A 72,089-nucleotide genomic window follows, 5' to 3' on the forward strand; every position below is an offset into this window, starting at 1 on the left:
ACAATGTGAATTTCACTTAAAAATTTCCTTGGTAAAGCAGTAAAATGTTTTAATTTTAAAATCTCTACCCTGGAGTGCATGTCTTTTTAGTATGATTAAATAAATGTGTGGAGACTTCCCTGGTGGTCCAGTGGTTAAAAATCTCCCTTGAAGTGCAGGGGACATGGGTTCGATTCCCTGGACAGAAAACTAAGATCCAGCATGCTGCATGCTGTGCACAGAGCAAGTAAAACCCTCCTGCTGTGGCTGCTGAGCCCATGCGCCACGAGTCTGTTCACCTGCATGCCGCAACTAAGACCCAACACAGCCAAATAAGTGTTAAATAAGCTAATAAATAAATTGGGCTTCCCTGGCGGGTCAGTGATAAAGAATCTGCCTTCCAATGCAGGAGACCATAGAGTTCGATCCCTGGGTGGGAAAGATCCCCAGGAGAAGGAAATGGCAACCCACTCCAGTATTCTTATTGGAGAAATCCCACGGACACAGGAGCCTGGTGGGGCTACAGTCCATGGGGTCGCAAACAGTCAGACATAACTTAGCCACTAAACAGCAACTATAAATAAATAAATATTTAAAAAATTGAGGTGTGCATAAAGTTTTTCTGCACATCTGTGTACAAAGTTCATCTCTAGGAAAACCACTTGCCGCGTTTTAAATGGAACACCACTTTTATTTTTACTTAAAAGAATAATAAACTGTCATTACTTAGACTTGGATATTTGGCAGGCGTTTTCCTTGAAAGTGAGTGAAATGAACCTGCCATTCAAGGATAATAACTGGTTGCTACCAGTGATAAGAATCTAGTCTTTCAAGTGAAAATTAGATTTCTGGAAAACGTGTACCTGTCACTGTGGGCTTGCCAGCTTCCCCGTACTTAAAGATTTTTCTGATGGTGGTGATATTTAGGAATGTGATTTTAGAAAAATACATTCTATAAGAAATGTGTCAACCCTGGGAAGGTCTGTATAACTCATTGAACCAGTATTTTTCTAGATGACCAATGCATGATGTTACAAATCATGTGTGCATAGGAGAGCCAATCAAAGTGTAATATGGACCAGTGGATTTTTGTGTAACAGAGTCAAGAAGTTCCATTGATAACAGTTTCAGATTCCACATTGCAACTAACTTTTAGGAATTGCCATTTGTTGCATTTTGCGTTGAATAAAAGATGAACAGCCATCATTATATAAAAGGGCCATTAAAATATTCCTGTCTTTTCCAATTACTTATCTGTGTGAGGTGTATTTTCTTCATAAACATTAAACATCACAGTGGATTGAATGCAGTAGCACTTATGAGAATCCAGCTGTCTTCTCTTAAGCTAGACATTAAAGAAATTTGCAAAAACAAAAATGATGTCATTCTGAATATTGACTTTTTTGTTTTAGAAAATACTTTTCATAAAATTTATATTAATATGTAATGGGTTTATTAAGTTAATTGGATAGAGTAAACATTTTTAACTTGTGATATGGTAAATATTAATAGATATGACTCACATAAACAAAGGTTGTTTGGAATTCTCAATAATTAAGCATATAAGTAAGTGGACTGGAGACCAGTGTGGCAACTGCTATTTTAAAGTAACTCGTTATCTGTGTTACTGACAAAATTATTGTTTATTATTGTTGATATATGTGGTTTGTATTATATTACTCTTATCTCTGAGAATGTTATTAACTCAGCTTTAAAGAAAATTGAAGCATAGAGTTGATTTACAATATTGTGTTAGTTTCAAGTGTACAACGCAGTGATTCAGATACATATATGTTTTTTCAGGTCTTTTTCACTTATAAGTTATCATAAAATATTGAGTATAGTTTTCTGTGCTATACAGTAGGTCCTCAATTAAGTCAATTTTTGTTCACTTAATTTGGGAAATACGTTGCAGTCAAGTGAAAAGGGAATTCATTGATTTGGTCTGGAATCAGAGCTGGGCTCAGAGTGCTGGATCTGGAGTCACAAGGAGCCAGTATCATGAGGATTCTGTCTTCTGGCTGTGCTTCCCTTTTTGTTAGTCTAAATCTCAGGCAGGGTCCCAGGTGGTGCTAGTGGTAAGGAATCCACCAGCCAGTGCAGGAGACTTAAGAAACGTGGGTTTGATCCCTGGATTGAGAAGATCCCCTGGAGTAGGAAATGGAAACCCGCTCCAGTATTCTTGCCTGGAGAATCCCAAGGACAGAGGAGCCTGGTGGGTTACATTCCGTGTGGTTTCAAAGATTCAGACATGACTGCAGTGATGTAGCAGGCAGGCGGGCTCCAGACTGACTACTCCCAGTTTCAAGTTCAGGTCCAGCAAAGAAAGGCCTTTTTTTCTTTTTTCTGTCTGTGGTTCCAACACAAGTCCTAGGGCTGTCGTTAGCCTAACTTGGGTCCTCTCCCATTTTTGAAACAGCTGATATGCCATGGAGATGACTCTGGTTAGGCAGAAGTGGCATTATCCTACCTGCCCAGGTAGATTCTCCTTGGGAAATCAGAGTACTGTTAGAGAAGGGAAAATACATGCTGGCAGACAAAAAACATGTCAACTAGAGGAGTTTGTTGATTCTTCTTTTAGCAACCTTTAATATATTCATTCAGAAAAATTAATTTTACAATAAGATTATTTATTATTAAATTATTTAGAAAATCGGTACACCAGTATGACATTTAAATCTAAGCCCAGAGAGTGAACAGCAAACATTTTAAAATTTGTCCCTTGTAGTTCATCTTAAAAGTTATCACAAAAAATGTTCTTTTTGTTTCTTTGTATTATTCTTATCTTAAATCTTTATAATTGAAAAATGTTAGTCACTCAGTTGTGTCCAACTCTTTTTAACTCATGGACTGTAGCCTGCTAGGTTCCTCTGTCCATGGGATTTTTCCAGGCAAGAATACTGGAATGGGTTGCCATGCCCTTTTCCAGGGGATCTTCCCAATGCAAGGATTGAACCTGGGTCTCCTGCATTGCAGGCAGATTCTTTACCTTCTGAGCCAATTAGTACTGTGCATATAATTCCTTGTACTCTTGGAGGTTTTCCTCCTGCTGCCCTCATTTTGATGAGGCTCAGTCTAGGCTGTAACTTGTACTTCAGGTAGCTTGTGTCTTCAGGTAATTGAATTAAGCTTGCCCCACCCCTGGTGCATGCCTGCTTAGAATTCTTTCTAATGATACTTCACCAGGCTAGGCTGTTTTTTTATTTTTCCCTTGTTAAACTTAAGCAGTTTCTCAAATATTCCCATACTTGATCCTTGACTAAGATATGTATAACTTCTAGAAAATATGCCTCTGTGTTTGTTTTACAAATGTAATCATCCAAAAGTAAACAGACATCTGAGAAATTTAAAAATGGCAGCATTCATTAATTACAGTTCATGAATCTCCATGAGAGCCTCTCCAGGCAGCACTCAGGCTGTTCAATTTTACTGAGTACTTTAATTATTGTGGCTTTATACTTCATGGAGTTGCTTTTAGGTCTATGGTCAACTTCAGGTGGCACCTTATGTTTAATAGCAAGGCTAGGGACAAAACACAAAATAGGTAGATGTAAGAACAAACCTCTCCCATTTGCTGACTTCCTGCTTCCCATTAATTACCCCATTGCAGTGGGATTGTTGTTCTATTACCGTGACTTTATCTAGTATCTCTGTGTTAGAGACTGTCACATGGGCTTAACATCTTTAATGGGGTGTTAATACAGCATATTTAAAGCTGATTTTGTTACTTAACCACTTTTAAATCTTTTATTCTTTCTTCATCTTTCAGTAAACCTATCTAGGAAATGGGCCATCTTTTGACTGTTTCTTCTTTTCACTCCTTGTATGTAGTTGACTAAAAAAATTCTCTGCCTAAAAGTGTCCTGCCTAGAAGTGTCCTGTTCTGCCTAGAAGTTTCCTTTTGGTTTCCATTGCCCATGCCTCTAGTCTGGGCACACTCATCACTGTCTCCTAACTGGTGTTCTTTTCCTCTTTGCAGAGCTCTCTTCTTGCTGTCACAAAGGTTTTCTTTCTAATGCAGATCCAGTGCTGTTTCTCCTCCCCCCACCCTTCTACCATAAACCTGCTCAAGGGGAAACATCTGCACTCCTGTCCCTCTGCTTTTTCCTATGATTTTCCTTCAGCCTGGGAAATTCTTATTCACATGTGGTAGTACTATTCCGTCAATATTCTCATGGCTCTTCTGGTGCCTGGTAATATTGTACTTCTCTCTATCTCCCTCCCCAACCTTGAAATTAGCCTTGGTCCTGGGCTTGTCAGCTTCGGCACTGTTGACATTTTGGGCTTGGTAAATTTCTGTTATGGGGCACTGTACTGTGCATTGCACGATGTTTAGCAGTAGCCCTGGTCTTGACCCAGTAGATACCCAGTAGTACTCTGCCCTCCACCACCGCCACTGCCCCACCTCCCTCATTCCAGTTGTAGCAATCAAAAATGTCTCTAGACATTTCCAAATGTTCCTGGAAGGACAGAGTTGCTCTGGTTGAGAAGCACTGGCATGGCCATATGACTGGCTATCAAGTATGAGCAGAAGTGATAGTCAGCCTTTAAAAGCCAGAGTATGAGTTATCCTGTCTTTCCTCCTGCTTATTTAACTTACATGAAGAGTACATCATGAGAAACGCTGGGCTGGATGAAGTGCAAGCTGGAATCAAGATTGCTGGGAGAAATATCAATAACCTCAGGTATGCAGGTGACACCACCCTTATGGCAGAAAGTGAAGAAGAACTAAAGAACCTCTTGATGAAAGTGAAAGAGGTGAGTGAAAAAGTTGGCTTAAAGCTCAACATTCAGAAAACTAAGATTATGGCATCTGGTTCCATCATTTCATGGCAAATAGATGGGGAAACAGTGACTTTATGTTTTGGGGCTCCAAAAATCACTGCAGATGGTGACTGCAGCCTTGAAATTAAAAGATGCTTACTCCTTGGAAGAAAAGTTATAAACAACCTAGACAACATATTAAAAAGCAGAGACATTACTTTGCCAACAAAGGTCCATCTAGTCAAGGCTGTGGTATGTGAGAGTTGGACTATAAAGAAAGCTGAGTGCTGAAGAATTGATGCTTTTGAACTGTGGTGTTGAAGACTCTTTAGAGTCCCTTGGACTGCAAGGAGATCCAACCAGTCCATCCTAAAGGAAATCATCCCTGAATATTCATTGGAAGGACTTATGCTGAAGCTGAAACTCCAATACTCTGGGCACCTGATGCGAAGAACCAACTCACTGGAAAAGACCCTGATGCTGGGAAAGATTGGAGGCCGGAGGAAAGGGGGACGACAGAGAATGAGATTGTTGGATGGCATCACCGACTCAATGGACATGAGTTTGGGTGAACTCCGGGAGTTGATGATGGACAGGGAGGCCTGGCATGCTGCAGTCCATGAGGTCGCAAAGAGTTAGACATGACTGAGCAACTGAACTGAACTGAACTGAACTGATCTTTCCCCCTGTCATTTAAGAGCATATGTAGAAATGGAGCTTTCTTAGCCTAATCCATGAGAGATGACAAGGAGCAGTGATGAACATTGCTATTCTGGGCATATATTTGTGATTGACGTTTAGTTTATGCAGAAAACAAAGCTTTGTTTTAAGCTGCTAATTTGGGGAAGTTGGTTGTCAGTGTGACATATACTGGTCTTGCCTGACTGATCCATCATGCTAAGACTTAGCTAACTTGTGGATTTTCCATGCTTTCCTATTTCCAGATCACTTTAATTTCTACCTCTTTTAGGCATCTGTTACTTAGTATAATGATATGTTTGGATTCTCTGTCAGTCGTTCTCAGTGGAGTAAATACTGAAACTCCCAACACTTTGGCCACCTGATGCAAAAAGCTGACTCATTTTAAAAGACCCTGATGTTGAGAAAGATTGAGGGCAGGAGAAGGGGGTGACAGAAGATGACATGGTTGAATGGACATGAATTTGAGCAAACTCCAGGAGATGATGAAGGACAGGGAAGCCTGGCGTGCTGCAGTCCATGGGGTCACAAAGAGTTGGACATGACTAAAGGACTGAACAACAGCAACTGTTCTTTAAGAGATGTTGTGGAAGTTAGTGGGAGGAACTTTGGTGCATGGGGAATGAGCCTGACATCCTGCATGGGGGAGACTGTGAAGAATCTTTTGGTTTCCACAGTGCTTTCAAATGCCCAGAATATTCATGTAGAAGGAAAACAGTTAGTCTAGACCTTAGCTCCATCTTAATATATATTCAGTTTTGGGGAATTAAGTTTCTTTGTTTGTTTTTGTTTACTGTTTATTGGAGTATAGTTGATTTACAGTGTCATGTTTCTGCTATAGAGCAAAGTGAATCAGTTATACATATATACACTCTTTTAGATTCTTTTCCCATATAGATCATTACAAAGTATTGAATAGAGTTCCCTGTGCTGAACAGTAAGTTCTTATTAGTTATATATTTTATATAAAATAGTGTATACATGTCAGTCCTGTTAATTCAGTTTCTTAACTGAAGTTGTTTGGAACTTTATCAGCAGTCAACACTTTGGAAAATCCATGTCACCGACTACAATGCCATTGTGTCAAAACAACACACCTGTCTTGGAAGGTCTAAATTCATAGCTGTCATATTTAGGGTGATGTACCATATACGTCCTAGCGTCTAACCTCTTGATTATACTTTCTAATTTTGTTGATATGCTTGAGCATTTTTATTGAAATATATACTGCATTATATATTAATCTTTTCCCCCTTTTATATTAGGGTATTGTTTATTTTAAAAATTGTAAGTAGGTTAGAACTTTGTTTCAGGATAGCTAATGAGGTGATATAAATTGTTACAGAAATGGGATGTTCTCAGTAGAGCACCGTTTTCTGACTACCTGTTACTTGTTTTTGTATCTCTAAGTGCTTTGTTCAGAGGGGATACAGTGTTTGTTGAATTGGCCAATTTATGGTCCCCAGGTTGCTTTGACGTATACACTGTTGCATTTGATTACCATAGCCAGTCTGTAAACTTGTCAAGGCAGATACTGTTTCCATTTTATAGACTAGAGAATTGAGAGAGATGTTAGCTTATAGTCGTGCTACTAGAACTTTGATTAAAATCTATGCATTTGTTTATGCCACTTAAATGCTCTTGTCTACTGTTGTTGAGGTCCTTTAATGGACCGGAATCTGTGGAAAGTGAACTCAGAGGGCCTCTGCACTCCAAAGAAATAGCCTGAGAGAGAGAGAAAGAAAGACACGAGGACCAGAGCTCTGATGGAGCAAAGGTGTTTTAATCAACATAGTGTGGGCATATATACTGTCTTACAAGGTAGTTATTCTCAGCAAAGATAAAGATTAAAATTCCAGACTTACAAAACATAGGTGATCCATATTAAAGAGAGAGAGAGTTGTAAACAATCACTTTTACCGTATGGTTCACAGAGGAAAGAGGGTACTTATCACCATATAGAAACACTAATGAAGGAAATGCCTGGATCCTCAGTCCTGGGAGAGGCTTGCCTCTCCTCTTAATTCCTGAGTATTCAGGAATTTATAAGGAACAGAGAATTCCTGACAGATCCAAAACAGCATACAGGAAGCCTCCTGTTAAATGCTTCCTGACATACTGTCATTCCATATCACTCTTTAAAAGATTGTGATCTAGAACTGTTTAATTTAGGAGAACACCTGTATGGCCCTGCTGGTATTGTTTTTTTTATACTAGGAGCTTTTACATTATGTTTCAGACACTTGTGGTCATAGGAATATTTCTACTAGTTTTCAGAGAAATGTGCAATTAAAATGTTTTCTGAGGTGTTGTTAGGGCCAAAAATACCTTACATTTTAGAGGTGGTTACATCTGATAGTGAGATTGTGATGAAATAGTTACACTCAGGTGCTTTGTTGTTGTTTTTCAGTGTATCTGACGCTGCTGCCCCATTGACTGCGTCATGCTAGGTTGATCACTTCTGTGTTGTTCACTATATCCCTGAATTAGCTCAAGTTCATGCCCACTGAGTCAGTGATGCCATTCAACCATCTCATCCTCTGTTCCCTTCTCCTGCCCTCAATCTTCCCAGCATCAGGGTCTTTCCCAGTGAGTCTGCTCTTCACAACAGGTGGCCAGATTGTTAGTGCTTCAGCTTTAGCATCTGTCCTTCCAGTCAATATTCAGGGTTGATTTCCTTTAGGATTCACTGGTTTGATCTCCTTGCAGTCCAAGGGACTCTCAAGTGTTTTCTCCAGCACCATAGTTCAAAAACATCAATTCTGGGCACTCAGCCTTCTTTATGGTCCAGCTTTCTCATCTGTACATGACTGCTGGAAAAACCATAGCTTTGACTATACAGACCTTTCTTGGTAAAGTGATGTCTCTGCTTTTTAATCTGCTGTCTAGGTTTATCATAGCTTCCCTGCCCCACCCCCTCCACCCCCCCCTCCACCCCCCGCCCAAGAAACAAGCATCTTTTAATTTCATGGCTGCAGTCACTGTCCACAGTGATTTTGGAGCCTGAGAAAATAAAATCTGTCACTGTTTCCACTTTCCCCCATTTATTTGCTATGAAGTGATGGGACCAGATGCTATGATCTTAGTTTTGAGTGTTGAATTTTAAGCCAGCTTTTTACTCCTCTTTCACTCTCATCAAGGGACTCTTTAGTTCCCCTTCCCTTCTTACCATTAGAGTGGTATCATCTGCGTATCTGAAGTTATTGATATTTCTCCCGCCAGTCATGATTCCAGCTTGTGCTTCATCCAGCCTGGCATTTTACATGATGTACTCTGCATATAAGTTAAATAAGCAGGGTGACATTGTATAGCCTTGATGTACTCCTTTCCCAATTTTGAACTGGTCTGTTGTTCCATGTCCAGTTCTAATTGTTGCTTCTTGAACTCCATTCAGGTTTCTCTGGAGACAGGTAAAGTGGTGTGTTATTCTCACCTCTTTAAGAATTTTTCTACAGTTTGTTGTGATCCACACAAAGACTTGAGCATAGTCAGTAAAGCAGTAGCAGATGTTTCTCTGGGATTCCCTTGCTCTTTCTGTGATCTGACAGATGTTAGCAATTTGATCTCTGGTTCCTCTGTGTTTTATAAATCTAGCTTGTGCGTCTGTAAGTTCTTGGTTCATGTGCTGCTGAAGCCTAGCTTAAAGGATTTGGAGCATTACCTTCATAGCATGTGAAATGAGTGCAATTGTATGATGGTTAGAATGTTCTTTAGGATTGAAACGAACGCAGACCTTTTCCAGTCCTGTGGCCAAGGCTGAGTTTTCCAAATTTGCTGACATACTGAGTACAGCATTTTAGCAGCATCATCTTTTAGGATTTGAAATAGCTCAGCTGCAATTTCATCACCTGCACTAGCTTTATATGTAGTAATGCTTCCTAGGGCCCGCTTGACTTCACACTCCAGAATGTTTGACTCTAGGTGATTGACCACACCATCGTGGTTATCTGGGTCATTAAGATCTTTTTTATATAGTTTTCCTGTGTATTCTTGCTACCTCTTCTTAATCTCTTCTGCTTCTGTTAGGTCTTTGCTGTTTCTGTCCTTTATTGTGCCCATCTTTGCATGAAATGTTCCCTTGGTATCTCCAATTTTCTTGAGATCTCTTGTCTTTCTCATTCTGTTGTTTCCCTCTATTTCTTTGCATTGTTCACTTAAGACTTTCTGATCTTTCCTTGCTATTCTCTGAAACTCTGCAATCAGTTGGGTATATCTTTCTCTTTGTCCTCTACCTTTCACCTCTCTTCTTTTCTCAACTATTTGTAAAGCTTTGTCAGACAACCACTTTGCCTTCTTACATTTCTTTTTCTTTGGGGTGGTTTTGGTCACCGCCTCCTGTTACAGTGTTACAAACCTCCACCCATAGTTTTTTAGGCACTCTGTGTACCGGATCTAATCCCTTGAATCTCTTGGTCAATCTTCACTGTAATCATCAGGGATTTGATTTAGATCATACCTGAGTGGCCTAGTGGTTTTCTCCACTTTCTTCTGTTTAAGTCTGAATTTTGCAATAAGGAGCTCATGATCTGAGCCATAGTCAGCTCCAGGTCTTGTTTTTTTCTTACTGTGTAGAGCTTCTCCATCTTTGGCTGAAAAGAATATAATCAGTCTGATTTCGATATTGACCATCTGGTGATGTCCATGTGTAGAGTTTTCTCTTGTGTTGTTGGAAGAGTGTGTTTGCTATGACCAGTGTATTCTCTTGGCAAAGCTCTGTTATCCTTTGCCCTGCTTCACTCTATACTCCAAGGCCAAACTTGCCTGTTACTCCAGGTGTCTCTTGACTTCCTACTTTTGCATTCCAGTGATGAAATGGACAAGTTTTTTTTGGTGTTGGTTGTGGAATGTCTTGTAGGTCTTCATAGAACCTTTCGCCTTCAGATTCTTTGGCATAAGTGATTGAGGCATAGACTTGGATTATTGTGACGTTGAATGGTTTGCCTTGGAAATGAATTGAGATCATTCTGTTGTTTTTGAGATCACACACAAGTACTGCATTTTGGACTCTTGTTGACTGTGAGGGCTATTCCATTTCTTCTAAGGGATTCTTGCCCACAGTAGTAAATATGATGGTCATCTGAATTTAATTCATCCTTAATTACATTATAAGCTGGAACAAGTCTTTTGGATATAATGTCAGAATGAATTCAGCGACATAAGTGTTTGCATTCTTCCAAATTTGTTGCAAGGTAATGATACTGAATAAAAAAACTATAGTCAACTTGTAAGCATTTGCCTACTATATGAAAGGAACAGGGCATTGTACTAGGAATTTCTAAAATGAGAAAGTACTGCTGTTTTCTAAACTTTGGCAACAGGGTGTGAAGCAAATACATAATCAAAAAACTACAATATAATGTGTTGAGTTGTAATTGGGGTGTGGTTTTGAGAGTGGTGTCAAGTAATATAATAGGCACACAGCAAACATCCCAGGGAAGTAGTTCTTCAGGATTGTGGTGAGAGGAGACAGTGTGTTAGGGGAAGCTCTTGGAGGCATTGAGACATTTACACTGCACTTTGAAAGGTGGCTAGGAATTTACCGAGTAGATAAAGTGGGACTGGATATGAGACTGTTAGGCAAAAGAAATAGCCTGGACATGAATCTTAAAACACAGGCAGAACTGCATTCGTTTAATAAGAAGAAGCACTTATATGTCCTGTGGGCATATAATGATTAGTAAGACACGTATTACTCCCTGTCCCTGAGAGCTTTCAGTCTAGAAATTAAAATTGTTATGCAGTTGGCTTTCTGAGTTTTCAAACTGATGATTCTCTTGGGACAGATTGGAGTAGAAGGTGTGTTTGGTTTGGCATTCATAGTAGTTTCTCTTTCTCATTCCTTCCTCCCCTTCCCTGCCAGTAAGTTGCCAGTACTTATTTTTGACATACAAATGGGCTTTGAAAATGTGGCAACTCAAATGCTACTTCCGCTGGGAGTATCGGCTGCTCACTTCAGATGGACGTGCACGGGCTTGCCTTAGTACTTTTCTTTACACCTGCCACATTTTATTTATTTATATAATTTGCCTGACTCCTGTATGCCTTTGTGTTGTGAGTCCTGGATGGGTGGTTTACTGCTGTTCCTGCCCTACTAAATTTTCCTGGACAAATTTTAATAAGAAAAAATGCAGAAAAATGCATAATGTGTTGTAGGAAAATCTCTTTAAAACAGTTAAATATTTTGGTATTCGGAAAGTTCTCCTTTTCACTCAGCATTACATGCTAGACACCTTTATATAGATTTTTCCACTTTGAGCTCTGTATATGCTCCTTTTAATCCAGGTTCAGAGAGAGAGAGTTTAAGTAACTTAATTTGTCCCACTATTTAGTGTGAGACTTGGGATTCTAATCCATATTTCTTAACTTCAGAACCCACCAGGCAGGTAATCTCTGGTAATCTGAAAAGTACACCTTCAGCATGTATTTATTGAATGTGGGCAAGTGGCTCAGTATTCAAAGATACACGAAAAATGTGTTTCTGTCTGCCTGGGACAGGTGTTTATATAAAATAGATAACAATAGAAGGGAGCACGTGTTAAATATCAAGTAATATAAATTTAAAGGAAGCCCAGAACTACATCAGTGTCTGATAGAATAGGAATTGGTAGAAATGACCAGGGTAAAGAATCATGTAACTTTATGAGAGAATGTAGGGGAGGTCAGAGACAGGTAGGTCAGAGATGATTTACCAGGCTTTCCAGAGCTGGGTAATTGAGTGGTGTTCACGCTGTACATGGAGAAGGAAATGGCAGCCCACTCCCGTATTCTTGCCTGGACAGTTGCATGGACAGAGGAACCTGGCAGGCTACAGTCCAGGGGATCGCAGAGTCGGCCACGACTGAGCACATCAGCATGCTGTGCAAGTAAAGGTTGTCAGAAGAGGAATCGATTTTGGCAGACTGATGAGTTAGTTTTATTAATTTGGTAGTGGAGAATGAGTTTTAAAAATTCAAGTAAACAGCCAAAGAAAGTAAAAGTAAAACAAGCATGGGACGCAGCAACGTCAGCAAATGCGTGATGGCCTCTGCTCCTGCTTCATCGCCTTTGTTCTTAGGCTGATGGCCTTTTCTTAGTTCACATGAGATTTTGAGGTTAGATAAGTTAATTTGTGTTATAGATGTTGAATGGATTTTTAGTAAATATTTCCTATATTTTAATTTCTTTTGAAAGGAATTTACTTTGTTGCCTTTATGGGTAAAATCTGAGGAATTCAGTGGTGTCTCTTTTTTAATAATAACTTTATTGATGTGTTAATTCACATACTATAAAAGTCTCCCTTTTAAGGTGTATGATTTGATGGTTTTCCCTTTAGTGACAGAGTTATGCAGCCATCACAAGTATCAATTTTAGAACATTTTCATTACCCCTGAAGGACTGGTGGCTCAATGGTAAAGAATCTGCCTGCATTGTAGGAGACACCAGAGATGTGGGTTCGATCCCTGGGCTGGAAAGATCTCCTGGAGAAGGACATGGTTACTCACTCCAGTATTCTTACTGGAGAATTCCATGGACAGAGGAGCCTGGCACTTTATATTGTTCATGGAGTTGAAAAGAGACAGGGCTTAGCAACTGATGCAAAGGAAACTCCATACCTATTAGCAATCATTCCTCACCCTCCCCAACCTAAACCTTTGGCAACCACTAATCCACTTTTTTTTTTTTTGGTGCTTTGCCTGTTCTGGATGTTTCATATAAACGGGGCTATATAGCAAGTGGCCTTCTGTGACTTTCACTTAGCGTGTTTTCCAGGTTCATCCATGTTGAAGCATGTACCAGTACTTCATTCTTATTTATGACTAGATAATATTACATTGTATATATTGATACATTCATCAGTTGATGGGAATTTGAGTTGTTTTGGCTATTAGGAATGATACTGCTGTGAACATTTATGTACATATTTTTGTGTGGGCATAGGTTTTTGGTAATTTTGGATGGAATTGCTGAGGGTATGATCGCTGGATTATATGGTAACTTTGTGTTTAACATTTTGAGGAATTGTCAGAGTCCTTTTCCAAGGTGGCTGTACCATTTTGCAATCCCACGTGCAGTGTATGAGGGTTCCATTTTCTCACGAATGCTTTTTGTCTGTACTTTAGATTTATCCACCTGGTGAATGTTAAGTGGTATCTCTTTGTAGTTTTGATTTGCAGTTCAGTAATGATTAATGATTTTGAGTATCTTTCATGTCCTTATTGGCCATTCTTCTTTGGCGAAATGAGTATTAGAATCCTTTGCCCATTTAAAAATTATTCATCTTTTTATTGTTGTCGGTGATCTCTTATAACAAAGATGGCTATTGCTGATGGATAAACAGCATTTGGTGCCAGGTGATGGTGAATTTTTCATGTGTATTAGTGGTTGACTTTTAGCTTTAGTTACTTGTTAATCAAGAATATTTTAAAGTGCTGCTCTTCAGAAGTAATCCATTTTAAAGGTTCTGTTAAGATTTTACTTTAGGGTGACTAGTACAGTCAACAAGACTTGATTGAACATGCCTCTATAATAATAAGGTCTAACTTTAATATTTTGGGAATGTCAAAAACGGCAACATTTTAATTAAATCATTTAAAACTCTAAGCACCACATTTAATTATGTGCATTGAGTCTTTGACTTAACTGAAGCAATTCCATCTTTTCCTAAGTAATTGAATCTGCTTTATGAAATGTGTTCTGATATCTGTCTCTCTTTCTGTTTTTTTTAGATTATCCTGAATACTACATGTCTAACAGTTTTTCTTGCAACGTTAACTGTTGTTTTTCGCTGCTTCCAAAAGATCAAAATTGCTCCGGAAGTTGGAGACATATTTGATTTAAAAGAAATAACTTTAACAAATGGACAATATGTCTATTACGAATACACCAACAAGTAATGATGCCTGTCTGAGCATTGTACATAGTTTGATGTGCCATAGACAAGGTGGAGAGAGTGAAACATTTGCCAAAAGAGCAATTGAAAGTTTGGTTAAAAAGCTGAAGGAGAAAAAAGATGAATTGGATTCTTTAATAACAGCTATAACTACAAATGGAGCTCACCCTAGCAAGTGTGTTACCATACAGAGAACATTGGACGGAAGGCTTCAGGTTAGTCTTGTTCCAGGGTTTCTTCTGTACTTTGTAATGGCAGGTTTTTACAAATCCTTGTTTCCTCTTAAGTTACTATGGAAATTTCATGCTTGCTCCATCTCTTTAGATACTGTAGTACATCCTATAGTACAGATATTATCAATACAGGATCCTGTACTGATACAGTATATGGAAATAAATGGAAGGATGTATCTTCTTTCAATAGAGGTACAGCTTAAAAGTTTTTAAAAATGTTTTGACTAAAAAAAATGTTCAGTATAGAAAATTTGAAAAATAAAAATCAGAAGAAAACCTACACCTTTAGCCCTTTGGTATTCATCCTTGTAGCCTTTTTTTCTTTTTTGGTATTATATGTACAACTCAGCTTGCTTTCTTTCCTTTTTTTTTTTATAATTTAGAAATTTGGTATTGTATGTCTGGTACTTTTATGTGAAAAACAATCCAGAAGAATTCAACAATATTTCTAAAACTTACGGAGTTAACTTAAATTTACAAGTCTTTACCTTTTGTTTTCAGGGATCAGATTTTTCATGTAGAATTACATAATCTCGTGTGTTTGATATTTTTAAAGAAACATATAGAAAACATAATGTTAGGTTTAAAATTTTTTATTTCTAGATTTTAGGTATTGTTTCTTCATTAAACGCATACTTTTTTTGTGTATTTTTAAAACCTGAGCCTAAGCCTTGAAATCATACTTAAGTTTACTACTTTGTGACCTTGTCCAATTAAGTTATCTTGAGCTTTAGTTTTCTCTTTTAAGAAATAGGAATTTTAATACTGACTTCGTAGGATTGCAAGGATTAAATGAGAATGTATCAAGTGCCTTGTATAATGTGTGATGCGTAATTGATGCTCATTAAATGGTTATTTACTTTTCTTAGGTGGCTGGTCGGAAGGGATTTCCTCATGTGATCTATGCCCGTCTCTGGAGGTGGCCTGACCTTCACAAAAATGAACTAAAACATGTTAAATATTGTCAGTATGCATTTGACTTAAAATGTGATAGTGTCTGTGTGAATCCATATCACTATGAACGAGTTGTATCACCTGGAATTGGTAAGTAGACTTTACTTTTATGCTTAGAAGCATAAAGGGAAAAGATATCAATAGTGTTTTAATTTTTCTAAGTTAAGTTGTAAATTTGGAGATAGCCCAGGATTTCAACTAATTTTAAAAATCAGACATTTTTAATGAAATACGTGTATTTAAATTTGAATTCTGAGAAAGCTTATATTTTGACTACTAAAACTAAGTGTACATACTTGGTATTTTTCCTGTGTAGAACACTGTTATTGAAAAACAAGATGGAAAGCACTTTTGCATTGTTAGATAGCATTTATACTACTATTCTTGAATTGAAATGGTTCATGGAGATTTTGAATCTCTGGCTTAAATTTATATTCTGTAATTTTAAATATGGTGGAAATTATTTTCATTATAATGATTAATATTTTATTTTTTTTCCCCTTTAAAAATTTAAGATCTCTCAGGATTAACACTGCAGAGTAATGGTAGGTAATCCCTTTCTTTTAACTTTCTCTCTTCTTTTATCCCATGCCCTTTATTTTTTATTGACTTAGAACTAGTCTGTATGGGTGGGTGCTGGTAACATTTACAAGAAGAGTACTTACTGCTTTGAAAATGTACATTTTGCAGGGGTGGGAGGCATGCATCAGCATTTAAAACTGGATTTAGTAGGCTATTGACTCTTTGAATTTGAACTGCTATTTATGATTGCAAGTAGAATAAAAAATGTGATGGGGAACATAAAACATACACAGAAAGAGTAACTTTTGAATTGGTAAAAACTGGCTATTTTAGAAGTAAATCTCACAGAACCAGTTTCAGTAGTTATAAATAACCTGTTTGATAATTTAGAATCATGTGTAACATAGTTTAAAAACACCCAAATTCTCAATTTTCTTTATTTCAGCCGAACTTATTTTTATGATTGATAATTTTGTGAATGACTTAAAACTGTATACTATATTAATTTTTTTCAGTCTTGTTATATTTTGAGTAAATAAAACAAGGCTACTTTAAAGTATATGGTAGTGCTCGCTTCGGCAGCACATATACTAAAATTGGAACGATACAGAGAAGATTAGCATGGCCCCTGCGCAAGGATGACACGCAAATTCGTGAAGCGTTCCATATTTGTTTTTGGCCACAGCAATCAGAGCAGAGAAAGAAATAAAATGAATCCAAATTGGAAAAGAAGAAGTAAAACTCTCACTGTTTGCAGATGACATGATCCTCTACATGGAAAACCCTAAAGACTCCACCAGAAAATTACTAGAGCTCATCAATGAATATAGTAAAGTTGCAGGATATAAAATCAACACACAGAAATCCCTTGCATTCCTATACACTAATAATGAGAAAGTAGAAAAAGAAATTAAGGAAACAATTCCATTCACCATTGCAATGAAAAGAATAAAGTACTTAGGAATATATCTACCCAAAGAAACTAAAGACCTATATATAGAAAACTATAAAACACTGATGAAAGAAATCAAAGAGGACACTAATAGATGGAGAAATATACCATGTTCATGGGTCAGAAGAATCAATATAGTGAAAATGAGTATACTACCCAAAGCAATTTACAAATTCAATGCAATCCCTATCAAGCTACCAGCCATATTTTTCACAGAACTAGAACAAATAATTTCAAGATTTGTATGGAAATACAAAAAACCTCGAATTGCCAAAGCAATCTTGAGAAAGAAGAATGGAACTGGAGGAATCAACTTGCCTGACTTCAGGCTCTACTACAAAGCCACAGTCATCAAAACAGTATGGTACTGGCACAAAGACAGACATATAGATCAATGGAACAAAATAGAAAGCCCAGAGATAAATCCACACACATATGGACACCTTATCTTTGACAAAGGAGGCAAGAATATACAATGGAGTAAAGACAATCTCTTTAACAAGTGGTGCTGGGAAAACTGGTCAACCACTTGTAAAAGAATGAAACTAGATCACTTTCTAACACCGCACACAAAAATAAACTCAAAATGGATTAAAGATCTAAATGTAAGACCAGAAACTATAAAACTCCTAGAGGAGAACATAGGCAAAACACTCTCAGACATAAATCACAGCAGGATCCTCTATGATCCACCTCCCAGAATTCTGGAAATAAAAGCAAAAATAAACAAATGGGATCTAATTAAAATTAAAAGCTTCTGCACAACAAAGGAAAATATATGCAAGGTGAAAAGACAGCCTTCTGAATGGGAGAAAATAATAGCAAATGAAGCAACTGACAAACAACTAATCTCAAAAATATACAAGCAACTTATGCAGCTCAATTCCAGAAAAATAAACGACCCAATCAAAAAATGGGCCAAAGAACTAAATAGACAGCTCTCCAAAGAAGACATACGGATGGCTAACAAACACATGAAAAGATGCTCAACATCACTCATTATCAGAGAAATGCAAATCAAGACCACAATGAGGTACCACTTCACACCAGTTAGAATGGCTGCGATCCAAAAATCTGCAAGCAATAAATGCTGGAGAGGGTGTGGAGAAAAGGGAACCCTCCTACACTGTTGGTGGGAATGCAAACTAGTACAGCCACTATGGAGAACAGTGTGGAGATTCCTTAAAAAATTGCAAATAGAACTACCTTATGACCCAGCAATCCCACTGCTGGGCATACACACCGAGGAAACCAGAATTGAAAGAGACGCATGTACCCCAGTGTTCATCACAGCACTGTTTATAATAGCCAGGACATGGAAACAACCTAGGTGTCCATCAGCAGATGAATGGATAAGAAAGCTTTGGTACATGTACACAATGGAGTATTACTCAGCCGTTAAAAAGAATTCATTTGAATCAGTTCTGATGAGATGGATGAAACTGGAGCCGATTATACAGAGTGAAGTAAGCCAGAAAGAAAAACACCAATACAGTATACTAACACATATATATGGAATTTAGAAAGATAGCAATGACGACCCTGTATGCAAGACAGGAAAAAAGACACAGTGGTGTATAATGGACTTTTGGACTCAGAGGGAGAGGGAGAGGGTGGGATGATTTGGGAGAATGGCATTCTATCATGTATACTATCATGTAAGAATTGAATCGCCAGTCTATGTCTGACGCAGGATACAGCATGCTTGGGGCTGGTGCATGGGGATGACCCACAGAGATGTTATGGGGAGGGAGGTGGGAGGGGGGTTCATGTTTGGGAACACATGTAAGAATTAAAGATTTTAAAATTAAATAAAAAAATTAAAAAGAAAAAAAAATAAAGTATATGGTAATCACAGATGTTCTAGGCCTATTTTTAAAAGGAGAAAGTTTTGAGATAGGAAAATGAAACAAACAGGAGTGTGTTTTTTATTTTTCATGTAGTATTTGAGAACAGAGATCTGTTAAAACTTCAGCTCTGTTTCTTGGAACATGTTAATGAGCTAAAATTTCTGTAAGAACTAGTTACTTTGAACAGAAACTGATAAAAAGCCACTGTCACCTTAGAAGGCTTCCCTGATGGCTCAGATGGTAAAGAATCTGCCTGGAATGTGAGACCTGGGTTTGAACCCTGGGTCAGGAAGATCCTCTGGAGGAGGAAATGGCAAACCACTCCAGTGTTCTTGTCTAGAAAATGCCATGGACAGAGGAGCCTGGTGGGCTACAGTCTGGGGTTGCAAATAGTCAGACACCACTGAGCAACTAAACCAATACTATCACCTTAGAAAGGTGTGCCGTTGTTCTGAAGGGGAATTAGTGGTCCAGCAGCACTTTTGCTACAGAATCCTAGAAATGTGTCAGAAGTATCATCTGACCTTGAAATTTGGGAAGAGCATGAAAGGCTACTTGTTTTTATTCTCCACTTCTCTTCCATGTCAATAATAATAAAGGAAGACTAGTGTCTTTTGGTATTTGTTGAGGGTTAGTTGGTTTCTGAGAACAGTGGGTTAATAATGGAAGCTGTTGTGGTCTGAAAGGGTAGCTTTAAGATTAATTGGGTAAAGCCCAGCTTATTCATCACCCAGACATTGATATCATGTCACCTCTTTTTGAAAGTAAACACCCTTCTGATATTCACTATTCTCCATCTGCATTTTTGGAGAATGAAAGCTTTTAACTCAGTGGGTGTTAGTGGTGATAACTGTATTAGAATCCCCCTAGGGAGCGGTTGTGATGCGATCTAATTCTGAAGACTCATTACACTGCTTCCTTATTGCTGTTATGAGTGCTTGTCATTGATGGACTTGTGTGGGTTGATAGCCCCTTTTCAGTTGCTCTAGCCCTGTATTCAGCCTTATGGATCCCCCTAGTGGTGGCTGTCTATGAAAAAAAGGCTGGCCTCAGTGGCTTCTTTCCTCAGAAAAACGACAGGTGTTTCTCACAAGGTCCTTTCAGATTTGGACAAAGTATAAAAGGCCAGGTAGCTAAAAGTTAAGCAAATGGGATAATTCCTTCACTTTTGAGTTGGAATCTTGGTGGTAATTATTTCCAGCCTGTCTCATCTCTTTTATGAAACTTTCCATGACCACATCCACTTGTGTATTGATTTTAACAAATATTTAATGAGCATGTATTGCCTGGTACTGTGTTAGGTTCCAGGGACGATAGAATAAATAAGGTATTTTTTTTTCCACTCGAGGAAGCACATACTCTAAGGGAGGAAAGAAAAGGTAAATAAGACAGTGGCAGTACCATCAGACAGGCTGTGCCCTGCTTGCTAGTAGTGTTAAAGAGCAGAGACCTAGGACGAGCTCAGTGTCTTCAGCTCTTCTGTCCACTGTGAGTTCTCTACTCCTCATAGAGCATTTTACAATTTACATATGTGTATGACTGCTCTAAAAATATGGTTAAATCATAATAGCTAACACTTGCTAGGTACTTATTCTGTGTCAAGATGATCTACAAATATTGTGTCATCATTTTCATAATACTCCTACATGGTCGGTGGCATTATCCACATTTTATCAGATGCAAAGAAACTGGTTCCTGGAGAGGTCAGGGGACTTGCCCAAGATTAAGGCAGCTGGAAGCGGCTCACCATTTAAACGTTTAAATACCTAAGTATCATAAAAGACTGTAAGCCCTGCTAAGGCAGTAAGCTTTCTTTTGTTTATTGATGTATCCCAAGTATTAGAACAGTACCTGGAACATAGGTGCTCAATAAATATTTTTTTCAATGAATTAATTTGTTGACTGCTAGTCCATAAAGAGAAGTACTTAGTAGTTTGATGTCTGTTTCCTGGACTTTAAAAATATATACTATATGTTTTTTCAATTTTATTTTTTTGAATAGGCAATACATGGTCCATAAAATCAAAATACTATAAAAAGGTATACAGTGAAAAGAAGTGCTCCCACCCCTGTCCCCATTCCCCCCTACCTCAGGTAATCACTTTTATTAGTTTCTGGTGTTTCCTTCCAGGGTTTCTTTGCGCAAAAATACATGTATTATTTCCCTCCTTTCCTACACAGACAGCATATTGTGTGCTGTTCTGGACCTTGCTTTTTCCCTTAGAGTATATGATTGTTTGAAATGTGAGTATGATTATAGTGTACAGCAGTGTTTTTTAACCAACTTTTTTGCTCTTGGAAAAAATGTATTACAGACATCTCTCCTTGTTGATACCCAGTTTTACCTAAGAAACTTGTTTTAAATTACTTGATTAAAGAGACACGTAGACTGGTAGAAGTCCCGAACTTACACTTGGGAAGGTTTAGTCAATGTGTTAGGCAAGAAAAAGTTATGAGATAACTTTTTAAAAGCAGAGTTCAATTATTTTACAGATCTTTTTTTTTTTGGCTGCGCTGTGTGGCTTGCAGGCTCTTAGTTCCTCAACCAGGAATTGAACCTGGGCTATGGCAGTGAGAGCACCTAGTCCCAACCAGTGGACCATCAGAGAATTCCCGTTAATTCAAGTGTTATGTTCAAATGTTATGATTACACAGTGAGCCAAAATGTCAGTTGGAAAGCAGAAGCAATGAATATCAAGTTAACCAGCTGTATCTTCAAATTAGTAACTTTCTCCTTAGGTACTAGCAATACCAATATCTTTATAAAAAGATTCCAATCACTGTAAACAACAAAAGCCCTAAAGTTTCCAAAAATTAAATAGAGATATTAGAATCTTATGGAGAAAACTATAGGACTTTGTTGACAAGTGTAACTTTAAAAAAATTGAATAAATACAGTCATATCCACATGGGTTTTCCTTTGCATTTTTATAATTTGGCCAACATTAGTGATGAATGGTCAGAGCCACTGTTTTTTTTTCCTTAAACTGACATACAATGATATGTTAAGCTCCTTTTGGTTGTCTTTTTGTTTCCATATAATTTTCTAAAGAGAAACCCTTTGGAGTGGAATTTATGGGTCTTAAAAATATCAGTGTCTTCATTATGATACATGACAAAGTCCTTTTAAGAGATTATATGTCGACATATGAACAATAGATTATTCTTACCTCTTTGAAATGTTCTAATTTAATAAAAATAGCCATGTAATGAATTAATATTTATGTGTAATAGATTTTTTCAAAGATTGACATAGAGAAAGATAAGGAGCATTACATGCTGATTCTTAATGAAAAAGAGAATGGCTTTTTGTGGACTGTTGACTGCTCTAAGAACAGAACCTAGTGTTAAGAGTTCAGTAGATAGTAAAATTCTAGGGTAGTGTTAGTTCAGGTGCAGTAAAGGATTGCTTGCTAAAGATAAAAAGCAAACCCCAAAACTATTACCTAAAAGGAAGTGGGACCATTCTGGGCAGGGCCACTGATACTGTAAACGCGATTTCAATTTTCTTTTTTTCCCTCACAGTAAAGCCGACTAACTATTCCTGGTTTGTTCAAGAAAAAGTTGTTGTATCAAGTAGGGTCAGTTTACAGGGTTACATTAAGGTGTAACCATGCAGGAGAAAGATGTTGTTTATTGAGTTTTTTCACACTACGTATTTATCAAGCATCATTATTTGGATTGGGTTTCTAGAAGGAAATTTCAGTTTGACTTACCATTTGAGATTTTTCTGCTCATTCTGATTTTTTAGGGGACATTTAGTATGCTTCACTTTCAAAGAATACATTACTTAATAATGCTAGATCCTGGCATTAGATAGCCGCTCATATTTTTACACTGTGAAATTGGCAAAAAGAGGAAAAAAACTAATTAGTCGATCTCCAATTTGGTCTTCTTAGTGAGGTAAACACTTTCTCTTGCCACTTGATTTTTGCCTATGTTATATATTTAAGGTGATTATTACCTTTAGATTATTAATTGGGAAGCTCAGAAATACCTTTTCAGGACCACAGCTGGAGGTGGTTGTAATTTAGTCGCCTTCAGATTTCAAGGAGTTAATCAGATTGATCTGATGCCACTATCTCTAAATAAATAGCTTTCGCTGATAAAGTAGAATGCTTTTAAAGTAGTATGAGAAAATTCTGAGTTACACTCTAGTTGACTTTAGGTGTTCTTATGTTACTTACAAGATTTTTTTTCCTGGAAATAAAAGCTTATAAGATTTTAAAATATGTTTGTTTTTCTGTGTAGCTCCACCAAGTATGTTGGTGAAGGATGAATATGTTCATGACTTTGAGGGACAGCCATCATTATCCACTGAAGGGCATTCAATTCAAACCATCCAGCATCCACCAAGTAATCGTGCATCGACGGAGACATACAGCACCCCAGCTCTCTTAGCTCCATCTGAGTCTAATGCTACCAGCACCACCAATTTTCCCAACATTCCTGTGGCTTCCACAAGTGAGTTGTAGAGTCAGATATAGTCAGCAAAATGAATTTTCCTAACAATTGAATATTTATAGGTAGTCACTTGGAGGGGACGTCCGAGTAAGTGAATATTAAAAGTGCTGTGGTTATCTTTCATGGGTTAACAAGCATCAGATAGGTTTTTGAGTTGTCCTGGAAAAAAAAAAAAATTTGTAATTTTAAAAAGTTTAAATGTATCTTAATGTAACAGAACATAAACCATCTTATGTTGATGTATAGTCCCTTGGAATTTAAGTAATGCTTTAAATTAGTGGTCTAATTTGTACTTTATTACATGCAGAAGAAGTCTATTGAGCTTTCACATAAATTTTAGAGAAATGTTTAAGTAGAGAACAAATAGTTTTGAACCAAGATATTTATAGACATCTATATTAATGGAATTGCAAACTTTCCTCTAATCAGTGTTTTTATTTTGCTTTATCTGGCAGATTACTTTATAATCGTCATCTCAGTCTCCAGTTGTATAAGCTTATTAGAAAAAAGGACCTTGACAAATTTATTTGTAACATATGACCCTCAAGATAGATGTTAAGTGTTCTAGTCAGTTTTGAAATAAAGCTAAATTATATGTATCTTTTTTTTTTCCTAACAAGAAGTATATTTTAAAAAGATTCTTGGGATCGTATGTACACCCGTGGTGGATTCATGTCAATGTATGGCAAAACCAATACAGTATTGTAAAGTAAAATAAAGTAAAAATAAAAATTAAAAAAAAAGAAAAGATTCTTTCCAGTTTAGAGGTACTGCCTTCTCTGCTGTGTCATGGAAGCAGAGGGTTCTTAGGTTCAGCTTTTCTTGGGGCCTGGTCAAGGCAATAATGACCTTATGTTGGACAGTGGAGTGGCCTTTTTTTTTTTTAAAAAGAGGGTATAGTTGCTTTACGGTGCTGTGCCAGTTCCTGCTGTATAGCAGAGTGAGTCAGCCACACATGTGTCTGTCTTTTTTCTTGGATTTGCTTCCCATTGAAGTCACCATAGAGCACCGAGTAGAGGTCCCTGTGCTGCACAGTAGGTTCTCACTAGTTAGCAGCTTTATGCCTTGCAGTGCATGTATGTCAGTCCCGGTCTCCCAATGCATCCCCACCCTGCATCGTTCCTTTTTTATTTTTAATTAATCACAGAACAGGGTCTTGGCATTTGTATTACTGTGTTATTTGTACGTCGGTGCTAAGGAGATTGTATCTCAGCCCACAACAGCAATAAATTATTGATGCATCTGGACTGATACTTTGTATATTGATATCAAAGGAAGCATATTCTATTTATTTTAATATCAGATCAAGTTCAACATAGAAATTTGATCTTTGGAACAAATGGAGGATTTATTTCTACAGTTGAATTTCAGATAAAGTACACCAAATTTCCCCCGCTTTATTTTACCTTTTCAAATAATATCCTTTGTATTTCCTACACAAGATGACAGTCTTCATACAGACAGCATATTCCAAATAGGTTGGACCGTATAGGTTAAACACATACTTTAGAGCCTGAACCTTTAATCACTTGGTGCTTCTGTTATCTCTGTATTAACCAGTTTGGGAATATAGTTGATAAATGAGTGGGTAGGGAAGGAAAATAAAAGAAGGTACATTATAGCCACTTGAGCATAGATTAATGCCACTTACCTCTATTGATACTATCTGAGGATTGAATTGGCATGCCTTTGTTGATGATTGCTCATGCAACTTTATTTTAACCATTAATATTCCTGGGACCAAGTCCTAGTCAAGATCAGAAAAAGTGGTATGAATGAAATATGGGTAATTTTGTCTTGGTGTTTTTCGGATGTATTTTCACAATGAGTAATAATTAACTGTCAGTTTTAGAATTTGTTGCAGAATGTTTCCTTAGATCTTAAAAGATATATTGATAAAATTAGAAAAAGGAAATGACTAAAATAGAGGAATTAAAAGACTTCATGATTTGTTTAATTTCATTTTATGTTCTTGGAATTGTGTAATGAAAGTATTCAGTATAGATAACTGTAGTGGGCGTTATGTTCAGTTGGAACCTGAATATCTACAGGGATTCTTTCTAAATTAAAATAGTTCAAATTCTCCTGCATAGTGACAATTTTTGTAAGATAGCTAAGAGTATATAACATGTACGGTTGTTAAAAACAAGTGCAAATATGCAATTAACCTTCAAAGATAACCTGTAAAAATTTGAGGGGGATGAGTAAGAAGGGAGGTTGCTGAAAATATCATCTTTAAAAATAAATAGTTTAGGGAGTATTGAAATAGTCTCTTTAGCTTTTAATTATATAATCTTAGCCTTACAGAAATCTGATTTGTAGCAGGAAGAAAAGTTTTCTTTTTTCTTGATACTTTGAGCTGTTCGTTGCATATTTGGGCAATGGTGTCATTTACTCCCTTCTATCTGATTATACTCCTATATGGATGAGAAAAGATTAAGGTAATGCCAGTAACAATAATTATGGAATTTTAGTGGTTTCCAAGTGAGATGCACAGTTGACTTAATACTTGCTTGAAAAAATTTAGCCTTTTTCACACAAAAGATACAGCGTTAAAAATGTAAGCAATTTCATAGAATGGTTTTAAATAGAATAGTTCTCCTGTTTTATTACATACAGAGAGGGCAACTAATTTCTTGTAAATCCAGGAATATGATAGTGTTCCTAGAGGCAATTCTTGATATTTAAAAGTACATGAGAAAATTTCACAATAGACTGATTTTTTTTTTTTTTTGGTTTGTTTTATTTATTAAAACTCGCAGATGCTGCGTTAACCGGACAGTGGAGCTTACCTTTTTTCCTCTTAACTTTCTCACCTTACCATTACATTCCATTTAAAATACTTGTCTGCTCTGCTTTTTTATTGAACTTTAGCATCCTGCTATTGCTAGTACCATTGCTGATAATAATGAGCTTTCCAATTTTCAACATTTCCTTGAGCCTGGACTTTTGGAATCCTAACAGAAAGATGCAAAAGCTAGATGGAGTGGCTGTGGGTGAGCTAATGTACTTCTGAAGAAGTTATTAAAATAGGCTAGACCTGTACTGGGGTTTTGCTGGCATTTAGAGAATATTTATGAAGAATGGGCCAATAAAATTAGCTAGATATTAGAATAATTTTGAACTTCTTCAAGTTAAGGTTTGCCTTTATAGATGACTGCAGGGTTTTTTATTTGGTAGGCCATGGGTGACTTCACTCTTTGCTCATCTTTATAGTTGTGACTTTCAGGTATAAAATCCTTCATTTACTGTATAAAGCCATAGGATTGCATCTACAAATGTACCATATTAATGTCTTCTTGTTCCTCTAGGTCAGCCCGCCAGTATACTGGCAGGCAGCCATAGTGAAGGATTGTTGCAGATAGCTTCAGGGCCTCAGCCAGGACAGCAGCAGAATGGATTTACTGGTCAGCCAGCTACTTATCATCATAGTATGTACATGCTTTTTAAAATCTTTTAAGTAGTTGAGAAAAAATAGGCAGACTTTATAAAAGCAAATTAATCCATGTGGGCCTTAATTTTTAGACAGCACTACCACCTGGACTGGAAGTAGGACTGCACCATACACACCTAATTTGCCTCACCACCAAAACGGCCATCTTCAGCACCACCCGCCTATGCCGCCCCATCCCGGACATTACTGTAAGCTCTTGTTTTTGTTGTAAGGGCCTTTTCTTTTTTGAAGTTTGTTTTCTTTCTGTTTTTTTTAAAAAATGTTTTTACATCTTTTGTTCATCTTACAGTTAAGTTTCATTACATGATTAGTGCTTTTTAGTTTTTCATAGTTATGTTATCATACCTTTGTTTTCGAGGATTGATATTTACAAAACACTTTTATTTCTTCCTTGCCGATGTTTCATTAACACCACATTGATTGCCATTCATTTGTTTGTTTTGTATATGTTCTTAGATCTCATGTGTATCTGTATATCCATCCTAAGTGGACTGAAACTCCTTGAGAGTCACGATCTCAAGGTTTCTCCCACTGTAGAGTTCAGCATACCGTAGACATACAGATGTTGAATCTGTCATTATTCTGTGCAGGCTTGATTGGGGTACCCTACTGATAACCAACCGTAGCTTGTAGTTTCAGGCAGAATAGGAACATTGTTCATTTGGCTTAATAAAATCAAGAGTATAAATCTTTCATATATATTAAACCCTTTTCCTCCATTATAAGAGTAGTAGTACCAAAGGAAACTTGGAAAATAACACAGAGGAGTAAATAAGAAAATAAAAATTACCCAGAATTATACTACCCAGAGATATCTACTCCTAATATTTTGTCACATTTTTCTTTCCAGTCATATAGTTGGTATATGTGTTAATTTGAGGGGAGGAGGCTATCAGACTGTGAATATGTTACTGTACTTGCTTTTTTATAGTTATGTTACTATGTTTCCTTGCCTTATGAGAGTGTAACTTTTACTGGCTGCGTGGCAGCATAGTTGTTAAGGGTGCTGAGTGTGGATGCTTAACTACCTGTGTGACCATTGGCTAGTTATTTAACCTCCCTAAGCCTTAAGGGAATTAATAGTAGTGTACGTCTCAAGGGACGCTGTAAGAAGTAAATGTATTAATTCATGTGATTCATTTAACACAATGTCTTAACACATAATGATCTCTCAGTTATTGCCAGTTTGTAAATATTCTTAATTTAATAAATCATAAACACTTATTTTAAAATGGATCTAACAGTTTGGATTATAATTATATCTTACAGTATGAAATATACTGTATTATATGTTACATGTTACATGAATAATTTACTTAATTTGCATTGAAGTTTGCATATATTTAAGCTATTTGCATGTATAGTTATAAATTAATAGTTGGCATATGGTATTAAAATGTTGGCTATTAAATGTCTACAAAAGCAATTCAAGAAAAAAGTGATTCAAGAGTATTTGCATACTACAATTTTAAAATAAACCAAGTTTTTAAGTTCTTAGACATTGTATAAACTTGATCTAAACAATTCCTAAGGTATAATAGTTATATTTAAAGGTTTATTAAAATTTTTGGCACTGGAAAACTTTTAATAAATAAAAATTGGATTTTTTTTTTTACTGTCTTTTCTTTAGGGCCACCAGTTCACAATGAGCTTGCATTCCAGCCTCCTATTTCTAATCATCCTGGTAAGTGTATTTCAAAATGAATTACCTACAGTTAGTTTTTCTTTATGACAATGAGACATATGTGCACACATTTTAATATAACTGCAGAATAACTTTTTAGATAAGTACGATATTCGTTATGGCATTAGTTAATTAATAATGGATATAATCACACATAAACGGTCCATGTTTGATTTTTTTAAACTGTCTGAAAGAAATGACAAGATTCGTGTTTTTGGCTAAAATATAAAGTACCAAAATTCTGGTTTTAAGACAGACATTTGATACATAAATGTGCAGTGGAAGAAACCAAGTTTCAAAATAGAACAGCTGTAACACTGTAGCTTAAAAAGCCAGGGAGAATCTTAAGTAGATGAGGAACAGAAAAATAATTCACTGTATCTGTCTTAGGTAGGTTCAGGAATCTCTGGTTAACTGGAATTTAGAAACTATTTGCATTAAATTATGTTCAAAATAGTAGATTAAATAGCTCAATAGATTTCAACTTTGAACATAATAAAATAAAGTTTGGAAATAAAATATGAAGGCTTCTTAACAGAAACATAGGATTTTGATTTGTTTTTCTTCCTCCCTCCTATTGTATCTGTTTTTCTTTGCTTAGAAAGATGCAGATACATAATTTCAATTCATCACCTTAGTTTTTCCCCAGTTAGAAAAGTTTTGTTTAATTATGAAGAATTTCAACATATACAAAATACCAGTATAGAAAATTCTCATTCCTCAGTTTTAGCTGTTATTAACTTCTGGCCAGTCTTGTTTCTTTCATACTCTCACCTACTTTTCATACCCTTACCTGTTATTAGGGTAGAAATCCTATATAATCATTTGATACATAAATATTTCCATATTTATTTTCAGTGAAGATTTAAAAAAATATTATAGTGACCATAAGATCAAATTAAAGGGTAACTCATAGTTCCTCAAATAGATCTACATTATTTTCTTAAATAGTGTTCAGTTATCTATTTTTTTGTTGGTTCTGACTTCTAGCTGTTAAAGCATTAAGGGTAGGCTCTTTATTCTTTAATTAGTCTCATATTTCAGTTTAGGAGATTTAAAGAATTTCTATGTCAAAAGGCCAAGTTGCTTTAGTGATCACATCAGAGTATGAGAACCATTTGTAGCTCACCAGTAGTAGATGTGATACTTTCATTAACTTTTGCTGATTTTAGAGGCAAATGTTTGTTTTGATAAGGAGAAAAACATTGCTGGCGGGACAGAAGTATTTTTTAAACATGTATTTACTAGTTGAGCAAACTCCAGGAGATGGTGGAGGACAGGGGAGCTTGGCGTGCTGTAGTCCATGGGGTCACGAACAGTCAGACACGACTTGGTGACTGAACAACAGCAATGATTTAGTAGTTACATATATACATTTTTAACCATATATATTTACTGAATTATCCTTTTTAGTGGATTTCCGATCTTATTTGCACATTTTTGTGATTTTAAATGTTTGTTTTGTGAGTCAAGGGGTCTTGCCTTTCTATAAACATTTATAATTAAGAAATGTAGTAAACAGAGAAGTACGTAAAACCAGTATAGATATAGTCTAATGAATAATGTGGAAGCCAGCACCTGTGTAACCAGCACCCAGACTGAAAATTAAAACATTGCAGCACTACCAGAAATCTCCCTACCCTACCTGTTGCCTCAGTCAAAGGCTTTTTCTCCCCTCCTTTGGAGGTAACTGTTGTCTTGCTTTTTATGGATTTGTATTTCATTTACGATGAATGCATCCCTAGACAATCCAGTTTAGTAGTTTGGTTTTACCGCTTTTTGAAATTACATAAATGGAATCATTGTATCAGAATCTTACTTTGTGTTAATAAATATATTGTGAGAAGCCAGGAAAATATAGAGGCTTAAGAATGAGAATTTTGCTGGTTTCAGGCAGCATCACTGAGAATCAAGCGTGGCCCCGGCAGCTTGGAGGGTCTCCGTGTTCCTAGGGCTTGGTGATAGGCAGTCTAGGAAGGAAGGGTAATGAGGTCTCTGAACAGAACCAGCCTTGGAGGAGTGATATGGGGCCGGGAACGGTGGCATGGAGCTAGTTATTTGGGTTCAATTTTGGATTCATCAATTGCTTTGGGTTCTTGATGGATTTCCTTCATTTTTCTCATTGTAGAGCTGATGTTGAGACTTAACATCTGCTGGTGATTAGGGAATAGCATCCATTAGTTACTAGGATACACATCTGTAGTACCCTGCACTGGCATTAAAGCTTCTGTTTTATGAGTAGAATGGGAAATGACCAATTAGTATTGGTCTTTACCTTGGTGTAAAGGGTTTCAAACAGGACATCTGCTTGGTGAGTTATGTGCTTTGACTTTGATGGCTAAGTTGAAGAATATTTTTGGAAAAAGCTGATCTTTCATTTCTAATTTCTTTTGACTTATGCTCTTTTCCTTTTTTATGAAACTGAGATAATACTCATTAAATATTGATTGCAGATTAAAGTGAAGAGTTTTCCTCAGTATCTTGAGGTGGTTTTGGTCATTGATACATGGATACAGAATTCACAGTTCAGATTCAGGTTGTACTCTAGTACTCTGGAACTACCGTTTAAGAGAGTGATTTTATGTGTTCATAAAAGATTCTCACAGGACATCTCATTCAGATCTAAACAACAAAAAGTAAAATTCATAATGAGCCACTTAGGTTCTTTAACCAAATGATTAACTTTCTCTTGAATAACTTTTGTTTTAAGAAATTAAAGATAATGCCTTGGAGACTTATAATTTCTATTATAATTGAACAACATTTTTTTGATAAAGCGGTGCTTTGTAATACATTTCCCCATTACAAAAAAATACTTAGCTGAGTCTTTAATATAGTGTTAAAGAAATTCATGTTGTTAAGTCAGTCTTTCCAAACCTTTCCCCTGGTCAGTGATGAGCAGCCCATAGACTTCATGAGACCAGTTCAACCTCACTAATTTAAGGAACAAGAAACTAAAAATAGCTACGTCAGCATACACTAACAGTCTCTCTCCCTTTCAGGTGAGTTGGGACATTAAGAATGCTCTCTTGGAGCTGAGTAAATTCTGTCTTGCTATTGTTGTTAGCTTTGAGAGGCTGCAGGCTCGTCACCTGTATGGCATTTGGTTCTTGGAGCAAAAGAGCACAGAGAGATCTAGAAAGGCTTAATGCGTGTTTCCTATTACCTTCTCCTGTTTTAAAAATAAGAATGTTCCCTCTGGTTGTATAGTAGGTTTAGAGTGGACCAGAAGATGTTTTCCCGTGGTAGTTTATATCCCCACACCACCAGATTCTCTGGATTGCCTTTTAGGTTGCCTCTAGCACCCTCCCTCCTCACAGGTAACCCCTTTCCTCTTGCTTTCCTGGGCCTTAATAATCCTGTTAATTAGATGGTTGTTTTTATCCTTGGTCTGTGGTACAACTGATGTCAGTTTCATTTGATCCTCACAACTGCCAAAATGAAGCTTTATTGTATGGTGTCATTGTCGTATTGAGCTCAGTTGCTTCAGTTTTGTCCATCTCTTTGCGACCCCGTGGACCATAGCCCACCAGGCTCCTGGGATTCTACAGGCAAGAATACTGGAGTGGGTTGCCATGCCCTTCTCCAGGGGATCTTCCCAACCTAGGGATCAAACCCACGTCTCCTGCATTGGCAGGAAGGTTCTTTACCGCTGAGCCACTGGGAAATGTATGGTGTGAAATATTAAGCAAACAAAAATCCCTTTGGTGACTTGGAAATAATAAAGTAAGGTTTAAGTGTAGTTGCAGATGTTGTAATTTATGATGATGAAAGTATATTTTTCTTATTTAAACATGAAGATAATACAACTCTCTTTTTCCCCCTCAGCTGGCTCTCATGGGAAAAATACTGCTTGCTATGGCACTTTACTTGAAATAGTGTATAGTGTTCTTTAGTATGAACTAGGAAATGCGTGTTCTTGGATCTCATTTTTTTAAGTATCATTGAAAACATTCATGACTTCAGGATATTATTTGTAACAAAATTTACTCTTCGAGCTGATTATTTAAAGATCTTTTTTAAGTGCTGTTAAAGTGTTAAGTGTTTTTGCTGCCAAAACATTGGGTAATTTTTATGTTGTCTTAGACTACCTCTTTCGGAGAAGACAATGGCACCCCACTCCAGTACTGTTGCCTGGAAAATCCCGTGGACGGAGGAGCCTGGTAGGCTGCAGTCCACGGGGTCGCTGAGGGTCAGACATGACTGAGCGACTTCACTTTCACTTTTCACTTTCATGCATTGGAAAAGGAAATGACAACCCACTCCAGTGTTCTTGCCTGGAGAATCCCAGGGACGGGGGAGCCTGGTGGGCTGCCGTCTATGGGGTCGCACAGAGTCAGACAGGACTGAAGCGACTTAGCAGCAGCAGCAGCAGCAGACTACCTCTTTAGTTTTAGCTTCAACCAGTGTATCTACCTGTTAATGTTTGATGAAGCTTCTTTGTCTATAGCATAATATAATGCCTTTAATAAATAGTTTTACTTATAAAGTAAATATTTACTATATAAATATTTATAAAGTTTCACTTTATAAATATTTCAAAACTAGCTTTTTAAGAAAACACTTTAATATATTGCTAGTTTTCCTGTTGTTATAATAAAGACTGTTTGAAGGAGTGCTTGTGACTAGTCGGCTCTTCTGTTTGGCAGAACATTTGCATTACTCAGATCTTGAATCACCCAGTTTTCATATGGTCTTTTTTTATTAATACTTCATTGGGTAGTACTTTATTCCTTGACAGCATTTTGAAAAGCAATCAGATACTTATAGACTTGATAAGAACTTTGTTTTTAATACATTTTAAGTGTTTATCACATTTCATTTTAAGATCTTTTGGTAGGTTTAAAAATGCTTTTGTTTTTTGTCATTCTGACTATCTTTTCATATTGTTGAAAGTTTTATTGCTTCAAATTCTAGTTCAGCCAAAGTTCATAAATGGCACAGTAATATGCAGGTAAATAATTGGTTTATCATAGAAAACTTTAATCCTCTCGTTAGTGGCACCGGTCTTTTCCTGCCTTGTGTCAAGACTCCTTTCTACTCTCTAGACTTTTGCATTTGCTTTCATCTTGAGATTTACATTTGCAATCTCCGCATAGATACATGGTCTTTCAGGTCTGACTTCTTCAGATAGGGTGTACCCCTACTGTCTAGTTTGAAGGACCTGCCCACTCTTCTGTCCCATACCCTTTTTAATTTTCTTCATAGTGTTTGTCATTACCTGAGTTATCTTGCTAATTTATTCACTTATTTGTCTGCTGCACCTCCATGAAAATAGGACAGTAGCTACCAGTAGCTGCCTTGTTCACTGCTGTGTATGTAGTACCTACAGCAATTCCCATGTACCCCATAAATACTTGTTATTTCAAAAAGGAAAATCAAATAATTTCCATGTATGTGGGCTCTATGTAATAATTGTATTCTAACAAAAATTAGAAATAGTTGGTTAGCTATATTTACATACCAAACCAGATAGTGGCTTTCTTTCCCCCCAGTCATTTAAAATTATTTAAAATCACTTATTGTTGTTAAATGAATACACCACACACATTCTCAAAGGTAAAATTGTAGTAGTTATGAATGGACTTCACCAAAAATACAGATGGAACAAATGGCCTTTCATCCCAGAGACAGTTGAAAATTCCTGCCCTCAGAAGCTATGTAGTTGGAGTGTAATTAACTTTGACTCTCTAGCCTTGAATGTCTAACTTGGTTATGTCCTTTCTCTCATTTGCTGCTGCTGCTGCTAAGTTGCTTCAGTCGTGTCTGACTCTGTGCGACCCCATAGATGACAGCCCACCAGGCTCCCCCATCCCTGGGATTCTCTAGGCAAGAATACTGGAGTGGGCTGCCATTGGATCTATAAACATATACCATAGATTGATTTACTGAAGAACTCTTCTCTGAAATATGTATTAGGATCTGTGTGTTGTTTTTTTTTTTTTAAAGTTCAGACTACATAGAAAATATTATGTGGAGTCAGATGAAACATCATGGTAAAGATTTTATGATTCTAATTGTTTCCATTCTTTAAATTCCCTGTTGATTGGGTACTTTGAAGTAAGAACACAATTCTGGATTTTAAAAATGGTATTTTTTTTAACTTTAAGAATGCTAGGTAATAAGCTGAAAAATAGAAGACCTGCCGTGCTTACTTTGTAATGCATTGTCAGTTCTTCTGGATGCTCTCCCCTTTCCCTTAGCCTTTAAGAAAAGCTTTGTCATATGGAGTGAAAGTGAGAGCCTTGTACCTTTCTCACACGAGTGACTGTCGTCTCCCATTTGTCTCCTGTAGCTCCTGAGTATTGGTGTTCCATTGCTTACTTTGAGATGGATGTTCAAGTAGGAGAGACATTTAAGGTTCCTTCAAGCTGTCCTATTGTTACTGTCGACGGATATGTAGACCCTTCTGGAGGAGATCGCTTTTGCTTGGGTCAACTCTCCAATGTCCACAGAACAGAAGCCATTGAGAGAGCAAGGTATTGCAGTATAGTTAGTTCATTTTAAAAACTGAACTTCTATTTGAAGCTATATTTTTCAGTGTAGGTTATGTTTTTGAATATAAAGGAATAAAGATGATCTTAAACATTTAGAACTTGTAAGCATTTCATTTTAAGTGTAGATGTTTGTTATTTGATAAAACGCAGTCTCTTTTTAAAAGTTCATGAGGTTTCTATGTTTTGAATAGTAACTGGACCCTATGGAACCCAGTTTGAAAACTAGTTTTTGTTTCCTCTGATTGTATAGTATTTCTACAAATTTACCGAAAGGAAATAACATAAAATAAAGACATGTTTCTGCAAGTGTTATTTATAATGAAAGACTGATAAAAAAAGAAAAATGCTTAAGTAAATTTTAATAACCTTTGTTTTTATACAGTCATTAAAATATAAAAAATTTATATAATCAAATGTAAATACTTATGAAATATTACAGGAAAACTTACACAATTTTACATATTGTGTGATGTCAACTCTTTAAGGAAATATGTTTGTGTATAAACAGACAGTCTTGACTCTATCACTATTTGTGTGCCTTTGGCAAATTATATACTCTCCAAGCCAGTCTGTCTAGTAGAATTTTCTGTGATGAAGGAAGTGGTTTACCTGTGTTGTCCAGTATAGTAACTACTGGCCACACATAGCTATTGAGCATTTAAAATTTGGTTCATATGATTAACTGAATTGTAAAATTAATTTTAATTGAATATGAAGGTTAAATGAGAATTTATATTAAATATTTCTGACACATAATAAGCATGTGAATGCTCATCATTATTACATGTGACTAGGATACTAAAAAAAAGAAACAGAAAAATGTTAACAGTGGCTATCTATCTTTTGGCTACGGTTTATAACCAAAATATAATGTCCTTTATTTTAAAATTTTCAGTATTGGGTGTGCTGTATAGTCTGAACTAAAATTTATTTTTAAATACCTATCAAAATGAAATGTGACTCACTTTTTCTTCCTAAGGTTACACATAGGCAAAGGTGTGCAGTTGGAATGTAAAGGTGAAGGTGATGTTTGGGTCAGGTGCCTTAGTGACCACGCAGTCTTTGTACAGAGCTACTACTTAGACAGAGAAGCTGGGCGTGCACCTGGAGATGCTGTTCATAAGATCTACCCAAGTGCATATATAAAGGTTAGTTGTAATTTTACCCAAACATTTTAGATATGGAAAGCTCTATTTGTTATTTAAGGAATTGAGATGGATGTGGGAGAAATGTAAAAATGTCTTATGTATTAAAGAAATTATGTTTGTATTAGCAAATTTGTTAAATGTTTTAGAGAAATACACAAGTTCTTGGAAATACTGAGTGAAACCTCCAAATTTGTGTTCCTTTGATGTTTAAAATATGTAAAAATCAGCCTCTGAAAGTTTGTCTTAGCCAATCTTCAGGATTTTATGGAAGAAAATTCTAAAAGTAGAAGCTTTTTGACTTAACTGAGAAATGAAAAATTCTTCAAAACTATGTTTTATAAAGGTTATTTTGTTCTTTGAATGAGTTTTATTTGCTATATCATTTTGCAAATTAAACCTGAGGTATTTTTCATTAATCCATGTTCAACCCATTTCAGTTTTAATTTATAACATACACTCTTTTTGAAAGAGAAAGATAGTTGTAATTAGATAGCCTAAATATATTTCTTTAAAGAAAACAAAAACATTTACTTTTCTTTTCAATAAAGAAAACTTTCTGCATTTATTTGACTGTGCTGGGTCTTTGTTGCTGCACGCTGCTTTCTCTCACTGTGGGGAGCGGGGCTGCTCTCCAGGTGCAGTGTGCAGGCTTCTCATTGTGGCGGCTTCTCTCTTTGCGGGGCGCAGGCCCTAGCCGGGTGGGCCTCAGTAGGTCCGGCTCCTGGGCTCTGAGCACAGATTCAGTAGCTGTGGCACACAGGCTTTGTTGTCCCTTGGCATGTGGGATCTTCCTGGACCAGGGATCCAACCAGTGTTCCCAGCATTACATGGTGGATTCTTAACCCCTGGACCACTAGGGAAGTCCTATATTTCTAACTTAGATTTTTCACATTTTTTTAAAGTCCTAAGTGTCTTTCAGGTTAGTTTAAAAGCAGTTGTAGTTAGTGGATTTAACTCTCATTACTTAGTTCTTAGGAAATTGCTTAGCACACAAGTAGAATTATCTTTATTCGCATTTTCTAATTTTTCCACAAGGAATTTTAGTTATTTGTGCTTTGTTATTATTTTTGAGTGGTGCTGGATTTCCTCATATACTTTATAATCTATTTAGTATTTGTTGGCAAGTTTGTCTCAAGAGGTTTTGTTTTTTCCGCCTTGTCATTGTTTCTCCCTATAGGGCAGTTCTGCCTTAGTCTGGCACGCACTGAGATACACATCTCAGAACCAATTCTTATATTTACAAGGTAGAAGAATTTTGTTCCTTGAGAAAATTGAGTTAAAATCCCCAGGTATGCTCAGGGCCTAAATCCTGTTGCATAGATTTCTCTGATGTTTACCTGTGCCCTGGACAAGAATTTTTGTTCCTAGATACATTTCTGAATTAACTGTCAGACTGTTTTACTAGCACTTGATTCTTGGTCAGGTAACCAGTGCAGCCCTCATAGAGCCTGCCTATTTTCTCTTTCCATGTCACTTCCTGTCCTGTACACCTTCTGTTTGGTGCTGGTATCTTAAGTACCTTCTGTCTTTAGACCCTGCTGTCCACTGGGGATTATGTTTATCCATAATCAGTTAATGGATCCACGGGTTGTTGCTATACTTTTTTTTGGCTAATATTATGAATGATGCAGCTGTGAATATTCATGTACAAGTTTTTAGGTATGTTTTAGGTATGTTTCTATCTTCCTGAATGTATACCTAGGGGTGGAATTCCTGAATCAAAAGATAACTCTTATGTCTGTCTACTTGAGGGACTGCCAGACTCATTTTGTAAATGACGGTGCCGTTTTACCTTTCCACCAGCAATGTACATGGAGGGCTGCAGTTTCTCTATATACTCATCAACACTTGTTATTATCTGTCTTTTTTATTTTAGCCATCCTATTGGATGCGAAGTGGTATCTACCTCATTGTGGTTTTGATTTGCATTTCTCAAGCTGCTAATAACATTTGCACTTCTTTTTTGGCCATTTGTGTATCTTCTTTGGAGAAGGTCTGTTCCCATCTTTTCCCATTTTTTAATTGGGTTTTTTAGTCTTTTTATTATTGTTGTGAGAGTTCTTTGTATATTCTGGGTATCAGTCTTGTATCAGATACTTGATTTGCAGATTTTTTTTTCCATTCTTTGTCTCATCTTTCACTCTTTTCATAATGATTTGCAGCACAAAAGTTTTAAATTTTCTTGTAGTCTATTTGGTTGCTTATGTTTTTTGTGACATGTCTAAGAAACTGTTGTCTCACCCAAGGTTATGAAGATTTACACCTGTGTTTTCTTCTGAGCATTTTATAGTTTTAGGTCTTGCATTGGGGTCTGTGATCCATTCTGAGTGCATTTTTGTGTGTGCCACTCTTGTTTTTCGTCATGAGAACCAGTTGTTTGAGTGACCATTTATTTAAAAGACTGTTTTTTTTTTTTCCCCTTACTGAATTATCTTGACACTCTTGTTGAAAATTCAGTTGACCTTAAATGGTAAAGATTTATTTCTGGGTCATCAGTTTATTTCATTGATCTATATATCTGTCCTTGGGACAGCACTACACTGTCTTGATTGCTGTAGCTTTGTAGGGAGTTTTGAAATTGGTGAGTGAGTGTTAGCCCTCCAGCTTTGTTATTTTTCAGGATTCTTTTGGCTATTGCCAGCCCCTTGGATTTCCATGTGAATTTTATGATTGGTTTGGAAGATACTTATTTTTAATAGTTTTTTTTAGCCTTTTAATGTGTTTTGTACCTTTGTGTCCATCTTGACTAGAAGTCTCTAGATTATTTGTACAATTAGAAGTCGATGGACAGAGGGCTACAGTGTTGAATATATACTTTGTGCCAGACAGTAATGATGAACTTACCAGATATGAGGTAGTATTTAAAACATTTAGGCTTTAAAAATGTAGTATCTTGTATAATTTAATTTCTAGGATTGTCAAATAATGTAATATCTCTATTCTGGTACAAATGGTGCTTGAAAAGTTCTCCAAATATAAGACTTGTCATCACTTGATAAACCAGTATATTGTAGATAGATTTTAATAGAAAACTCAGACTTTTGCCTTGAACAATAAATAAATTATCTTCTGGTACATTTTCTTGGAGTAAAAGAAATCCCAATTTTGTTTTATTAACTAAGATTTTAAAATAATTATTTTTAATTTACTGTTTATTAAGTATATTATTCTTTAGAAGAGTCTTATTAGCCAGAAGGAGATTCAAGTATATCCTAAATCTGGCCATTGGCATTTTCTTCACTTACTAATTTAGGGGGCACCAGTCACCTAAAGGATCTGTATTTTCGTGTTTTAGATTGTCATGTTGACTTTTATTAAAGGTGATGTTACTGGGGTGACTGCATATATATGAACCCGTGGAAAGAGTGCCTTTACATGGGGGAATCCAGCCCAGGCCCAATCACACACATGTACATAAACATATTTTTTCTCTTTTCAGTTAATATGAGGAAAACATAGGTTTGGAGAGCCATTCTTTCATTTTATAAATGTAAGAAGCTAGGACTAAATTGCATTTGTTTTTTTCTTCTATGATACTGATTTTTTTCCCTACTTCTCTCATGACATAGCAGTCACCTTACATTTATGAAAATTTGATGTAATGAAATGGCATTTTACAAGTTTTAAATGGAGCAGATGTTTGAATTCTTTTTAAGTGTCATTGCTCTTTTGCTTTGAAAAATAAGATCTGTTCTAAGATCTGTTCTGTTTGTGTTGCTTAAACACTGGACACTCAGGTTAAGAGCTTTATTGAGATACAGAGATAATTCATATACCATATAATTCTCCCATTAGAAGTGTACAGTACAGTGATTTTAAGTATATTCACAGAGCTACAACCTTCACCACAGTCAGTTTTAGAACATTTTCATTTCCCTAGAAAGAAATCTTGCACCCCTTCTGTGCTACCTCCCAACCTCCTGTACCCTCCAGCCCTAGCCAGCTACTAATCTACTTTTTCTCTCTATGGATTTGCCTACTCAGAACAGTTTTTGTAAATGGAATCATCCAGTTTGGTCTTCTGTGACTTCTTTCACTAAGCCTAATGTTTTCAAGCTTCATTCATGTAACATATATCTGTACTTCATTCTTTTTAGGGCTGAATAACATTCCAAACATTGCATTTTGTTTATTCGTTCATCAGTTGATGGACATCTGAGTTTTGGCTGTATTATGAATAATACCACTGTGAACATTCATGTACAGATTTTTGTGTGAATGTACATCTTCATTCCTCTTACAAATACCAAGGAGTGGAATTTCTGGATCATAAAGTAACTATGTGTAACTTTTTAAGAGACTACCAAACTCTTTTCCAAAGTGGCTGTACCATTTGATATTTCCAGCAGCAGTGTATGAAATTTCTGATTTCTTTACAGTTTCATGAATACTCATTTTTATCTGTCTTTTCCTTGTTAGCCTTCCTAAGGGCATGTGATGTGGTATCTCATGTATGGTGGGTTTTGATTTGCATTCTCTGACGCTGAGTCAGGTTTGTTGTTGCACACATATGTAAGGGACAGGGGTCAGGCAGTGCTTCTAAATCACAAGTGGACTAGGTTGAAGGTTATTATGATCCACTTAAATTTATTCCCAGTCACTAGATATCATGACTCTTACATCCCCAGGTCAGATAACCTAGCAGGTCTTTAGTGCAATCTTCTGTTCAGATGCCCAATATACCATCAACACAGTGACCTGTTTCTCTTCTTGGATTACTGTTTCTTGGTGTTGATATAAGCAGTATACTATAATTGAGCCTTTTGAAAAAAGAATGCCAAAACTTGACTCCTGGTTGAAAGAGAATATCCTGAAGGTGTTGACAGTGATCTTTATAAGACACTTTTGTTAAGTAATGGGTTTGTAATAAACTTAGATGAGAGTAAGGAAATATGTTTAAACAGATGAAATCGGAGGTAAATTGTTGATTAACCAGGGGTGGAGATCGGGAGTATCGTTTGGATCTGAGCCAAAAAGAATATTAAAACCTTTGGTTACTTTGACTTGTCTTTATCAATAGCTCAGATTCTGAAAGGAAGATGTTTCCTTTTCAGTGAAAGCCTTAATTTTATCATCCAGTATAACAGATGAAACCTGTTATGGTATAGACAGTGCACAGTGAGGAGGCACCCCGGGTTTCAGTTTAGCAGTGTAGTGAACAGTTAAGTCTTTTGGTGTGAGTGCTGTAATTACATAAATAACCCATGTGGAAAGGAGATTTGCTGAGGTGCTTAATGAATCATGTTTACTACATCTGTAGATAAGAGTCAGTGTTTTAAAGTTTCGTCTTTGTGGTTACCTGTGATATGTGCTCCTGGTGTTAGCGTAGATCTAAAGACTGTCATAATTACGATTGTTTGTAACATATTGTAAAGAACCCGTGTCTGAAGATCTCTTGGTTAATATTTAATTACTCTTGGTGGAGGTGGGGGTATGTTGAGAACGTGTTTGAACCCAGGAAATTATAAGTAAGTTGTATTCCCTCCTCCCAGGGAGGGAATATATAAGATTATATATGGCCCATACTGGGTTAATGATGGTTAAAAATTTTTTTTTCAGTGGTTGTACTTAACCTAAATGTAAAATGTAAAACTCCTAGAGGATAATATAGGAGAAAATGTACATGACCTGGGGTATGTCGATGACTTTTTAGACATAACATCAAAGGCAGAATCCATGAAAGAAACAGTTGATAGACTAGACTTCATTAAGATTTAAACTGTTTGCTCCATGAAAAATGGTATCAAGAGAATGAGAAGATTAGCCACAGACTGGGAGAATATATTTGCAAAAGACACATCTGATAAAGGACAGTTATCAAAAATATAGAAAATACTCAGCAATAAGAAAACAAACAACCTAATTAAAAAAGGGGCAAAAGACCCAAATCAGTGCTTCAGGAAAGAGGATATAATGATAGCAAGTAAGCATATGAATAGATGTTCAGTTTCATATGCCATTAAGGAATTGTGAACTAAAACAGCACTGGGGCACCACTGCATGCTTGGAGAATGGCCAAAGTCCAGAAAACTGACCCCACCAGCTAATTGACATTTGGAAAGAGGTAAAACAGTGGAGACAGTGAGAAGATGAGTTGTTTCCAGGCATAGAGAGGAGGGAAAAAATGGATGGATAGGCAGTGCTCAGAGGATTTTTAGGTGTGTGTGTGTGTGTGTACTTTGCAACCCCATGGACTCTAGCCCACCAGGTTCATCTGTGTGTGTGTGTGCGCGCGTGTGTGCGTGTGTGTGTGTGTGTTACTTTGCAACCCCATGGACTCTAGCCCACCAGGTTCACCTGTGTGTGTGTGTGTGTGCGTGTGTGTGTGTGTACTTTGCAACCCCATGGACTCTAGCCCACCAGGTTCATCTGTCCATGGAGTTCTCCAGGCAAGAATACTGGAGTGGGTTGCCATTCTCTTCACCGAGGGATCTTCCTGACCCAAGGTTCATACCTGAGTCTCCTGCATTGCAAGCAGCTTCTTTACCATTTGAGCCACCAGGGAAGCCCACATATCACTATACATTTGTCTAAACCCATAGAATCATAAAACCAAGAGTGAGACCTAATGTAAACTGACTTTTGGTGATAATGTTGTGTCACTGTAGGCTCATTGGTAACAGTCGTGCCTCTGTGGTGTGGGATGTGGCAGTGGGAAGAGGGTGTCACCTGCAAAGAAATAGAGAAAACCTAAAACTGCTCTAAAAGATAAAGTTTGTCAATTTCCTTCTTTTAAAAAAAAGTCATTGTGGAGCTAATTGGCTTTTCAGATATTTGCATCCCTATTTTGTGCTGTGCTGGGTAAGGCATTCTAAGAGGTCAGAGCACAGTGGAAAAGTTCAGACTCTAATGGACTCTTGAAAAAACAGCGGTTTTTGTTCTGGGTATTATGGGATTTCTGATTTCCAGACCTTTGTCATGCTTCCTGTCCCTTTTAGGACTAGTAGCTTGGTTAGGTAATAAATACATCCATATTTGACAAACTTTGATCCAGAGACTGAGATAGTCTAAGTTTTGTCCATCGTTGATGCTAGAAGATAGGCACTGAGTAGAAAAATAAGTAAATAGGGATTTGGTTTGCTGTTTGGAGAGGATTCTTTTGTTTATTATTGTTGTATGCTCTTATGGTTCATGTAAAGACTGTGACTAAAGACAATCGGAATTTTTTCAGGAATCTGAAAATTACTGGCTTGGGTTTCAAACCTGTACTTTATCTGATAAAGTTCTGTGTTACGCATTCTTCGATTTCTTTTATTGTCAAAGATAATTATGCTCACTCATATTTGGGTTTTGTGCATGTTTGGATTGTTTTCAATTGTACTTTACTTTTGTTGAAGGAGTATAGTCACATGGTTTAGAAATTAAAATGCTGTTTAAATGTTGAGCAGTCTTGCGTCTACGCTGTCCTTGTCTTCCTTTCCTACAAATAACTTCTCAAGGTGACCACTCTACTTGTGTAGCCTTCCAATGCTTTAAAAAAACGCCAGCCCTTGGTATGGTTGGTAAAGAGCATTGAAATTACTTATAAGCTTCTTAACTCTTCTTGCAAGGTTGGTGGCTACCTGGGAGACCAAAAACAAAATAAAAAATAATAAATAACGTTTATTGAGAGCTTACAATATACTATGCCAAGTTTACAATAATATGAAAAAGCATTGCACACTTAGCATTCCCATTTTATAGATAAGAAAGTTGAGGCTTAAGAAAGGTTAAGAAATTTAACCCATGTAAGTAGCAGATATCAATGACAGGATTCAGAGCTAAGCAATTTTTAAAAAATCATGAGCATTTTTAAAATTAATGAGAAACTAGTTAATGGAATCCCATATATCCATCACTGAGATTCAGTAATTAAGATTTTACATCTACATGATCAATTCTTACTCTTTTGTTTCTAAAGTATTTAAACAAGACCTAAATATCCTGTTAGATTGCTTCTGTGCATCTCTGAGATATGCCCTTGTTTTGTTACATAGTGATAATGCCTTTTATTCATTCCTCCAAATAGTTAGAATGATAAAGAAAAGAAGCTATACCATATGACCTAGGCCGTTAATTCAACCTACAGAAGACTCTTCATTTAGTTATGAAAGGGTGGGATGATTTCTTAACTTTGTTTTACATAGCGGTGTGGTTTTTCACAAAGGCAGGAATGGCTGACCCACACTGAACTCAGATAAAGGGTACAGAGGACTGTGGCAACCAGAACTGTCCTAATAGTGAGCTTTATTCAAGCCGGCTTTTCTAAGAACTTACCATCTACATAAAAAAATAAACAATTCTTTAATGCTGAGAGCTAAATCAAGCTGGGAGTTTTAAATAGGTTGTGCATTGGTTTTTGATATATGGACTGTTTCTGCTGGGTGCATGGCGTGAAACTTACACTTAGTGTTTGTTTCAAGGTCTTTGATCTGCGTCAGTGTCACCGCCAGATGCAGCAGCAGGCAGCCACGGCACAAGCTGCAGCGGCTGCCCAGGCGGCGGCCGTGGCGGGAAATATCCCGGGCCCAGGGTCAGTAGGTGGAATAGCCCCAGCCATCAGTAAGTATGCTTTTGACTTTTTTTGTCTTTCAAGTGTAGTAGTTGGTGCTTTATCTTGATTGACTCAGTTAGTTACTTTAACCAGTAATAGAAAGTGAAGTTCTTTTTACTGGGATAATAACGTTTTTTGAATTTGTACAAAAATAAAAAATAAAAAAACCTGTTCGTCTGTAATAGTTGCCCTTTGTTTACAGCCCTGTATTCATTCTTTTTGTATCAAAAAAGGGACTGTGGGATGAAGACGACAGGGGGTTGTTATTGTTATATTGATCAGTCTCCCCTATTTTTGTTGATGCTTTTAATTCTTGCCTCACCAGCCAGGGTGGGTTGTAATCACCGATGTGCTTTGCTTTATTCTAGAAGGAAAGCATATTTCAGTTTCAGAATTAGACGTCTCTCCAAGTTTTTTTCTAAAGTGTACTAAGCATGGAGAGAAAACCAAGTGACAGTGGCGTTTGGATAACTTGTAGACTTTTTTTTAATTTTAGGGTAAAATTGAACTGTGTGCCAGGTTTCACACTGATGGGGAATTTTTTACTGCAGAGTTAAACTCCTGACTATAGACTTTTATGATGGAAACACGTGGCACCCATCTTCCACGTCTGAAGGCATAACTAGTGATTCATTCAACCCCTGTTCTTAACCTCTTCAGTGTGGTAAGCAAATCACACTGGCTAAGAAAACTGCAGTGGCCCTGCAGGTTTCTCTACAGTACATGCAAATTCCTCCCAGTAGTTTCATTGTAATATTGATGAATGCAGATTGACTATATGACTGTATGTTCTGACTGGAGAATTAGATGCAGAGTCTCCGTTGTGATTTATGCTCAGGAGTTTACAATTTCGAGGTAGATAAGGCATACTCATTTATAGAATTTGATTTAAAAAAAAAATTTGGGCATCTAAACCATTAATTTGCTAGTTTTGATGTTACAAATATGTTTTTACTGAAGAATCCAGAGCTGTTAATAAATTTCTCCTTTTCATCTACTGCCCCCAGCCCCCCCAATTGAGTAATTACATACTATCTCTGTTACATTGTGAAACTGAGAGACAGACATCATCTGGCTCATCCAAGAAGTCTTAGTGGAACCAGGACTATATTCTGTCTCATTGTTAGTCATGTTTTACCCTGGACTAGACAGTTTAGACAGTAAAGTTCTTAGAACCAACATGTAGACATGCACTGCCTCTTAAAAACAAGTTATTTCTTATGCCTTCACCTCCACTTCTAAAGAGAAAAAACAGATGGGGTGTTGGTGGATTGTGGTAATTTATAGTTGATGGTAGCTAGAAGACCCATGTGGAATATACATTGTCTTAACCAAAAGTTTTCAGTCCCTGTTGACAGAGTATAGATCTGTACTTACTTTTTGGCACTTTGGCAGAGAAGTCTTGTGCTGGGGAGAATGCAGTAAAGAAAGCTGGTCACCTTGTTAATGTAAGATTTAGGGGGGATGGGAAGGGGTCAGCCTATCCCGCTGACATCTTCCAAATCTTTTCTGTTAGGTTTGTCAGCTGCTGCCGGAATTGGTGTGGATGACCTCCGTCGTTTATGCATACTCAGGATGAGTTTTGTGAAAGGCTGGGGACCTGATTACCCAAGACAGAGCATCAAGGAAACACCTTGTTGGATTGAGATTCACTTACACCGGGCCCTCCAGCTCCTCGATGAAGTACTTCACACCATGCCTATTGCCGACCCACAGCCTTTAGACTGAGGTCTTTTAACTTAACGTTGGGGCCCTTACCATTATCAGGATGGTGGACTATAAGATGCAATCCTGTTTATAACCTGAAGATATATTTCACTTTTGTTCTGCTTTATCTTTTCATAAAGGGTTGGAAAATGTGTTTGCTGCCTTGCTCCTAGCAGACAGAAACTGGATTAAAACAATTTTCTTTTTCCTACTTAGAACTTTTCAGGCATGGCTCAGAGCTTGAAGATTGGGACAAATACATTCTTATTAAATCTTCACCAGTTATGTTTGAAGGAATCATTCCAATGCTGGAAAATTTAGCCCTTTGAAATGTTTTAGAGCCTTTTATATGCAGAACATCTATATGTGTGTTATTCTACAGAATAAATTTAATATTGCTGATTTTAAAGGCAGAGAAGTTCTCAAAGTTAATTCACCTATGTTATCTTGTGTGTGAGTTGTTACTGTTGAACATACTTTACTCCGAAATATTGTGCCATGTGGGTGAGTTAATTTTACCAAGAGCAACTTTACTCTGTGTTTAAAAAAGATAGTAGTGTATTATAACCTTTTATCCAAAATATTTTTTTTCAAGTTAAACTAGTGAAAATGATTTTAACTCAGATTGTCTTGCGACTCAATTTTTCTTTTGCCAAGGCAAAACACTAATCTGTGTATATTGAGAATTCCTTAAAATTACCAGACAAAGGAGTATCATTTAAAATTACATTTGTTATTTTTGTTGGATAACTATTTATCAATAAATATACTTTTGCCCTGTTAAACAGTAGACATATTCTGTATTTCTAGGCACAGGGTTGGTTACTAAGGAGCCTAGAAGAGGAATTTCTTTCCTTCCTTAACATAGGGAAAGATTTTATATTTTTTAAAACACTAAAAGCAGTGTCACTCCATCTAATATCTTACCGTTCTGCACAAGTGGCAATGCTAAGCTAAATAATGAGTATTTTGGAAACTGCTAAATTCTGTGTTAAGTACTGTGCAGAATAATAGAAACATTACCATTCATTGATAGGTAGTTTGGATATTTTTGTACTTGATTTGATGTGTGACTTTTTTTTTTTTTTCATATACTGTTTAAATCATGTATGTTATGACAGTGTTTAAAATTCAGTTTTTGTTTCTTGGGGCAAGACTGCAAACTTTTTTATACCTTTTGGTTATTCTAAGCCCTTTGCCATCAATGATCATATCAATTGGCAGTGACTTTGTATAGAAAGTTTAAGTAGAAAAGTTGCAAATGTATTGACTGTACCACAGACACAATATGTATGCTTTTTACTTAGCTAGTAGCATAAATAAAACTGAATCTCAACATGCAAAGTTGAATTCTAGGTTTGATTTTTAACTTTTTTTTTCTTTTCCACTTTTGAGTCCAACCTTAGTGGTGAGACACCTTCTAGTAAATGACAGGCAACAGCTAGTACTATTGGGCAGCTTTGGTTTTCTCCTCCCACTCTACTAGGACTCCCCATGGATGTTATGTATCAAGTGTAGGGTTGGTTATTTTTTCACTTTTATTTTACTGTAGCAAAGCTAGGCCTGATTGTAAGATAAATAGGTTGTCTACAGGATAAATAGTGTGAAATAAAATCAAAGATTATCTTTCAGGTGTTTTTGCTTTTTTCATGGAGGGCCTTTCTTAGTGTAATAAGATTATTTCAGGTGTGTTACAAGTTTGAGACATGAGAAATACTTACGCATGATAGTCATCCTTATGTCAGCTTAAATCAACAAGTCTTCTACTTCCTTGCTTAGGTCTTCTTAATAAGACCATCCTAGAAACCACTGAGTTTGCTTATTTCTGTGATTTAAACATATCTTGATCCAAGCTACATGTCTTTTATTTTTTAAAATAACATTTCTACCAACTCATTTATACTCTTGAGTTCTTACGAACACTTACTGTTAAAGACCTAGTTCTAACCTGTAAAAATGTGGTGATTTTACACTTTATTGGCAGATTTTCTAAAAAGGTATCTTCATTCTCTAGAATTTTTGAGTTTAGGTCTGTTTCACTGTGAATGAAGAGTAGGAGAGAGTGGAGAGAGTTTTAGAGTAACAGACTTTAAAAACTGAGTTTATTTGATTAGAACTATAAGCATGCTATGATATAATACATTGCCTCCTTTTCTACTTTAAAGAAAGTTTGCGTGTTTAATCATCTGGGGGAAGTATTGTGGAAAATATTTGCTGAGTAGTCTGTCTTTGAGGCCAGGCCACCCACCTTGGTTGCTTTTTGCAAAGAGCCATAAAAATCCTACAAGTACATAGAAGTACTTCTAGTTATTAATTGCTTTATATTTGTGCCTAGGTCCAGTCACATGCTGTTAAGAAAACATTTAGTATATTATAATCAGTTATTTCTGAGGGTCTTAGTTGTTGAACAGTATTTACATTTCTTAGAGGTAGTCATCTTTGATGAGTAAGACTAAAAGAACCACTAGGTTTAAGATTTTATGGCTGTTTTAAGAGTAGAAAAGTTTCCACATTTCTTGGAATCTGATTGTTATGAGGATAGGGTTCTGGGTGGGTTTTCTCTAGCTAGTTCATATCTCAAAAATGCTCAGAATGTTGAATTTCGGTGAGAACTGAGTGAGAGTTGAACCCAGTATGTACCTTTATAATCCAGTATGAAGCCCCTTCCACTTTTGTCTAGTGCCTTTCAGTGCATTATCAAAGGGAAATCCTTAAATCCAAAATGGTGTTGTTGCCTTTATTTTCCAGGGGGTAGGTTCTTTTGTGGGATATAGTCGTATCTCATTTTTTATAGTATACTACCCCTGTTATACAAAGATAATGATAGTAAATCACTGCCATATAACCTTGTTTTTCTAGAATCATGGTTCATTTGTATTGACCTAACCACTAAATAGGTTGCCTATCCCATTCCTCTTGTAAACATTGTAGGTTTACAGTATAGGTGACCTGGCTTAAGGAGAACCATACTCAGAATATCCAGATAAACTGAACACGTATTAGTTGTGTTGCATTTCAAAGTCAAAAATCCGCTTTCATGAGGAAGGGTGTAGTGTAAAGAAGGGGTATTTGTGATAGAACATTTGATGGCAGAATAAAATGTCCTGTCTTCCAGATGATAAATATCTTTATTTTAAAAGCTTAATTGCAGTTGTCTTCTTGACCATGCCCACCTAACGAAGGGAAATTTTGCATTTTTCCTGTGTTGCTCCTTAAGTATCTATGGAGGTTAAAGAATGTATGGTGAAGTATTTCTATTCTTGATTTGGGGTTAACTAGTTAATAGTTACTAGCGATTATACAAAATCCGATTAGTTCTGAACCTTTTTGAGAGCCTTTTGGAAGGAACAGTGTTATTCTGAGTAAGGCAGAATCCTTTTTGTTGATGTTTCTAAAGGTTGTTCGCACCATCACTGAGTCATTTTACTGGCATTGTATTTAATGACAGCAGATTGGGAAAATGGAGTGTTTAAGTTACCGGGGTAAATGAGTATATGAAAGTAATTACCTGTAAAGTCAGTTAACAACTCCTGTGGATTGGGCTTGGCTAAGACTTGCAGATGGAAGAAATGCCTTTTTTCCTTCCTAAAGGCAGGACCCTTCTTGTTGCAGATAGCTATCTGTAAAATAATTGCCTAAACCCTCCTTTGCAAGATGATAGAAAATGGGATATGAGAACCTTGTGTGCAGCCTTTCCATTTTTTTCCTTGGACAACCAGATAATTTCTTTTCTCCTAAGATATGTTAGGAAGGACATAAAAAAGCTAGTGACCTTATTCACAGCATCCTCAGCCCAGCCTCGTCCCTAAGCACTTGCCCCAGTGTTGCTGGAGCGTGGATCTTACTCCTCTGCTATCACCACAGAATGGAAATGTTTGCATAATCCAAATTTACTTTATTTAAGCAGTAAAACTTTTTCTGCTGTGCTCATTTTCTGGAGTGGAGTTATTTGATATGTGTATCAGAGAACGTATTGGATACAGTGTTTCTCTTGTGCTTCCTGGCTTGTAGACTTGAGGGGCTGCTCAGAGGTATGGAACAGTTTTACCTTCACTAAATGGTCACAGGCTGCTGTGGTTTGGAATGTTTGGTTTTGTTATACACAGACCCCCTCCCACCCAGTTAATGACAGCAACCACTTCCTGTGTGTTGTCAGTATACCTCCCCTTTCTTCCTTCTCCCCTTTCTGATTGATTTTCCTGACTGCTCAGGCAAGAAAACCGGATAACCATACTTACTAGAACTTTCTTTAAAACACGGGCAAACTGGAACAGGACCCAAGAAACTTTCCTGTAAAGTATTGAAAAGGACTTTAGGGCTTTGGCATTTGATATCAGTTTGACTACTGAGTCTGCTTCCTGATCCTTGCTGAGTTTCAGGTAGTTGAGAATAGAGAGAAGTGAATCATATTCATATTTTTTTTTCCCCCTTGAAACGTTTTGTTGCTTCCACTTGAGAGCTGCTCAAAACAAAAACTGGGGTTACATGTGTTGGTTGGTTACAAAACGAGTATCAATAGTCAAAGGCAGCATCACTGCCTAGAGGACACCAGCAAAAAAAAGAAAAAAAAGAGCAAAAAATGAAAGCTTGGAAAATGAGAGGGTTATTTTTGTTTTGTTTTGGTGTCCCTTTCTGAGTCCTATCTTCTGGCCTTCCTCCTTGCAGATATTTTTGACCTTTAGGTGCCTTTATGAGAATTGAGGGTCTGATAACCTGCCCCAAGGAGTAGCTAAGGTGATTGCTGATGTTTTCAGGGATTTTAACATCAGCCTTGAATGAGTGAATGAATCTTTTTTCTTCCCCTTTCATCATTTTTTTTTTTTTAATGTAGGAAGAACTAAGGAGAAAACTGGTAAAGACAATCATTTCTCTCTACTGATGTGGATAATTTTCAGTTTATCTCAGACGCTTTCTCAAATAGGTCTCAGAACCAGTGTTCTTGCTCAGCCTGAAACTGGTGGCTCTGGGCTGGGGCCAGAAGCTGCACCCTCTAGTTTGCGCTCTGCCACTGAAACTTGATGTATATGACCTTGGGCAAGTCATTTCCCTTCTTTGGGCCTCAGTTGCCTCATCTGTAAAATGAGGGAGTTGGACTAGATGAGTTCTTCCAGCTCTGAAGTTTAAGTGACCTTGCCTACCTTGCAGCAGTTTGGGAGTTCTTCCTTACTTTGGTCTGCTGTTTGAGGGGGCTTTTTACTTATTTCCACGTTATTCAAATGAGACTAGGCTTGATATTTTATTACTGTTCTGTGGACAAGAAGTTACATAATATGTCCTTAAGACTTAAATTTAACCAAAGGCCTAGTACCACCTTGGGGGCTGCAATAAATACTTTAAAAAAAAAAAAGAGGGAGAAAAGCCTTCATTTTATTTTCCCATCATCTGTTTTCATGGTGTATTAAGGCTTCTTTTGAGTCATGATATTTTTACCTTTTGGGTATGTGTGTGACACCATCATCTTAGGTGCTGTGTGCTGGTAAAATTTTTTAAAACTAAAATGAGTGGAAAACTTACTGTAAATGCCTAGTGATATTAGAGGTCATTGCTTTGGGTTTTTGGTTTCTTAACTCTTCTCAAAATAGGGAAGTTCCCTTGAACTGTATCAATTAAAATGGTTTATATGACTCAAGAAAACAATACCAGTGGATGATTATTCACTTTATTTTTGGCTCTTGTTAGGTCCATTTTGATCAGAAAACTTGGCTGGAGCATTCCTTTCAGAGTTCTCTTCCAGCCCATCCTTGGATTAGTATAATTAATGGACTTGGCTTTTTCAAGGATCAAGCCTTTTTTGGGGGTGGGTCAAGGGTAGGGGATTGGGGAGTCCTGGTAGAGGCCACCTCAGTGGTAGCTGGAAAGGAAGGGATGAAACCAGCTGCTGTTGCTATGGCTGCTTGTCATTGATAGAAGGACTCAGGGCTTGGATTGGTTAAAAGGCTAAACACGGATTCAACAAACTTCTTCCAAGTATTGGATTCTGGCCAGTGCCTTGGACGTGTGATTTAAGGGAAAAGTGTGAAAGCTTGTAGATGATAAAAACCTGGTGGGCTGCAGAACCATTTGGAAGAGGTAACTAGGAGTTGGGGACAGATTTGGTGGCAGTATCTGCCAGCTCTGTCTCCTCTCCTGAAGTCAGAGGAGTCATGCCATAACTCAAGAGACGAGCCACACTTAGCTTCTGCTTTGGGGAAAACTGGTCAGCTACGGGCTCTGGTAGGTCCTTTGTGGCTTTCTGTATGCTTTTGCCTGGTTGAAGTCTGTGGCTAAAAAAACAGTTGAACCTTTCCTGAGAACTCTGTAACAAAGTATGTTTTTGATTAAAAGAGAAAGCCAATTAAATCATTATGTGCTCATTCTTTTTCTTAAGCTTGTGGGTGTTTTAGATCTAAAAATAATTCCTAATCACCGAGTAAATTCTCAGACTTGAGGATAACATTTTCCTTTAATGCTCTGTGACCATTGAAATGGAAACTGAAGCATTACAAATAAGACTGCGGGAGAAGAAGCCCCATTCCTATTTCTAAAAGGAGAGAGTGAAGGGGTGGTGGTGGAAGAGGTGGCTGCTAGGGAATCAGAACCAAGATGTTGAAAGGGAAAGTGAAAGTCGCTCAGCCGTGCCTGACTCTTTGTGACCCCATGGGCTATAGTCCATGGAATTCTCCAGCCTAGAATACTGGAGTGGGTAGCCTTTCCCTTCTCCAGGGGATCTTCCCAACTCACAGATCGAACCCAGGTCTCCTGCATCACAGGTGGATTTACCAGCTGAGCCGGTAAAGAAGGGAAGCCCAAGATGCTTAAAGGAGAGACAGACATTGGGAGTCCTATCATTGCCTATCTAAAGGCAAGGAAAGCTCATCCCTTCTAGGTGCCTCCTCTATGAAATGAAGGGTCCATGTGGGGCAGGGGGTGGTCAGGTAAGGTGATTCTTTGGCAATGACTTGTAAAAAAAAAAAGGTATGACCAAATCAGGATTTTCTTTCTGATCTTGCTGATGTAAGTTCTAGAGATATTTATCAGGATGAGAGACTTGTCCTCACCTGACCTAAAGTTTACAGTATCTTAAGCCAGAACTTGAAGAGGGTTGTCAGTTGGCATTCTCTTGAGGGCAAGAAAAACATTTCTTTGTGGAACACTTCAGGAGAAAGGGCAGTTTTATGTATTCATCTCTTCCTGCCCTGTGCTCTTGACCCTTGGCTCTGTGTGTTTTATTCCATCTCCTGCCTTACCACGGCTCCCCCAGAATGACAACCTGAAAAGTCCCAGCTCCTCTCAAACCCTTCTCACTCCATCTTCTGTGATAAATTGTAGTGCTCTTTACCCCTCAGCCCTTTCTGTTCGAAATGAACAATTCTTTTTGTTCTGGCTCTGCTATGGGGATGGGATTTTGATGTAGTCCTTCGGGCCATTTGGGCCATTTTGGGCCATTGCTTGGGCTGAGACAGATGGACAGAATGGGTTCAGGGAATTTTCATCAGCAAATCTACCCTAAAAGAATGGCAAAGGAGTTTCTTTAAACAGGAAATTAGAAGAAATTTAAAATATGGTAAGCAAAAAATACATACAGTAAGGAAAAATGTGTAAATCTTGAGTTTTCTAAATTATGTTTGATAGTTGAAGCAAAATTCTACCACTATCTACTGCTAAGTCACTTCAGTCGTGTCTGACTCTGTGCGACCCCATAGATGGCAGCCCACCAGGCTCCCCCGTCCCTGGGATTCTCCAGGCAAGAACACTGGAGTGGGTTGCCATTTCCTTCTCCAATGCATGAAAGTGAAAGGTGAAAGTGAAGTCGCTCAGTCGTATCTGACTCTTAGGGACCCCATGGACTGCAGCCTACCAGGCTACTCCATCCATGGGATTTTCCAGGCAAGAGTACTGGAGTGGGGTGCCATTGCCTTCTCCTACCACTACCTAAGGTGATTCTAAATGTATACAGAGTAAATATTTAAAATTGCTGAAAAAATAAAAAGATGAACTCAGAGTACTATAGATAAATCAAGATGGAACTCTAAAGTATGTTCAGGTAACTCACAATGAGGCGGGTGGGGGGGTGGTCAGGTGGAATGAAACAAGCAAAAACAGAACAAAGAGAAATGTTTTTTAAAAAATCAGACTTAAGCTCTAACATATTAATAAATGGTCTAAATATACCAATTAAAAGGCAGATACTAGTAGCATGTATTAAGAAACATGACCAAACTATGTACTATCTACAAGAAACTTCAATATAATAATATCTGAAACAAAATCTGAAAGAAAGTTTATAGGAAAGTACAGATTAGGTAAACAAAGAAAAGCAGGAATGGCTATGTTAATATCAGATAAAGGATATATCCGAGCAAAGAAAAATGCCAGTGATAGGGACATTATATAATGATAAAAAGTTTGGTTCATCAAGACAGTTAATCCTAAATGTGAGGAAAATATGAGAAGCAAATTTTAAAGAATTGAATGGAGAAATATAGCCACTACCATAGTTGGGGACTTCAACACAGCTTTTTAAACAGTTGATAGAACAACCAAACATAGAATCATCGAGGATATAGAAGAAGTGAACACCACCATCAACCAATACGATTTATAGAACAAGTCATCGAACAGCATCGTATCCAAATATACTCTTTTGCTTTTTTAGTGCAAACAGAACATACACAAACCATATCCTGGATAGACTCAAAGCCCAACAAAGATTAAATCATGAATGCTCTTCAACAACAAGGGAATCAAACTGGAAGTCAGTAGTAGAAAGAGAACAGGAAAATCTCCAAGCACTTATAAACTAAACAAAATATTTCTAAACCATGGGATTAAGAGGCAATCCCAAGGGAAATTAAAAATAATGCACTGAACTGAACAAAACAGTGGTTGTCTCAGGTGGCCTTACAAATAGCTGAGAAAAGAGAAGCGAAAGGCAAAGGAAAAATATACCCGAGTGCAGAGTTCCAGAGAATAGCAGAGAGAAATAGGAAAGCCTTCTTAAGTGAACAATGCATAGAAATAGAGGGAAACAATAAAATGGGAAAGACTATAGATCGCTTCAAGAAAATTGGAGATACCAAGGAAACATTTCATGCAAAGATGAGCACAATAAAGGACAGAAACAGCAAAGACCTAACAGAAGCAGAAGAGATTACGAAGAGGTGGCAAGGATACACAGAACTGTACAAAAAAGATCTTAATGACCCAGGTAACCACAATGGTGTGGTCACTCACCTAGCGTGTCAGCCAGCCATACTGGAGTGTGAAGTCGAGAGGGCCTTAGGCAGCATTATTATGAACAGAGTTAGTGGAGGTGATGAAATTCCAGCTGAGCTATTTCAAATCCAAAAGATGATACTATTAAAGTGCTGCTCTCAATATGCCAGCAAATTTGGAAAACTCAGCAGTGGTCACAGGACTGGAAAAGGTCAGTTTTCATGCCAATCCCAAAGAAAGGCAATGCCAAAGAATGCTCAAACTACCGTACAGTTGTGCTCATTTCACATGTCAACAAGGTAATGCTCAAAATCCTTAAAGCTGGGCTTGAGAAATTCCAGCTGTCCAAGCTGGATTTAGAAAAGGCAGAGAATCCAGAGATCAAATCGCCAACATCCACTGGATCATAAAGAAAGCAAGGGAATTCCAAAAAACCATCTACTCTACTTTGTTGACTATGTGAAAGTCTGACTGTGGATCACAACAAATTGTGGAAAATTCTTAAAGAGATGGGAATACTGGACCACCTTACCTGTCTCCTGAGAAACCTGTATGCAGGTCAAGAAATAACAGAACCAAACATGAAACAACAGACTGGTTCAAAATTGGGAAGGGAGTATGTAAAAGTTGTGCTGTCACCCTGCTTACTTACCTTCTGTGCAGAGTATATTATGCAGAATGCCAGGCTGGATGAATCACAAGCTGGAATCAAGATTGCTGGAAGAAATACCAACCTCAGATATGCAGGTGATACCACTCTAATGGCAGAAAGCAAAGAGGAACTAAAGAACCTCTTGATGAGGGTGAAAGAGGAGAGTGAAAAAACTGGCTTAAAACTCAGCATTCAAAAAACTAAGATCGTGGCATACGGTCCCATCACTTCATGGCAAATAGAAGGGGAGAAAGTAGAAGCAGTGACAGATTTTATTTTCTTCAGTTCCAAAATCACTGTGGATGGTGACTGCAGCCATGAAGTTAAAAGATGCTTGCTCTTTGGAAGAAAAGCTGTTACAAACCCAGACGACGCATTAAGAGACATCACTTTGCCAACAAAGGTCCGTCTAGTCAAAACTATGGTTTCTCCAGTGGTCATGTATGGATGTGAGAGTGGGACTATAAAGAAAGCTGAGTGCTGAAGAATTGATACTTTGAACTGTGATGTTGGAGAAGACCCTTGAGAGTCCTTTGGACAGCAAGGAGATGAAACCAGGCAATCCTAAAGGAAATCAGTCCTGAATATTCATTGGAAGGACTGATGCTGAAGCTCCAATACTTTGGCCACCTGATGCGAAGAACCGACTCATTGGAAAAGACCCTGATGTTGGTAAAGATTGAGGGCAGGAGGAGAAGGGGACGACAGAGGGTGAGATGGTAGGATGGCATCACCAACTCAACGGACATGAGTTTGAGCAAACTCTGGGAGGTGGTGAAGGACAGGGAAGCCTGGTGTGCTGCAGTCCATGGGGTTGCAAAGAGTTGGACATGACTTAGTGACTCACCAGCGACACTGAACTGAATGAGAAATGAAACTAGAGTTTATATCTGTAGGATTCAGCTAAAGCAGTACTGAAGGGGAAATTTATAGCACTAAATGCAAACATTAGAGAAGAAGAGGAAAAAAAATCTCAATACTCTAAAGCTTCCACATCCAACACCTAGAAAAACTCAAAGTAAGCAGAGGAAGAAAATAAAGTTGGAGCAGGAATCAATAAAATGGAAACAAAACCAACAGAGAAAAATCAATGAAACAAAAGCTGATCCTTTGGAAAAGTCAGGAAAATCAACAAACCTCTAGCAAGACTGACAGAAAAAGAAAAGACGCAAATTACCAATATAGGGAATTGTTCAATCCTTCAGTCGTGTCTGACTCTTCACAACCCCAGGGACTGCAGCACGCCCGGCTTCCCTGTCCTTCACCATCTCCTGGGGTTTGCTCAAACTCATGTCCATTGAGTTGATGATGCCATCCAACCATCTCATCCTCTGTCTTCCTCTTCTCCTGCCTTCAGTCTTTCCCAGCATCAGGGTCTTTTCCAGTGAGTTGGCTCTTCAAGTCAGGTGGCCAAAGTATTAGAGCCTCAGCATCAGTCCTTCCAATGAATATTCAGGTTGATTTCCTTTAGGATTGACTAGTTTGATCTCCTTGCCGTCCAAGGGAGTCTCAAGAGTCTTCTCCAACACTGCAGTTTGAAAGCTCTTTTTTAGGGAATAAAATGGGATATTATTGCAGCCACTATAGACAGCAAAAGGATGGCAAGTGAATACTACAGACAGCTTTACACTTGTAAGTTTGACAGCTTAGATGAAACTGACCAATTTGCTGAAGTCACAAATTATTAGAACTCACCCAATATGAGATAGGTTATTTGACAGCTATTAAGGAAATAAGATTAATTTTAAAATCCCTGAAAAGAAATCTCTAATCCCCAGAGTTTCACTGAAGATTCTACTACAGAAGAATTAATACCAGTTACACAATCTTATCCAGAAAATAGAAGAGAACACTTTCTAATTCATCTTATGAAGCAAGTATTACCCTGACACAAAACCAAAGACAATACCAAAAGAAAAAGAAAATAATAGACCAATAATGACTGAGCAACTTCACTTTCACTTCTCACTTTCATGCATTGGAGAAGGAACTGGCAACCCACTCCAGTGTTCTTGCCTGGAGAATCCCAAGGATGGGGGAGCCTGATGGGCTGCCGTCCATGGGGTCGCACAGAGTCAGACACGACTGAAGCGACTTAGCAGCAGCAGCAGCAACCCTCATGAATAGATATGCAATAATCCTTAACAAAATATTAGCAAATAGAATTCAGAAATATACAAAAAATTATACATAACCAAGTACAGTTTTTTCTAGGAATTCCAGACTGGTTCAATATTTGAAATTAGTCTAACTACCACATTATCAGACTAAAGAAGTAAAGAAATCTCATCATTCTAGCTACTGATGCAGACAAAGCATGTGACAAAATTCTACACCCATTCACAATAAACTCAGAAAATAAGCATGGAGGGGAAAGTCCTCAATGTAATAAAGCACATCTACAGAAAACCTACAGCTAGCAATATTTTAATTGTGAAAAAATGAATGCTTTCCATCTTAGATCAGGAACAAGTCAAGGGTGTGTACTCTCAATACTCTTATTCAACGTAGTGCTGAAAGTTTGTGCCAGTGTAATTAAGCAAGAAAAGGAGATTAAAGGCATACAGATTGGAAAAGTGAGTGTGAAAGACACTCAGTCGTGTCCGACTCTTTGTGACCCCATCGACTATACAGTCCATGAAATGCGGAGTGGGTAGCCTTTCCCTTCTCCAGGGGATCTTCCCAACCCAGGGATTGAACCTACGTCTCCCACATTGCAGGCAGTTTCTTTACCACCTGAGCCACAAGAGAAGCTCAAGTATACTGGAGTGGGTAGCCTACTCCGGTCTGCCCGACCCAGGAATCGAACGGGGGTCTCTGGCATTGCAGGCGGATTCTGTACCAACTGAGCTATCAGGGAAGCCCTACAGACTGGAAAGGAGGGAGTAAAACAGTCCCCATATGTAAATGACACGATTGTCTATGCAGAGATTCCCAGGGGGTGTATTTAAAAACTCAGAACTAATAAGTGAGTCCAGTGAGTTCACTGAATATAAGACTTACAAAAGTCAACTGTAGTTTTATCATAAGCAATGAACATGTTGACACTGAATTTAAAATACGATACTATTTATAATCACTTGAAGAAGAAACATATAATCTAACAAAACATGTAAAGGACTTGTATGCTGAAAACCACAAATGCTGATGAAATAAATCAAAGAACATCTAACTATTAATAAATGGAAAAACATGCTGTGTGTTCATGGATTGGAACGCTGTGCGTAGTAAACATGTCAGTTCTCCCTAGACTGGTACAGATTTAATACACACCCTGTCAAAATCCAAGCAAGATTGTTTTTTGTATATATAGACAAGATTATTCTAAAATGAACATGGGAAGGCAAACAGAAGGTAAGACAGTTTTGACAAAGAAGTAGGAAGAGCTAGTTTACTCAAATCAAGATAATATAAATATAGGATATGTGTGTGTGTGTGTGTGTGTGTGTGTGTGTGTGTGTGTGTGTGTAGAGAGACACAGAGAGGAAGAGAGAGTGTGTGTGTGTGTATAGAGAGAAACGGAGGGGAGAGAGAGAGAGAGAGAGAGAGAGGGCTTTCCTGGTGGCTCAGATGGTAAAGAATCTACCTGCAATACAGGAGCCCTAGGTTCATCTCTGGGTCGGGAAGATCCCCTGTAGGAAATGGCCACCCACTCTAGTAGTGTAGCCTGAAGAATTCCATGGACAGAGGAGCCTGTCAGGCTACAGTCTATGGGGTCACAAAGAGTCGGACATGATTACTGTAATCGCGACTGTGGTATTGGAGGACAGACACACAAATCAATATGATGGATGGGGATTTCCAGGTGGCACTAGTGGTAAAGAACCTGCCTGTCAATGCAGGTAACGTAAGAGACACGAGTTCGGTCCCTAGGTCGGAAAGATCCCTGAAGGAGGGCATGGCAAGCCTCTGCAGGCAAGTGTTCTTGCCTGGAGAATCCCATGGACAGAGGAGCCTGGTGGGCTGCAGTCCACAGGGCCACACAGAGTTGGACATGACTGAAGTAACATAGTATGCATGCAGAGAACCCAGAAATAGATCCACAGAAATATGCACAACTGACTTGATGAAGGTGCAAAGCCCATTCAATGGAAAAAAGATAGTTTTTTCACCACGTGGTGGTGGAGAAGTTTGGTACACACAAAGAAATTTTGACCTAAGTTTTACCCTTTACACAAATTAAGATGAATCATAGACTTACATGTGGAACCTTAAATTATAAAACTTTTAGGGAAATTTAGGATTTAAGATTAAGCAAGAAGTTCTTAAATCCTAGAGTTTTTTTTTTTTTTTCCCCTAAAAGAAGTTCTTAGACTTGACACCAAAATCAAGATCCGTAAGTGGAAAATTTGATACATTTGATTCTGTCAAAATTAAAAACTATTTGCTCTGTGAAAGACCCTGTTAAGAGAATGAAATGACAATATCTAGAATAAAGAAGTCTCAAAACAATAAAAAAACAAAACAAAAACAACCCACAAATAATCCCATTAGAAAATGGGCATAAGACAGGAAGAGACATTTCACTAAAGAATGCCACTAAAGGTAGTATTTAAGTATTAATACATGAAAACATATTCAATGTCACTAGATCTAAATTAAAACCGCAATGAGATATCATCATATACCTATAATGGGTAAAATAAAAAAAAAAAAAAACAGTGACATCATATGCTAAGGGAATGCAGAGAATGGCCATGCATACCTTGCTGGTGGGGATGTAAAATGTTACGGTTGGCTCTGAAAAACACTTGGGCAGTTTCTCAAACAAACAAAAAATACGCAACGATCACAGAGCTCACCAACTGCACTCCTGGGGATTTATCTCAGAGAATTGAAAACTTATGTTCACACACAAAACCTGTCATACCTGAATATTTATAGCAGCTTTATTTGTAATAGATGAAAACTGGAAACAACCCAGATGTCCTTCAACAGACGAATAGGTTAAATAAACTGGGATATAGCTATATCATGGAATACTGTGGATGCGTGCTAAGTCACTTCAGTTTATGTCCAGCCCTGTGCGACCTTATGGACTGAAGCCTGCTAGGCTCCTCTGTCCATGGGATTTTCTAGGTGTGAATACCGGAGTGTGTGGCTATGTCCTCCTCCAGGGGGTTTTTCCACCCCAGGGATCGAACCCACGTCTCTTATGTCTCCTGGAGTGGCAGGCAGATTCTTTACTGCTAGTGCCACCTGGGAAGCCCCAACTCAGCTATAAAAGGGAGCAAACAGTTGATACATGCATGTCTGGCTGAATCTCCAGAGCATGCTGCTGAGTGAAAAAAGACAATTCCCCCAAATTACAAATTATTCCAATTATAGAACATTCCTGAAATGACAAAATTACAGAAATGGAGAGCAGAGGAGTGGTTTCCAGAGGCCAAGGTGGGAGGTTAATGGGTAGTAAGTCGAAGGTAACAGGGATCCTTGTATTGATGGAAATGTGTACAGTGGACCTTGAACAACCCGGGGGTGAGGGGTGACAACCCTTGAGCAGTGGAAGATTTGGGTATCGCATTATAGTGCCCCTGGGTTCCACATCTGCGGGTTCAATCAACTGCATATAAGTGGACCAGCACCGGTCAACCTGTGTTGATCTACGGTCAGCTGTATTAATGTGGACAACTTGGTGTGGAATTGCTGTATCATTTAGCAAGATGTACTGTTGGGGAATCTCTCCAGCAGTCAAGAGCACACTGTCCAGTGCCTGCAACTCGTGTGTGTCCCGAGAACACACACCTTAGAACTTTGCAGACATCCCATTTGCTATAGTGCGTGTGTGCTAAGTTGCTTCAGTCACGTCTGACTCTTTGCAACCCGATGGACTGTCCCACGCTCCTCTGACCATGGGACTTGGCAGGCAAGAATACTGGAGTGGGTTGCCGCTTGCTTCTCCCGGGGTTTGAAGCCACATCTCTTGCACTGGCGGGTGGATCCTCTACCACCAGCGCTGCGTGGGAAGCCCTATTTGCTAAAGTGCTTGCCTGTAAAACTTTTAACCAAATTAAACCCACTGAAAATGAATGACCATAATACACAAGACGTGTGGATTATAATGAGAAAATGAACACCCACAAACTCACTCCCCTCCTGCAGAACCAGCACACTTGTGGCAGGAACAACCTTTTACAAGTCTCATGTGGGTTTGAATGCCCAGGGCTGCTGGGACCTTGGGAGAAACCTTTCTTCGTTGAGACAACCCCGCAGAACGGCTGTGGCACACAGCTGCCACCCTAGACAGGTGGGTCACAGAAATGTGGGATGAGGGGGGCCCAGACACCTGTGAGCACCGCTGTCCCCGCTGGGGTTCCGGAGGACACAGCTCATGGAAGCCCACGAAGGCTGCGAGGGGCCCTTCAGTTCTCCCCTTTGCTAGAGGAGACTATCGTCCTGCGAGCCTCGGTCTCTCCAGGTCCTCACAGCTTATGCTGGGTTCCGCACACCAAATGTGTGCTCAATCCGATGTGTCGATGGGAGGACTGGAAACCAGCAGCGTCCCTCTCTGCTCTGTGTCGCTTACATTGGAGGCTGATCTCTAGGAGCTAGGACTTGCTTCCGTTGGGCTGTTCTCCCCAAATGATGTCATCAGCGGGTTCTCCAGGACACCCCAGAGCTACTCGGGAGTGAGCCCGGAGAAGCGCTGTTGAAGTCAACCCCAGCTCGTCACCATCTGGCTCTGAAGAGAAAGGGGTGCTCTCATCCATCCCTCCAGACCGGAAATAATCCTGGGGAACTGAGCGTTCCGGAACCCGCAGGTCTCACAGCCTCGAGGCCCTGGGGCAGGGCACCCCTCACTTCCCACATTACGGTGGCTCTTCCATGCCATCATCCATGCCCTTCCCAATCCCTGAGCAATCGCCCTGGCTCTGAGCTTCTAGCTTATTCTACTCAATTTAACTTTGTGTAATACTGTCTTTATTTTACTGTCTTTGTTCCCTCTTGTTTCAGGAAGACTGTGTAAACGTTTAGAGTGTGAATTTCTTAAGGACCTGGTTTATCTAGTAAGCAAAGAAACCAACTCTGGTTGAGTAGAAAATGAATGTATTAAAAGGATCTGGCTTAGTAAGTAGCATCCTAGCTAGAGAAGGCTTCCCTGGTGGCTCAGGTCCATAAAGAATCTGCCTGCAATGCAGGAGACCTGGATGCCTGGGTTGGGAAGATCCCCTGGAGCACGGAATGGCAACCCCTTCCAGGATTCTTGCCAGGGAAGTCCCATGGGCAGAGGAACCTGGTGGGCTACAGTCCATGGGGTTCAGAGTCGGACCCGACGGAAGGGACTTAGCTAGAGCAGGAGATGCAAGCTTGGAGCCCGCAGAGCCAGGCACTGCCCGCGTCACATGGTGGAACTGGTCTGCTGGGTCCTGAAAGGGCAGCGAGCTTTGCCTGCACTGTGCACACTGGCCCCTAATGTTGTCGCTGCTCCTGGAGCAATCTGCCCCTGCCATAGCCAGCATGGATCGTGCACCATTCCCACGTCTACTGTGGGTGGCCCACCAAGTCTGCATCGAGATCACATGATTGGAGAGCCTAGATCACTGTGTCCATGTCTTGGCTGCAGGAGAAGCTGGGAGGGCAAGTATTTGTCAGGTTCTGATTCGATAGTGGGAGGCGTGTCTGCCTGGCAGGTGGGAGTTCTCCAAGACTAGATAGAGCGCTTAGAGGCTAAGACAGGACCCCTACCTTGCACTGCTTTGAGTGCCTAGAATGGTACCTGTCATATGTAGTCAGTAGCTTGTTCCCAACTTGTGATCAGGGCAGGACTCAACTCAACCCTTGCCCAGGAATGAGTCACAAAGTAACAGAGGGTGCGCGGCATTTGTCACTGTTTGTGGTTTTCGACTTAATTGAACCAGCCCACCTGGAGGCACTTAAGAGTGTCAGAAGCCTAATATTTTGGCATATTGTCAAGATTGTCTTAGTTTTTCACTATTACACATCAGCTGCTATGAACATTGATGTACAAGTTTTTGAATGGATATCCATTTTTATTTCTCTTGAGTGAACACCTCAGAGTGAAACTGATTGCTTGTATATAACAAAAAATTTTTTGTTGCCTTTTTGTACCCTAAAAAAGAAAAACAAACAAACCAAAAAACACCAGAAAACCCTGATGGGAAAAGCCAACTTATTGGAAAAAACCCTAATGTAGGGAAAGATCGAAGGCAAAGGAGAAGAGGGCGGCAGAGGATGAGATGGTTGCATGGCATCACCGACTCGGTGGAAATGAATTTGAGCAAGCTCCAGGAGATGGTGGAGGACAGGGAAGCCTGGCGTGCTGCAGTCCATGGAGGTGCAGAGAGTCGGACACGACTTAGAGACTGAACCACCACAACAACAATATACATAGTTTTGGAAAGTACCAAACTCTTTTTTCAAAGTGATTGCATCATTTTACTTTCCTACCAGAAAAGTATGAACATTCCAGTTGCTTCACATCCTCACCAACGTTTGGTATAGTGAGTCTTTTTCATTTTACCCATGCTAGTGGGTATGGTAGGAGAAGGCAATGGCACCCCACTCCAGTACTCTTGCCTGGAAAATCCCATGGACAGAGGAGCCTGGTAGGCTACAGTGCATGGGGTCACTAAGAGTCGGACATGACTGAGCGACTTCACTTTCACTTTTCACTTTCCTGCATTGGAGAAGGAAATGGCAACCCACTCCAGTGTTCTTTCCTGGAGAATCCCAGGGACGGGGGAGCCTGGTGGGCTGCCGTCTCTGGGGTCGCACAGAGTCGGACACGAGTAAAGTGACTTAGCAGTGAGTATGGTGGTATCTCATTGTGGTTTTAGTTTGCATTTCTCTGATGACTAATGATGTTGAGCATCTTTCCATGTGCTTATTGGCCATTTATATATATATATATATACACACACACACATACATACACATATATTGGTTTTTTTTTTTTTTCGAGTCTGTTTAAATCTTCAGATTGTTTGCCTTCGGACTGAACTATAAGATTTTAAAATACATTTTATAGAAAGATCTAGATCAGATATATATATGGTGACTATTTTCTCTCAACCTTCTCGTGTTCTTTTTTTCCAAAGAGAATGTATTTTTTAAAATGAATTTATCTATTTATTTCTGTTTGGCTGTTCCGGGTCTTTGTTGCTGTATCGGGCTTTTTCTCTAGTTGCGGCAAGCAGGGCTTACTCTCTTCTCTAGTTGCTGTCTCGGGTTTCTCGTGATGGCTTTTCTTGTTGCAGAGCATGGGTTCTAGGGCACACGGGCTTCAGTAGTTCTGGCTCAGGATCCAGAGCACGGGCTCAATAGTTGTGGCGCACGGGGTTTGTTGATCCACGGCACGTGGGATCTTCCGGGATCAGGGACTGATCTGGGGTCTCCTGCACTGGCAGGTGTATCCTTTACCCCTGAGCCACCAGGGAAGCCCACCACGCCCTTACTAGTATCTTTCAAAGAGCATTTTAAAATTCTGATTAAGTCAAATGTATCGAGTTTTTCATTTATTATTTATGCTCTTTGCGTCCTAAGAATTCTTTGCCTACCTTATCATGAAGATTTTCTCCTGCATTTTCTTACACAAGTTTCATAGTTGCAGTTTTTACATTAAGGTGTAGGATCCATTTCAAATTGATTTTTATGTGTGCTGTGAGGTAAGGGTCAAGGTTTTTTCCTATAAGAATATCCAATTGTCCAAGCACCATTTATTGAAAAGTCTTTCTGTTCCACCCATTAAATTATTTTGACGTCTTTGTAAAAAATTAATTGACTTTTACAATAGAGAAACCTGACAAACTTTACTTCAGGCGTATGATCAAAGTTCACATAAATATTGATAAAATCATGTGCCCTTGATATAATGTGATGAAAATGGGACTTTACACCTTTGATCTTCCCAGTCTCATTAAGAGAAAAACATAAAAAATCTCAATGGGACATTCTACAAAATACCAGTACTCTGCAAAACTGTGAAGGTCACCAAAACCAAGAAAAGTCTGTAAAAAGTCACAGCCAAGAGGAGCCTAAGGATACATCACAAATAAATAGAATGTGGGACCCTGGGTGGGCGCCTGGGTGGGCTCCTGGGACAGAAAAGGGACATTGGGTAAAAACCAAGGAGATTTGAATAGGACTTCCCTGATGGCTCAACTGGTGAAGAATCCGCCTGCAATGCAGGAGACCTGGGTTCGATCCCTGGGTTGGGAAGATCCCCTGGAGAAGGGGAGGGCTACCCACTCCAGTATTCTGGCCTGGAGAATTCCAGGGACTGTATAGTCCATGGCGTTGCAAACAGTGGGACACGACTGAGTGATTTCACTTTCCCTGGTAGCCCAGTGGTTGGCAGTCCACCTTGCAATGCAGGGGACTCTGGTTCAGTCCCTGGTCCCGGAAGATCCCACATGCCTTGGAGCAACTGAGCTCATGGGCCACAACTACCCAACATGCCCTAGAGTCTGTGCCCCACAAAAAGAGAAGCCACTGCAACAAGGAGCCTGTGCACCGCAACCAGAGTAGCCCCCACTCGCCGCAACTAGAGCAAGCCCATGTGAGCCACGAAGGCCCAGCACAGCCCAAATAAACAAAGAATTTAAAAAAGGAAATCTGAATAAAGTATGGGCTTTAGTTAATAATAACATATCAATATCATTAATCGCAACGGATGTATCATTCTAATATAAGATGCTAATAATAAAGGAGAGGGGGACGACAGAGGATGGCATGGTTGGATGGCATCACCGATGCGATGGACGTGAGTGAGCAAGCTCCGGGAGTTGGTGATGGACAGGGAGGCCTGGCGTGGTGTAGTCCATGGGGTCGCAAAGAGTCAGGCATGACTGAGCGACTGAACTGAACTGAATAATAAAGCAAACTGGGGTGGAGTACATGGGAGCTCTTTGAACTAACTTCACAAACCTATCATAAATCTAAACAAAAATTTTACCACATGCTTTCTTTTCACATAATTTTTCTTTTACATTTATTGGAAGAATCTTAGACTTATTTACACAAGGGTTTTTTTTTTTTTTGGTATTGTATTTCATGTTAACACTTGAAATACATATTTTACATGAAATACATATTTTAAATATAAATAAGTTGGTTCAGGTGTCTGCTAAAATTTCTGAATGTTCGGAACCTGACTCTTTGGAATCTCTTCTGACCCGAATGGCCCATGACTATCAATACATATACTGTGTCCTCTAAACACCATCAGGGGTCTTGGATGCAGCATTTCTTAAAAGACCACCTCACTACTGTCTCAGGGAGTTTCTTCTAAGTTGTTGACATCCATTCTGCAGATTTTGAAGCTGTCATTTTTTCAGAGGTGTTGAAAGGTGATAAAATGGGGGTCTCAGAAACAATAGAAAATATATGTCGGGATTCTGAAAGTTCCTGTTTTCATCTACTGATATATACACATCTTTTTATGTTAGTCTGTATAGACCTGCCTTATTTTAACATAATAACTGCAGTATTCCACCATGTGGATGTCCCACAATTTATCTAACCACTGTTCTATTATTGGATATTTGACTTTTCTGGATGTTATGAAAATACTACAATAAATATCGTTCACAGGCCTTTTAAAATATTTCTCTAGGATAGACATTTAGAGTAGAATTGTCGGATTAAAGAATTTGCCGATTTAAATTTTTAAATTGTCCCCTAGAAGGCCTTATCATTTTGTAGTCCCAACAAATGAGCATTAGCGTATCTGTACTCCCTCACCCTTGCTCATTTTGGATATTATCGACTTAGAAATCGTGCCAGTCACACTGGGTCAAGAGTGATGTCTTACTGTTATTTAAGTTTGGCTTTTCCTGATGACTAGTAAGTTTAGAAGCTTTTCGTGTGTTTTTTGACTGACTCACTTCCTTGGTGAACTGTAATTTTTAAAGTTTATCAGTGTCAGCTTTTATACATTCTGGACCTAGATATTTATCCTTTGTTGCCTGCACGCTCAGTCACTCAGTCGTGTCCAGCTCTTCGCGACCTCATGGAGAGTAGCCCACCAGGCTGCTCTGTCCGTGTGACTGTCCAGGCGAGAACACTGGAGCAGGTCGCCTTTTCCTCCTCCAGGAGATCTTCCCAACCCAGGGATCGGACCTCTGTCTGCTGCATCTCCTGCACTGGCCGGCAGATTCTTTACCACAGAGCCAGCTGGGAAGCCCTACTGTGTCTGTTACATATGTATAAACGATTTCTTTCAGCCTGATTCTTGCTTTTAGTTGCGTTATTGGTCCCAGTGTCTACGTGAAGGTTTGAATTGATGTAGTTAAATTTTTCAGATATTTCCTTTACAGCTTCTGTGTTTTATGTTTTGCGTAGGAAAGCCTTCCTTACTCAAAGATTATAAAAATATTCTTCTACAGTTTTGTAACACTGTAGTATTTTACAGATTGTATGGTAGTTCAATTCTTTATTTTAGTCATTTAATCCAGTTTTAATTTATACGTGATCTATGGTTGAAGGATCTAACTTAATTTTTGCGAATGGATACCTTAGTGATCCAACACCATTAATTAAATATTATTTATTTGCTAATTTAGTTCAGTGGATACATCAGTGGTCCAACACCATTAATTAAACATTATTTATTCACTAATTTAGTTCAATGGCTACATCAGTGGTCCAACACCATTAATTAAACATTATTTATTCACCAATTTAGTTCTTAATATGCCTCTTTTATCACGAACAAAAGATTTCATATTTAGTTCTGGGTCCATCGTATTGCATGATTGGATTAATCTACCCCTATCCCCGAGCCCAATGCCAGGCAATTTTGATTCTTCTGGCTTTAAAATATACTTTAAATACCTCATAGGGCAAATGTCTCCTGATTGCTTTCCTTTTTTTAAGTTATGAGGAGAGAGTGCCTCCAGCCACTAGAGCTCCCTTCCTGCAGCGGAGTTGAGAAGCTCTGCTCTGGGAGGGGCCCAGGGGTCGGATCAGTTTTCCGCTGCCGTGTGACAGATGACCTCAAACAGAACAGAGGACACGGCACCTTTTATTGGCTCATGGTTCCCACTGGTCCAGCACATTTTAGCTGGCCCTCTGCTCAGGGTCTCGAGGCTGAGACGAGGGCCTCACCAGCTGCATCCACATCTGCAGGCTCCACCAGAGAATGAGCAGCTTCCCAGCTTCCCAAGAACTAACTTCCTTGTGGCTGTAGGACTGAGGTTCCCCCGTCTTGCTAGCGGTTGATGTGGACGGCTCTCGGCCCCCAGAGGCTGCTCTCAGCTCACTGCCACGGGGCCCCTCTGGTCTCGAGTCAAATCCCTCTCACACTTTGAGAGCTCTTGGACTTCCCGTTGTGTGACCAGCTGAGGAAGACTCTGTGTTTAAAGGGCTCATGTGATGAGAGCTGCCCCCACCCAGATAACTTCCCTATTTTAAGGGCAACTGTGCCATAGACCACAGCCTCATCACAGGAGTGAAAGTGGCATGTCACAGCCCTGGGGACATTCAGTGCAGGAATTTCCTGTGGGGCAGGAAATCTTGGGGGCCATTTTAGAACTCTGCTTACCACACCACCTAAAGTGAAAGCCGCTCAGTCATGTCCAACTCTTTGCAACCCCATGGACTATACAGTCCATGGAATTCTCCAGGCTGAAATACTGGAGTGGGTAGCCTTTCTCCTCTCCAGGGGATCTTCCCAACCCGGGGATCAAACCCATGTCTCCCACATTGCAGGCAGGTTCTTTACCAGCTGAGCCACAAGGGAAGCCCAAAAAAGGGGGACACAAAAGAGAGACCTTTTATATTGGGTAGGAGGTTATATTTGAGCACTGGTCTGTGCTGGACACAGGTGTGTGTGTGTGTGTAAAGGACCTCCAGAGAAGTCCAGGTATAGGTTCTACAAGGATCTCATGGTCTGATAGAATCTTAGCAGCTGAAAGAAACTTGGGGCACATGACCCAGGGAAGTCTACTCTTTTCCAAGTAAAACAACAACTTCAGTTATTCCTTGTATGAAATGGTCTCTAGACACCTCTCCATGACTGCTTAGTAGGAGTAGGGGGAGTGGAGGGAAGACATAAATTTGCTTCAAAGCAGTGCCTTAACTGAAGGTCAGCCAGGGCCTCCAGCCCTCTGAGGAGGAGCTGGAAGGTCAAGAAAGCTTCCTGGAGGAGGTAGCCTTTGAACTTGGCCTTTAAGGCTAGGGGGAGGGGGACCTCCCTGATGGTCCCCTGGCTAAGACTTTGTTTTCCAGTGCAGGATGCCCTGGTTCAATCCCTGGTCAGGGAACTAGATCCAACCTGCCACAACTGAAAAAAGATTCTGCATGCTGCAATTAAGACCTGGTGCAGCCAAATAAATAAATAAGAATACATGTTAAATAAAAGAGAGACCAGGGGAACGTCAACAGAAAAGCTGGGTATGGGAAGGGGATTCTGGGAAGGACGGCAAGACATGGATGTGGAAGCCCGAGAGGCATTTCTGGGAAGGGCGAGCAGCCATGCGCAGGGAGCTCCATCGAAGGGGAGCTGGGGCTGGACTGCGCTGAGCCTCAAGGACCAGCAGAGGCCTCCGGACTTCAGTGAGTGCCCGAGGTCAGCCTGACCTATTTTGACATCAGAATGCTTCTTGCCACGTCTGGGGAGAGAGAGCCTATATTCTAAGTTAATATTCCATTTTAACACCTAACGTGAAAGGGAAACAGGCATTTAAGCCTGGAGTAAACAGTCACTGTGCTGTGTGCTTAGTCGCTCAGTCCTGTCTGACTCTTTGTGACCCCATGGACTGTAGCCCACCAGGCTCCTCTGTCCATGGGATTCTCCAGGCAAGAATACTGGAGTGGGTTGCCATGCCCTCCTCCAGAGGGTCTTCCCATCCCAGGGATCGAATGTCTCCCATGTTGCAGGCGGATTCTTTACTGTCTGAGCCACCAGGGAAGCCCCAACACAGTCACACTTGACCGCAAAAGCATCACAGGTGGACAAATAAAAAAGGGAAAGGAATCATGGGTGAAGCAAGTACCTCTCTGCAGTGTGCAGGGCGGCACCACCTCATGAGCACTGTGGCCTTTTACTGGCTGTGGCAAGCCAAACCCCAAGAGCTTTAGTTTTCCTGGAAAATCAGACCACAAGAAAATTGCCCTTAACAGTTGTTTGGGGTTGCATTGTGTCTTCCGTAAAGATATGCTGAAGTCCTAATCCCTTTACCTGTAGACGTGACCAAATTTGGAAATGGGGCGTTTGAGGTGGGGTGGGGGATGGTGCTCTGCAGAGACCAGCCAAGGGTCGCCCCGACCGCCCCTCCACCACCAGAAGCTGGAAGAGATGGGGAAGGACCCTCCTCCTTGGGAGGTGGGAGCATGGCTGTGCCCATACCTTGATTTTAAACTTCCAGCCCCCAGAGCCGTGAGAGAAGTTTCCGCTGTTTTAAGCCACTTGGTTTGTGGCACTTTGTTACAGCAGGTCCAGGAAATTAAGGCAACATTCATTTCTTGATTCTTGAAACAGGTAACAAGTGTCCACTCATGGGGCCTGTGCTGGGGGGCCTCACAGCTCTCTGATGGGCGAGATGGGGGCAGCACAGGAGGAGTGGATTCTCCAGGGAGGAGTCAGCTGGAGGCCAGTCCAGGACAGGTAGCAGTGTCCCTAGGGAGGCCCTCTGAGAACCGGGGACTCAGTGTGGAGGACAAAGGCTGAGAGGCAAACTGAACGAGAGCACATCTGCTCATCTTCCAGTTCAGGGTTAGGGCTGGGGGTGGGCGGGCTGCTGACCGCCGCCTGGGGTCCTGGAGGCGCCTTTCCTTGGTACGCGGAGGACCCGTAAAGAGGAGCACTCAGACAGGTGTGGAGGAAGTGCCAATCTCCCGCCAAGGGTGAGAACACTCCGGCAGCGGTCCCCAGTACTCGGTACTCGCTGCACTCGTGGCTGGCGGACACCTGCAGGCCGGGAGGTGGTGCTTCGAGGGTCTTTGGCATCATGAGACCAGCGGTTACTCATC

General features: G+C 38.8%; 1 protein-coding gene and 1 non-coding gene across 2 annotated transcripts; both read left to right on the forward strand.

Moving 5' to 3' along the window:
- Positions 1-14,277: 14,277 nt before the first annotated feature.
- SMAD4 (SMAD family member 4) lies at positions 14,278-47,608 on the forward strand. Its single transcript, XM_068993562.1, has 11 exons — positions 14,278-14,526; positions 15,414-15,588; positions 16,014-16,043; positions 23,074-23,286; positions 26,598-26,717; positions 26,812-26,928; positions 28,371-28,424; positions 34,720-34,903; positions 35,901-36,069; positions 44,472-44,610; positions 46,119-47,608. The coding sequence occupies exons 1-11, from the start codon at positions 14,278-14,280 to the stop codon at positions 46,328-46,330; spliced, it is 1,662 nt and encodes a 553-aa protein (XP_068849663.1). The 3' UTR covers positions 46,331-47,608.
- Positions 16,587-16,693, forward strand: LOC138097761 (U6 spliceosomal RNA). Its single transcript, XR_011146504.1, has one exon. It is a non-coding gene; the product is annotated as a U6 spliceosomal RNA (small nuclear RNA).
- Positions 47,609-72,089: the final 24,481 nt, after the last annotated feature.

The sequence above is a fragment of the Capricornis sumatraensis genome, chromosome 21 (genome assembly GCF_032405125.1).
Source record: "Capricornis sumatraensis isolate serow.1 chromosome 21, serow.2, whole genome shotgun sequence".
Classification (NCBI taxonomy): domain Eukaryota; kingdom Metazoa; phylum Chordata; class Mammalia; order Artiodactyla; family Bovidae; genus Capricornis; species Capricornis sumatraensis.

Excerpts from the sequence above, each read along its gene's own strand:
- SMAD4 (XM_068993562.1), top strand. The coding sequence starts at position 14,278 with ATGGACAATATGTCTATTACGAATACACCAACAAGTAATGATGCCTGT. Across the intron at positions 26,718-26,811 it reads GCCAGCTACTTATCATCATA|ACAGCACTACCACCTGGACT; the intron begins GTATGTACATGC and ends CTTAATTTTTAG. Across the intron at positions 34,904-35,900 it reads GAAGCCATTGAGAGAGCAAG|GTTACACATAGGCAAAGGTG; the intron begins GTATTGCAGTAT and ends TTTCTTCCTAAG.